Raw genomic sequence first — 66,047 nt, 5'->3', positions numbered from 1 at the left:
TGACGATTATCATTTCTTAGGTACAGGAGAAACATATTATTTCGTGAAGATGATATCGTTAGTACACCACACATGATGATGGAGGCGAACATATTTGTAGCAGTTTTGATATATTTAATATATATAGTATCGCATGAATACAAATGAATAAATAATATGAAATGCATATGAATTTACAATAAATCATATTGTGTAATACAGGATATCTGTTTATATATTATTTCAGCCAATGAGGAATAACATTAAAAACATTTAAAGACAACGATATTTACACGAAAGAAACGCGCTATGCCGACAACACAATAATAAGTTTTTAGTACCTATAACAATGCACATAATATTATGTCTGACTGACGATCGTTTACCGCGGTTCATCTCACCGTCAAGTACAATGTTAGTAAAACTTATCATCGATTTAAAAGTTTTTCATCAAGGTAATATTATTGTCATATAAATTTTAGTGTCCAGTTGACGTCTGCTTAAAACCGTGTCGAATCACCGCGTGTCGAACGTCAATACAATATACGCGTCGTAGTACGCAATTGACAATGATTAACAGCACATAGTGCATGTGTTACCGCAGCAGTGCATATTGCGTATCCCGACCGATTAAATATACATTTTTATTGTTATATTGCAGGCGGCCTGTGACTATATTATTACAACAGTAAATAATGTTTCATAGGTCGTAGCAGTAATAATAATATGTGGTATACGGACGTGTATATTATAAAAACGGCGTCATTGGCGGAGAGACGTTTGTGTTCGCGCGCCGAACGAGACGATGCGTTTCGAGCAGCGAGCACACATTTCAATGACACCACACGTGGCCCAAGTCCTCCGTGTCATGTACCGATATTACACATTCATAGGCATGCACCGTGAAAATCGAACCGCGTAAAATAAATTGTTTGTTGTCGTCGGTAAGACAAAAGTTCAACGTAACATAACCGTCCGCGTGTTTTAAGGCTACTGGGGTAATAATATATAGTATAACTGTTATAATATTATTATAGTCACACGAAATAATATATAAGAGTATATATTATATAATATTATTTACACATTATATAAGCAGAAAACATCTTTCGTACACACGTTGTAAATTGTGTGTGCAGGTATAGCATATATTATACAATAGGTAGGTATAATGATAATATTATATAGTTATATCATATCGTTTGTATCAATTAGAAATACCACTACCTGACACTACCAGTTTGTTAAAAATAATAATAATGTTTTTCATCATTGCGCGCGCTAAATGTAGGGTCATATGTATCGTAGGTATTACCACGCAAGCAGTTTTCGAGTTTCTTATTCGATTACGTAACAACGATTTTACCCGAAATAATATGTAGAACAAGGTGATAAGGTGACACCTCATGTTGAGGTTTTTATGTCCAAAACGCATACAATTTTGTTTTCAGATAACTATAGTGGTGTTGCAAAGACATCCAATACAAAAATGCACCATAATTATATATATATATATTTGTATAATCATGCAAAATATTTATGTAGTATACACTCTAATTGCCGGAGGTCACCTGTAAAATAAGCATTTCTTTGTGCGACCTCAACGTCAAGTTAAATGTACTACTTTTACCAACGTATATTATATAATACAGTAACTTCTGATAATATGAGATTCAGTGTGTTTATCGACGAGTAGTAAAATATCGGGGACAATCAGCAGAACACACGTTGTACGGCCCATAAGGCAAACTGTAAGCGATGCAGAACTAGCAAAATAAAATATCGTAACATTATATTCCACTGTTTCTATTTTTCATTGTACCTATATATTTATTCTCCGAACTGAGGCAACATAAAATCGTCTTTAAAATAGTTTTTATTTCGTAAATGTGGTTTGTTTATTTTTAAATTAATATTTAAAGAATAAAATACAGTATTAAATATTAAACAACTTCTTTATAATTTTGAATTAAAAATGTTAAATAGTGAATTCTAAAAATTAACGAATTGATATCAAACTTTACTGCTAAAAGGAAATTATTTAGATATTAGAATATTAATTTTTATTGTAGTATTTATAAGAAATTATAGTTCAAATTTTTCGATTAAAAATATTTATACTAAGTATAATAAGTCTATGCTATCTATCTAATTTATTTATCTAATTTTTATTTTTAAAACTCATTAACCCTTAATATTCAATTAAATTTTTATTTTCCTTCAGCGTGTTTTGCTTTTGAACAACAAATATTATTCTACGGATGATCAATAAAACTAAAATGAAATTTGTTCAGTAGTGACCATTAATTGTGAATTCGTCGAATTAAATAACATTGATGATAAACAAAAATCACAGTTAAGTAGCGGTTGTAAATCATAAGGAAATAAATGATTGAAAATATATATATATATATATATATTATACTATAGTATTAAGGAACTGCACAAAAACGTTATTGAAGTGAAGAACTTAAACGATCGAATATAAATACTAAAATATAACTATACTACAAAATAGGTACTACTACTTATAATATACAACTCAGCTGACGGCCGCCGCCGTCGCCGGGACGAAAACAAAAACAAACAATAAACGCCTCGCGGCCAGAGGACCGCCGCGGTAAATGATCCGACGGTATTACCACGGTATCGGTAATGATTACGTCATTGGCATTATCGCGGTTGACGGTTATTAAATATTGTAATTCCCTCGCCGTAATCGGACATTACAATGTGCACCCGAGTCGCCAAGTCGTCGCATACCTGTGTGGCTGTGTGTGTGTGTGTGTGTGTGTGGGGGGGGGGGGGGGGGGTCTAAAGGGCCTTTGTGTCCTCGTCCCGCGGCACTTTTTTTTTAACGTTTTTTAAATCAAAACTGTCCAATTTATAGTTGTGTCACCGTTACCTCTACGCGCAGTCATCATCTTACCCCGCGGTTATAGGTATTATACACGATTTGTTTTGGTATTCTGCCCAGTCGGCAGAACATATTTTACATTATTATTATTATTGACATCAATAAATTACGCAAATACCGCAAAATTTAATATTTATTATACTACATTATACTTATTTTGACAGCCCACAGCTATAATACCTGCAGAAACGCAATACGTATAACAAACATTATTGAGGTGTCTCTGTATACTCGTTATACGCGTATGTTTGATGTTTGATGTCTTCCAAATTATGTGTACTAAAAAATAATGGGCACCGCGTAAGGACGACCGAAAATCAAATTCAAATAATATCCTGCGACTCCCTCGTGTGTTTATATATACCTTATACGTACACCTTTGTCAAGTCTGTCACATTCGCATATTTCTATACGTGCGCACGCGCTGTGCTATCTTTTTCCGTGTCTCTCGGCCGTTCGATTATATTATTATATTTATATAAGTGTGAACGTCGATATTAAACCCACACGCGAAACAACATACCTACCCTCTATTATTGTTTGCTGTCAATTCATATTTTTTTTTTTTATTTTCACTATCCTTTGTACACAACGTCTGTGTCCTCGACTTAATACTATTTACATTTGAACAGGTAGATCCGTGAAATGAATTGCCGAAAGCCATTGTCGTTTAAATCAATAGTTTTAAATTTAAAACGACTGCGGTATCTTTTGTTAAATGTTATTAAAATATTGAACAGAACGCGCCATCAGTGCGTATTATATTTTTTTTCCATATCGGGCAATTAAAAAAAAAGCCCTGTGTAAATGCCACGAACAGCACTCAGTTGACAGTTCATTGAACTCGACATTTCATACGCTGGTAAACTGAAATACTCCGCTCCGACTGTAAAGCAAAATAATGTACGTTTATATAGGGCGTCGGTTATAGAATAGTCTATTCTATAACCAATGATATAGATAGCTAATAACTAATAACTTAGTAAATAGATAACTACTCGTACAAACTAACATGGAACTGCATTTCCTCTGAATACTTATTTTTAGTTTGTATTTTTATTATTATTTTTTTTTTAACCATTCCTCTTCATTGTTAAAGAAGAATATTTTTTAAGTAATTTATTTTACTTTATACGTCGTTATATTCGAGTATCGAGCTTTATTTACGTATATGAAACAAATCGAATATTCTTCAATCCTTTAAAATCCTTTATAACTAAGCACAAAAGAAAATGATAGCATATATTTTTAATAATGCGTAGGATCTATGTCTCTTATATTGTAATAATAATAATATAATAATGTCGTATACATCATATGATACAATAGGTTATTAACCCGCTTCCTTTCTTGAACCGGTGAACCTGTCCCGTTTGTTTAATTGAAATGGAATCGGAAGAGAACACAATGCACAGGATTTATCATTACTTAAAACTACGTTTGCAATATTACTAACGACAAAATATCACCATTAAATTTTAAAAAACGTATTAATCACACATTGTTTAAAAATTTAACAAGTTAATGGATTTTCTCCATGTTAAAGTTTTTACAAGGAAATATGAATCGAGTTTACAAAAATACCTACTTACTTATCACTATTTTTCTATACATAATACATATACTTAAAATTTTAAAAATTCTAAAAACGATTTGTATGAGTAATTATTATAAATAAGGTTTTATTTAAATAAATTGTACTTAAGTTTGCCATTAAAAAATTAAGCTCTGTTACACACATAATTCAATAACTATGTATATAAACAAAAGTAAATATTTATTATGTAGTTGATGTATTATTATATTATATTATTTAATAACTGATAATGAAACAAAAAAATAGGTTTATTCATTTTCCTAAACACAATAATAGGTTAACCAATGTCATAAGTGTCAACAATGATTAATACCTATTATGAAATCAACATAATATCGGGAAATATGCATTATACATTCACTATCATTATTCTGAATTGTTTTAAATATTTGGACAGTAATGCATTAATAACACTAATACTTCATACATTACCTAATATTAGTAATGTTTAAAATATATATTTATAATTTATTTAAGTATAGTTATCTTATGTGTGTTTATGTTATGTCATGTAACCATGATAAAAAAAAAAAATTAACATTGATACACAATGGTATGTCAACAAATTGGTTTGGTTGGTCTAAAATGTTTAAGTATAAAATTTCGTAACACTTATTTAGATAATTGGATAGCATTTTAGAAGTGCTGCTAATGTGTAAATATGTGATAATCAAATATCGGATATGAATCAAAATATAAAAATTAATGTTAAATATAGGCAATAGGTATGTTATAGGTACAGACTAAAAGTTTATTTTTGTTAACCTTGACATTTTATGATATTGATGTAAAATGTTCAAAAAACTAGTTACAACTGCGAATACATCAAAGCTTCTCACAATAGTTCATCATATATTACCACGTTATTTTAGGGAAAAAAAGTTAAAAGTTATTTTTGTAATTAGAAATTGATGTATGGAAATACACTCTAATGTTATCAATTATTCAAGGACTAATTAATTAAGATATCTTATATCCATTAAAATAATAATAATATCAACAATTTACATCGAGTAACTTTTTAACTATATATTTTATTCTCGAGCAAAGTAAGTTTATAACTTTTAAAAGTAAAATTGATTTCATTTATTTTAAAGTATATAAAATATTTTCTTTTAAATTTAAACCTTATAATTAATTTTAATAAAAATATTTTTTTCCGCTATATATAGTACTTATTATACAAATTATGTGAAAATATAATCATTATTATGAAAAAAAATTGAATAATTATCTGTACACTAGGTTAATAAAAAATAATAATAATTTAATACTCGATAAAATATAAAAATGTATCACTTAAGTCACGAATAATAATTATCAAGAAAAGAAGTATAATATATAATAAATTTATAAATTAATAAAATAAATTTAAAAAAAAAAATAAGTGATTTTAAAATTATAATTTTTTTTTTTCATTTTTTAGTATTGTATTTAAATAAATAATTCGTAAACTTAAATTAAATTAATAATGAATATCCGTTGTCCCTAATTACGTTAAATTATAATGTATAACAGTATACTTATTACCTAAATGCGTTATTCGTATCATGTTTTGAAGAAAATAGCAAACCTGAAATCTAACGAAAGCGAACAAGATGTTCACTCTAAAAAAAAATGATATTTATACAGATACAAAAGTAAATCTACCAATAATTTATAAAAGATGTAACCCAAAATAAAGCTTTATCATACTATATAAAAATAAATAATTTATAATAATATGAATACAAATTACTGTTAATTGTTATATATTGAATAACTATTCTTGATCCTTTTCATAGTATTAATCTTAGACATATCAAACACACTAAGCTTTGATAATATGAAATAAATTATCATGATTAATATATAATTTGATATATTTAAATACTTCTAGAACATATTTTAACACATAAATAGTAGGTGGCATGAGTGCCACCCTAGTGAAAAATTAATGCCACCTTGTGGTTAATGAATGTGTCTCGTACTCCAGTCATAAGTCAAAAACATAAAAGGTAACCGAGGTAGATATTAAGCCTTGTCTTTATTTCTTATAGACTATATTGATAGTGCCACCTAATAAAAAATTCTTTAAATATTCTCTGAATACTTCAATAAAACTATTATAGTTTTTAAATTATTTAAAAAATTTCAAAACGTTATGTTATCCGACCATTGAAAACATTACCTAATTCTACAATTATTTTCAAGTTGAAAATTAGCTAATATGTAATAATGATATCTTATCATCCGGACAATATTAAAATTACACGAATTTAAATTTTTAATATTAACCATTACATAATACTATAATATATTACACATATTACATAATATATATAAACATGAAGTCACAATTACTGGAAAGAGCTAAGCGGTTTTAGCCCTTTACACAATTTAGAAATATTATACATTATACATAAGTACATGTATTATATTTAATTATTATAGTTATATAATAAATATTTCACATGTGAACCGTCTGAAAATATATACATTCAAAATATAAATAAAATTATTAATTATTGTAATAATCTCACCCATACCTAATTTATTGTGTACCAAAATTATAATTATTTTATTTTGATAAGATATAGCCTCCCCTTTCAATTTTCTAGATTAGTACATGAATGTATGATAGTTTAAAAAACTTGACAGTTGCAAGATGAAAATTTTGATAATTTATATAGTGTAAGTCAATACGAAAAACGAATATAAAGTAATCGATGACGTTAGGAATTTGCTTGCTAAAATATAGTAGGTGTAGTGTACTTAAATAAAATAAAACAAAGTAGGTGCATATATAAATATTTAAGGCAGACATGAGGTCAGTGTACACATAAAATATATATAACCTCTACCAACTAATAATTTTACATTTTGTCAGAGTAATCAATAACGATGAAATACATCATTAACACAAATGTTAATAACACGTCTTATAATAATTGCAATAGTGTTATACATTTATACTATATGTCTGTATGTACAGTGTACACTTACGTATACACTATATTATCTATATTATTTCATTAATGAATTGTTATTTTATTAACCTACTACCTCAGCATTTAGAGGTAAAAAAAAAAAAAAATGTGTAATTAATGTAGAAATTATGCGTTTTGTTAGTTAGATAGAAATAATTGACGTTGTTGATAAAAAAAAAAAAAAACTATAACCTACTTTTTGCGACAGCGTAACGGCACAGTAGCTCAGAGCTATGCTGTTTTTGTAGACAGAGATCCCTAACTTTAAATTGATGCTACACAATTTTCACGAAGTGAATAGATCGTCATCAGTCGTGTATCTATAGTCTATACTCATCAGTTTATTTGTAACTACGTGCAACGACTTCATACGCATTTCTAGCGCCTAGAACTTTTTTAGTTTGACGAGCGGTGTTGGACATTTCACGTATTGACTATAATTGGATCTTTGCACTCTCTGTGCAGACTGCAGAAGGTTTAATGTAATACCGTTATATTCGATTTTTGGATGATTGTCGCAATATCTTGGGACAAAACTTTTCAGTTTAATAATATTCTCTAACTAGATCCTCCGTCCTCAGAAAATATAATAATAATGATTATATCGAAAGGTTGAAAAGAAAAATATGTTCATATCGACGTAATATAATATAGGTAGGTACGAAACGAAGCACATATTATTATGTTTTACACCTCCATTGGTTTTCCAATCATATTTCGATTTAAATGAAGTGTATTACACCATCACGCCACATTATTCTGCTTCGTCAATTAGCTATTTCATTATTTCACTGTTGTAAAGATGTAATGTATATGTATTATTATATAGAATATATCTTCTATAGAGGTCTACATTTAATATATATATATATATATATATATATATATATAGATAGATAGATAAATATTTATACAAAACTGTTTCGTGACAAAGTTGCTTCACTAGAAAACAAAAGTCGTCTTATAATTGTGATTTTCATATTTGCTTTTGTGTTTTTATAGTATAACATCACTATAAAAGTAATCCGTTGTGATTCTGTGAATACAGCTATTTATCGTGTTTAATTAATTCAATTTAATACTCTCGGTTGTGGTTATTTGCATTTTGTAGTAAAGTTTAAACATCATTTGATATACTTTAATTATGACTATTTATCGTTCTCGAAAAACACTGTTTAACCTTAATTTAATTTCGGGTGTCTTAATCATACTTAACTTGTTATTAGTAATCACTTTTCATGCAGAATTTTCAGCTTCTCTTTTTGATTGATTTAATACAAAACAGAATTTTTTTATAATATGCATGATTTGGAAACTAGTAGTACTATAGTTAGTTATGTGTGAAAAGAAAACAATATAGAAAAATATTTGTATGAGCTATTAAATTATTATAATCAATGAAGAAATAAATTTAAACTAACTAACTACTACTGTATATACAATACAATATAATTAATTATCTATTATCATAAATAATAATTATATATTTATAATGGGTATGTTAGATATTCTCCAATTATTCACAAATGATAATAATAATATATTTAAAACAGTCAATTACAAAATATACAAATCACTGGAAATTTAAAATAAAAATCTTACAACGTATCTATAATATAGTTCACAAACAGAAATTGCACCACTGCAGGCAAATTGAATATTATTGATCGATTATATTAATTAAACGAAGCATTATTAAATTTAACTAGGTAATAGTTACGTTAATTAATAAAGGGAATATTCTTCTATCCTAATTTATAATGATTTTGACATCCCTCACTAACAAACCTCAACTCTCGTCAGACTGCGACTCCTTGAATAATATTATACTATTTATGTTAATCATCTGTTGGACCCGGGGGAGTATTATAACAGCTTTTGTTTATTTGATTGATGCGTGTAACTCCTGATGAGAGTATTTTGGACGGATTGGTGAAAAAGTACATTTTATTTTAATTGTTTGATTTGGGTTATTGATTTTTCATGGGGTTAAGAGCATCGTATAAAACATTTCTATGGATGGACATCAAAACGTAACGTTTAATATTTCTATATAATAATATTTTTTATGCTAATATGAATTTCTACTATAGAAAAAGATAGTATTAATGAGCAGCAAGTAATAATTGAGTTCAGGCACGGACTGAGCCGCTGTGCTACTATGTGTATCAGTGGGCCAGTTTCATATTATATTACACGTGTCAGTACAAAATAACCCGACATGTATTGAATTATTGGAATGACATTTTTACTATATACACACCTAAGTACTAATTACTATATATTAGTGTGTTTAATTTTCTGTGTTTTACGTAACATATTTAAGTCTGTTTGGGTCAAACTCGTTAATTTTTATTAATTAGCGAATTCGCATACTATTACTTTAGGTATGCAGGTAATGTTATTCTACACATATCTACACATAGGATACGACACTAATTATACGATATTTCTTCGTTGGAGCAAACACTATCCTTTCCTCTTTTTATTTTTATAATTATTCATACATTATAATAATGTGTTGACTTTTTCGTCTGTCAACAGGCAAATTTGTTGTTTTGATAAAATTGTGCCATCAAGCTAGTCTATTAACATATAATTATGGATACCTAATTAAGATATGTGTTATATCATATGCAGACTAAAAATCTATAGTGAAATTATAACTCCTGCTCCTCTAAAAATAAAAAAAATAAGAAAATTAATCACAAATTATTTTTAGAACCATTAATAAAATAAAAATATTCATCGTACTTAAATATAAAAGTATAAAACACAATTTAAAGTGTGTCAAACTTAAATTACACATTGAAAAATATAAACATCTTTTACTTAAAAGACAAATTTGGTGTTGGTTACTAAAAACTATAATTATTGTAACAATAAAGCGACTAGAAAGTCATAGACTAGTTAATAACTCTGACAAAATTAGCAGCAGTTTGACTATAACAGACACATGAAAAATACAACCAACAAATTTATTGGTATAAACAGTTGGAAATTATTCGATGATTACTTTCAAATATTGTCAGATTTTATTTTCATCGATAGACTATTTTTAAGTTTTGCACAATCAACAAAAATCGTGTACATTTTTGTTAGCAATTTTTTAAAAATATTATATATATATATATATATATACATTTTCCCAACCCCTATGCCACGTTCCCTGTCACATGAATTTGTTCAAATGTTTGTTTGCAAATATTTAATATTGAATTTATATGAATTTGTAATACATAACCTTAAAAAAAAAAAAAAAACAATTTTTATGAAATATTTTTTTACAACTATTTAATATTTTATTTGTACGAATATGTATATACAACTATACTACCAAACTTTTAGCGAAATATCTTCCAATTAAATTAATCAGGAAAAACAAAAGCAAAACCAGTTTTTGATAAAATCGATTTTTGTTGTTTTACCAAAATATAAATGTTCGCATTTATTAGATATGAAATAATTTCAAAATATTTAGACCTATTTTGTGATATTGATAGATATTTGAAGTTTTTATTTTATTTTTTTTTTTTTTAGTTTATCTTTGATTTATGTATGATAATTTATGGCATTGAATTTTAAGTAAATAAGCTTGAAAATCGAGTACAAGGTTTCTCATAAGTTTTTCTATTAGAAACAAAAATTCTTATTCACAATATTTTTTCCTAAACGTTTAAATTAAAATTTATACGAAATTCGTCAAAATTATGAACATTTTATATTAATCATATTGTAGTTTAAAATATTTACTATTTTTAATTTTCTCACCTTAGGTTTCAATTGTTTCAAAACGTTATACATGACTCCTCACATAGAAATATTTATTATAATAATTATAAATACCATAATTCAAAAAACAAATTATTGTTTTCATTAAATAAATTGTATTTTTATTTTGTAAATTGTTGTAAAGAAATGTATTTTTAACATGCTTAAAAGTATATACGAGGTTATATTACATTGTATTTTTTTTTACTTTGAGGAAAATCAATAATAAACTGCACTATAATCATGAACATGCTTAACAAGGTCATAAATGAAAATAAGAAAACTATTAAAAAATAAATGACCTTAAACACATTAGTCTTCGAAAATAATACTTAATAGTTAATAATAAACTAGAATACTTGTAAAATTTGTTTACATATTAGTTTAATATAATTAATAACAATGTAAGTATTAAGTTTCTACATCATACATCATTGACGGACGTAGTGATTATTATAGTTTATAATCTATTATTCATACTGTTGTAATAAATATTATTGACGTAAAACTTTAGTATAAATTATTACGAATTTTCATAGAAACACACTATATTTGTAAAACAAATTCGTCTTATTTGCTTTTATCATCGAAACTTATCGAATATCTGACTTATAAAAGAAACGAAAATTGATTACATCGTAGTTATAATTTAAACAATTATATTAAGTAGTTATGCGTATCCATTAGTTTTCGAATAAATACTTGATAAATTTGTATTTGTATGAAAAGTTTGACAAAGGTATCGAAGATGTAGCTGTAATTATCATTATTATTATTATAAATTCACCTTCAATCAATACTGCATTTGTTTTCCGGTAGGTACACGTTTTCCCCTGGTGGCTGGTAGTTTGTTGCATATATTAAATGCACAGTCACTCAAAACAATTAAATATTATAATGAGCAGAGCAGAACGGATATTTAAATTATAGACGCTGTGTGTATTTTTGTCACTGAAAAGGGCGTGGACTCTCCGAACTTCTTGACATCTTGCCCGAGACTCAATAACTACACATAAAAACGTATTTTATAATTTTCTAATAATATAATAATACATTCAAACGCGCCGACGCATGTATACGTAATGCATTTACCGAAGCAGAAACATATCTATATATACGTACAGGCATTTACCCAAGCCCAATCCCAGTGCGTATAGACGTATAACAGTAAACTTATTATATTATACATTTGCTTTTGTCTGGTCATTTGATTAGACTTATGGATGAAATGTTCAAGCTGAACGATCCATTGATTTTGAAAACTATCTCTTCAACATAAACAAACATAATATATATTAATGTACAAACTTGGAACATTGTACCGTCGAACTATTATAATTTTAGTTCAAAGTGGCAATTAGATTAAGTTACAATATTTCTTTTCGGGCCTTAAAAAAAAAAAAGTATAAATCTTTACTTAGACAATCTTTAAACTTCAAAGGACTAATAAAATAAAATGTTTGAAGTTGTAATAAACCAAATAGAGAGCTTCAGCCTACTACCTACCATTACACAAAATTTATAACAAATAAATGTAAAAACACTAAAAATAAAAATAAATGTATTCTCTCCCTATTCAAAAGTATTGCAAATTTTTATAATACGCATACCTCGCCCTGAAATATCACTTATTGAATTATCAGTAAAACGTTTAATATCTGCAAGATAGATCTTTATTGACATGTTAAGATTATGTAATGCATAATTTATTACTTTATAAGAATATAAATAAAGGAATATTTGGTTATTTTCCACATAAATTACTGACAAATTTCATTGTTTAATATTGTAAGATATCAACTTCTAATAATCCTTTTCCATTAATGTATTAAAATAATTAAATATCCATAGCTGTATTTGCAAAGACATTTTTTTTTTAACAGATTTCTAGATAAATAATAATATTTCAACACCGCAAAATGTAAATACAGTATTTAATCATTCAAAAACATGTATTTAAAGACGAATACGTACAAAAAAAAGAGGTTATAATGATTACACATGAATGTTAAAATTTACAAATTATAAAAATAATGTTTTAAAAAATAATAAATTAATTCTATACTTATAATTTTTAAGCACGGGTGGGCGATCTTAATAATCTTTTCCTATTAATTGACGTAAATACAAGAAATTTAAATTGTAAATTTATATTTTTTCAATCAAAGAACAAACATAATATAAGCAAATTATTTCAATAAAAAGGGTTGATTAAGGGTATGATATTTACACATAATTTAAGTACCAATGAAATTCAATACGTGCATCGCTTTAACCAACATTTTACTTAAAATAAGCAATTTGCATTATTTAATACATTTTATCATAAGAAAAACCTTTATCAAATTAAATGTATAAATAAAAATATGAAAAGAAGGGGACACTATTCTTCAAATTAATTTATTAATAGCAACTATTAAAGACTTAGAAAAAGCCTTATCTATATATGTATTAAAGTGATAAAAATTCTGAAAAAAGATATAACTCAGCGAGATTGATATTACAAATTTTTTGTTTTTTTTTTATATATGATTCATAGTTTCCAAAAATGTAAAAAAGCTTAGTAAGTATATTAAATAACAAAAATTAAATTGGAAAAAGTAACGTGGCTGATCTCTATCACTTTACTACATCAATTAATGGCTGAAAGAAAGATACTTTTTAAGGCGTTTAAGCATACAATTTAGTATACATCCTTGTAGTGAATACAATATACGGCGTTATAATGGTGCACTGTATAGTATATTAATAACGATATTATAACATTATTTGTTGTTGGGCAACAACTTGTTGCGCATTGATTTAATTTGAAGAGACTGTAAAGTCAGTCTTATTTTAAAATAAAAAATATCCACAAATTGATTATGTTTTTCTTTTTTTTAATAAATTAATTAACTATTTTATTCAAAATATAATTACAATATTATGTAAATTAATATTAATGTTCAAGTTTATCTGGAAACGTTATTGCCTAAAATATGAATTAATAAATTATTTTTAATCGGTTCAGACATAGTTAATGAATATAAATGATATGAACTAGGGAGAAGGGTCACTATTTTCAAGCTACTATAACAATAAATTTAATTGAATGTATTATGATAATATCAATCGGAAAAATTGTAAGACTCAGGTTACGGAATTTAATTTTAAAAACAAATTTTGGTTATATAATAATTTTCTATTTAAGGGATTAGGTCTATCATATTACTTTAAAATCTTATAGATAATCTGCAAACAGCAGATTTAGCAGTCATTAATAGTAAACAGACCTCTTTATCAATTTTTATAAACACTTACTAAATATTATTAATATAATGAATAATGCTCTGTTCGTGAATATTATTAAGCTTTTAGAACTAATTAATGCTATTATATAATATATCATAATAAATAACGAATAAATAAAATTTATATTGCACAAAAACTACTTAATATTTATAAGTTAAAATTAACTTCGATAAACATTTTGATAACAAAAAAATAATTTTTTATTTGAGATGTGATTAATAGTAATTATCAATAAATTATAATTCCTATTACACAAACTATACAGGAAACAATAATTATATAACTGTTAACACGAAGAATCCGATTAAGATATATATTAGTCGTTATGATGTTAATGTTATTATGGTTTCTGTGTTGACGTGATAATATTTTTATGGTAATGAATATCTTTTTGTTTACAATCGTAATGAGCTTAAAAAATGGTTATATCATAATATTATAACATATTTTTAATATTATCTATAAAATAGAGTGGATATAGTGTAAATTGTTTATACTCATAAGTCATAAGTGTGTGAATAAAAGTTTAAAGTATATTTTGCAGTTAAAAATATAGTGTTATTGTTCGGAATTAAAACTACACAAAAACAGAAAAATCTATTATAACAATACTCATTATTGACTTATTTCACAAAAAGATATGATTTAAATTACTTAATCATTTAAATGATTATATTTATTTGTATTTGTATTCCGTTTGTTAAAATTCAAAAAACTGTTTTTGATTTAATATCAGTCAAATTATATAGTTACTTATAAATCTTATAACATTATTTTTGTTTTGGATAAGTATAGGAATGAGTTTATTCTTATTTACATAGTCTAAATAAATGTCAACGTATACAATTTAGGTGCATATGAAAAACAAACCATAGGCTTATGTTTTTCGTAATCAATAATTAATCTTTGTTAGTTTATTGATTTTATTTAAGTGTGTGGTTGATTATAAAAAAACGTATTGATGATTATTGCTTGGTTGTAATTTAAACAATTCTTTTTTTAGGTACATATAATTCACTTTTTACTATAAAATATAAAATATTGTTTTTTATTCAAAATTAAATTACACAATAAATGTTACCTATTTAGTTATTATCCTATATTTTTACTACAATTTTATTCATTATCCATTATATCAGGGCTGAGATTTTAAAATCCTAAAAAATCTCAAAAAATGCCCTTAAAAAAATACAAAAATAGCTTAAAATATTAAAAAAATACACTTAAAAAATGCATTTAAATTATTTTTATTATAGCTTAAAAATTGGAAAAAAAAATTTAAAACGATACTATAGTAGTGTATTTATTTTTTTTGTTTTTTTTTTTTTTAATAGTATTGTTTGTTGTTACTTGTTTAGTTTTGTTGTATTTTTGTTACAATACTATAAAAAAATACACTACCTACTGTAGTATCATTTTAAATTTTTTATCAATTTTTAAGCTGTAATAAAAATAATTTAAATGCATTTTTATAGAACAATTTAAGCCATTTTTATATTTTTTAAGGGCATTTTTTGAAATTTTTTAGGGCATTAAAATCTCAGCCCTAGTTATAAGCTATTCAATAATTTTTACTTAGTAAATTTAATACATAGATTTAGTGTGCAAAGAAATAAAAATAATAAATACCAAAATTCCTAAAAAGTTTTGATTGAATTTATTCAAAATAAAGAACAAACAAATTTATTTATAGTTTAAATATTCTCAGTGATTTATTTACTCTGCGTACTTACTTATAATATTATTTTTTTAAATTGTACATATACTTATTTTAGTATATTATAGGTATAACTATAGATACATAAATTTACGGGATTAATTAGCAATGATTTGATAATAATTTTACTAAGCTATTTGTATTCATATGGAAATGAGAGTAGTATAGAGTATAGACAATAGTTGAGGCGTAAATTATAAAGGTAGTATAAGTACATTTGAGTGACATGAAGAGCTTTACTGAGCTCTCAAAAATGCTCTTATGTAGTTATATAATGTATTATAATATGCATAGTAATAATTATTAATACTTATATGTTAAATGTTTAGAACAAATGATATTAAGGCAAAAATTATATAATCAATAATTTTATATAATAATGCAATAACACAACTAATCATAAATAAAATCCAAAATGCGTACTTTTATTTTTTAATATATACAGACATTTTTAAAGGGAAAAATGATTAATTTAAAAATTATGAATATTTTATCATTTAATTAAATTTTTTATTTTTATGTTTATCAAATAAAATATATTTTTTTTAATTTGTGCATTTTAGATAAATAGATCAGATATGTTACCAATGCAGTAAATATTTTGGCACTTCAAAGAAATATTCGATACACTTAAAATAAATATTTATCGATACCAATATAATCATTCATTTTAAAATTTCCGAAAGTTTAAATTGTTTTGTTATACTCATAACTTCCATCGTAATTAAAGTATAAATAATAGCCTCCGTTATGCCCTAGACAATAATCTAGTTAATACATTTTATAATAAGCAGTCAATTCATTCAAATTTTTAAAATAATAGAGTAAAATAAGTTATTGTAAGTGTAAAATTTGAAATGTTGTTCATTTGTAAGACGGAGCAACGCATTTGTGTGTGACTTCCTCTTAACTATAGTAACCACACAGCAGTAGTTAAAAATGAAAATAATTATCTAATGACATACAATTTAAAAGTAAATAAAAAATTTAATATTTTATTCATCCGATAAAATTTACTTAAGTAACTATCAATGTTAAAATTATTACCTATAATTAAAATTATCATTCTGAATTTATCATGTATTAATCAATACATCTTGAATTCTTAACACATAAACCTACCTTTTTCAGTATCAATATTATTATAACCTTTATATTTTATAACACATAATTAATAATTATAGTAAATTTATTCTGGGTATAAAAATACATAACAAGACAAAACTGATAAAGAATATTAGCCGGCTGCGGCATGAAATTAATTTAAAAACTATAAAAATACTATAAATTATGTAAAGATATAAATAGATATAAGTTAAAAAGAAAACAATATAGGCGTATTTTTAAATCTTAAAAAATTATAGGTACAGTTACTTTTTAAAAATTTAAATAAAATAATTATTTCTTATAATATATTTATACATTCTAACTACGAATTTATTAACATGCAATTACATTTTAAATTTTAAATATATTTCATGTATCTACTAGCAATACATAAAATTATTAAAATCACATATTATCTAGTATACATGTATTTATTTTACACTTGTACCGTAATTACTGTAATTAGTAGATACATTAGTCGTTAATAAAAAATATACCTATTAAGTTTTAGAGAATGCTAAATACTGTCTCTAAATATTTGATATTTGTTTTTCTTACATGAACATTATAAATCTCACCTCAGTAATTCCTAAAAATTTCATTCAAATTTGGTTCTAAACTAAACTTAATAATAATAATTTAAATAATAACATTCGACATTCGTGCACAATATCTTACCGTTATATAGTAGGTAGTAACTGTAGTCAGTAATTGTGTAATCATAATTTTATTACGAGAGTAAAAAGTAATGAATATTAACCACTAATACTTAATAATTAATAAGCAATTTACAGCAAATTTAAAATATAATTTTAATGATACATATACGCACTTAAAAACCAGATACTTCGGTTAAGAATTTAAGATGTAGGTAAGCTAAATTTAAAAATGTTGTGAACTAAATATAACAATTTTAAGGAATTTAGATTTTAAAGTAATGCTTTCTGCTACAATTAACTATAATAATTATTCATCCTAACCGGCCAACTTGACCGATTCAACTGATTCAAGTTAGTAAAGATATTAATTTGACATATTATATACTATTTTACATTCTTAAGTTTCAAAAACTAAATTAAAATTATCCAAAATTTTAAGCGATTTAGTATTAGGTGTGTAGTTAAATTTTAAACTATTGTATGATGATTAATTAACGCTAGCAATAAAAAAAGGAATACCTTAATTATTAGTGAAAGAGTCAACTGAGAATCAACTTCGTGAAGAATTCAAATCATATTTAAAATTAACAGAATTCATAATATCCACCATCTACCTACCTACCTACCTATTTAAAATGACCAAATGTAGTTGTTGCCTTGTCGGATAAAGTCTGTCTAACAGTAGCTTAACAGCCTACAACCAATAGATTACAATATAATACATCTACAGCAGCAAAATTATGTAATCTACTAAGCTTAACGTTAACCTAATTACATAGATACCTACTTAGAAACTAGGTAAGTACTTATAAAGATATAAATTAGGTACGCGTATATACACTAAGACTATATACAACGCAACACAGGTAACACACGATGATTGAATGATCGATGAATTAATAATCTACCTTGCCACATTGGTCACTACTGACTTGGTAACTGGTAATTAGTAAACAAACTAGGATCCAGCTAAAAGATCGGGTACCTATACAATAATTTGGTTCCTTATCACTCGTAATGTTTCAATCAAACCGATAATGTTTAATGTTCATATCACACAACATCACCGTTGAATCTCGCAATAATGAGGTTGCGTAACGTTTGGACTTTGAACTTTGAAGGTTAATTCGTGTACAATTATTGTAATGATTGTTTAAACTCTAAAATATTGGATGTTTATATATAACATAAATATAAATTATAAAAATTATAATTATAATTATATATAAATTATTATAAATTATAATCGTATATACATTTTCAACGATCCCGACATTCGACGTAGTTCATTCGCTGTAACCACGTTTGTTGTTTTAACCGCGTAGCAAACACATGACGTTACTATCGTTGATAACAGTGCTGAATGATAATGAATAATAATGATTATTGATATGATGACCGATGGATATATATTAGACGCTATAATAGTCACTACAGTCAGTACTCAATAAAATATTCGATCCGCATTCAGTTAGTTTCATCATGGTTCTAGAGTTGTAATTACGTTATTCACTCACGAACTAGTCTCGCTGGTCTTGTTTGTTCGACTTCAAGAAGTTCTAATTCCGTGAGTATACGACCTGTGTAGTGATATGGCTTTTAAATTATTTATAAATGCTCTTATTTTTTTATTACACAGGTAACTAGGTGTTTAGACGATGCCCAACAGTGGCACTGCATCCGCTGATTCACTGCCTAATGTGGCTGCTCATCTACCCTCAATATTTATGTCCCTGCGCACTAAACTTCCGTCTCACGTACTAGCCATTCGACCCTGGTCGCTGAGTGCATCAATAATACCAACCTTATTAGGCTGCACCATAGCTCAGAAATTGAATTCTAACATAGAATTTAGTTTACTGACGTTACTGTTGACTCTACTAACGGTTGCTTTGGTTCATGGAGCTGGGAATGTGGTGAATACATACTATGATTACGTCCGTGGAATCGATGGCCGTAATAGCGATGACCGAACACTGGTAGATAGAATTTTATCTGAGAATGAAGTTGAAAGGTTAGGTGCTATATTATACTTTTTGAGTTTTGTTACATTCTTTTGGCTCGCCATTATATCTCAAGCAAAAATGGGTCATCTGGCTGCTGCCTATTTATGGGGTTTGAGCATTTCATTTTTATACACCGGTGGATTTGGTTTTAAATATATTGCTCTTGGAGACTTAATATTTTTAATACTGTTTGGACCTGCATCAGTTTTATTTGCTTATTTATCTCATACCGGTCAACTTAATTTGGAACCAATATATTATGCCATACCGTTAGCATTAAACACTGAAGCTATATTACATAGTAATAATACAAGAGATTTAGAAAGTGACAGAAAAGCTGGTATTGTTACATTAGCAATATTAATAGGTCGAACAGCTTCAATAATTTTTTATGGATTTCTTTTATTTACTCCGTATATTATGTTTGTTGTTTTATCAGTAAGATGTTCTAAATGGTTTTTATTGCCATTAATTACAATGAGCTATGCATTTAAAATAGAAAGAGAGTTTAGAGATGGTATAAATATTCAGTCCGTACCTAAACGAACTGCTAATTTAAATTGTATTTTTGGAATTTTATATATATTGGCTGTAATGGCAGCTGATAAATCAAATTTACCATTTAATATTAATTGAAATACTAATATTTAAAAGTTATGACTATTAGTATTGAATGTTCTTACAGTAGGTTGCGATGGTCCTAACAACGTTCCTTAGGGTGTATAGCTATTATTATGCATCGAGAACATTATTCTGAATTTTTTTTTTATTGTAACAGTTTTATATTTTGTAATCTATAAGTAATAAATTAATGTATTAAAAATGAATGTTTAAAGAAATGTTAAAGCTACACATACATTTTATGTAGTCGATTAGAACCTTTACTAAAATATCCAGCTCATTTGACTGAAATGTACTGAATATTCTATTTTTAATTACAATTTTTATTACTTTGATTAATAGAAATCTTTATTGTACAAACATACCTAAGTTATAACATTAGAATACTGGTTATTACTTATTATTTTTTTTTTTTTACAATACCTTAAATATGTGAAATTTAAGTATCACAAATTGTTATTTTTTATTTTACAAATAAATATTTTATTATCATTATGATAAATCATGATATAGAGTTCAATGTTATCACTGATTTATTATTATAGTATGTGATCTTTTATTTAATTTTAGCAAAATTATTTATATCTCCGTTTACTAATATATATTTATATAAATGTATGTATAATAAACATTTACACTAAACACTAAACAGTAAAATGTAATTTAGTAATAAAACAAAATTATATTTATTATTACACTGAATACAGTCATTAAGTACTTATTGCTAAAGATTCTTACGCAAATTCGGTTGTTTTTGTGTAATATAAACATTTATTGACCCCATATAATTTATGTATAATTATTATTTATATTTATAAATTACAATATCATGTAATTAATATAATATAAAAAATGCTATACATTGCACGGTTTTTAAATTTAAGAAGAATAAAATTCAAGTATTTAAAATATTTAAAATCAAAGTCTTCCTTGATTAAAAATACAAATATGTATGATGTTGTATAATATAAGTAAAATATACTGAATTTGAAATTTTGTAAATAATTGATCAACTGAACAATCAATTCATTGGTATATTATGATAATTTATAAAAATGAATTTCTTTAATTATTATTATTAATTTGTTTTTGACCAAAGTAATTTGTTAATGTGTAGATTTAAAATTAGCCATACAATATTTTATTAGATTTTAATTACAAATTTAAAAAATATGTAAAATATTATTTTTAGTTTATTCATTGATTAAATGATGTAATTGTTATAATCGAAAGAACCAAGCATGTAGTACTTAAGAAAATAATATTTATTGTTAGGTAATTCAAATGTTGTTATTAATATTAAGATAATAATATGTATTATTTGTCAGAAAATATTAATTAATGTAACAAACGCTTACACTTTACAGCATTTCATTTAAATATATATATATCATATAATATGTAGACAAAAACAATCAAAAATTAAAATATTTTTTTAAGTTTATGATCTGTAAAATTATTTATCTAGCATACACATAATGCAAAGTGATTCAGATAACCTTTCCAATTATTATGGTGCTAATACCTTTTAAAATAAAATTCAAAAACAGTGTTTACTCATGTGTGTACGTTGTATAATAGTAATAGTTTTGTTTATAATGCTGTAATACCGCACAAACCATGTGTCCATTGTCCACCACTAATTTATGGATATACTGGGTGATTCATGCATTATTTCAAAAACTTAATATTTTTTTTTTTGTAATTTAAAGTTTTTAAGACATTTTTAGATTCTGATCAATCAGAGCTATGAATGTATTGGTTTTATAATGATGAGTTTTTTTTGTTTATGTAGTATACAATAAGTTATCGATAAAATGCTTCAATGTTTTACTTTTAGGGTAGTTTTTGATAGAAAATTATATCTAGTTTATACTTTGAAGAAGTCTAAATTAAAAATTCCTAGTATTTTATTTCATGATCAGAAAAAAACAAACACAAAATTAAAGAAAAAGTCGAATTTTTATACTTAACCAGATTTTAACTAAATTAGTTTCTCTATTTTGTTGTATTTGATAAAAAAAACGAATAACCGTAGAAACTTAAAATTTTCACTAAATACTCATATTATTATTTTCAACATATAATAACATTTTTCAAAATATTTTGACATTTGAATGTTTAACTTTTTTTTTTCTAAGAATGCTGATTAAAAATTATCGTTAGGTAGAAAATAGAAATGCTTGGAAATTTAATACAAAGCACCTCATCAGTTGTTAATTTCATAGGTAACTAAAAATATCAAAAATTTTAACCATAAAATTTTTTTATATGCATTTAATTTTGGAATTTGACAAAATTCGTGAAAATTTTGAAAAATATAAATTATTTTGAAGTTAAAAACATACAAAAAAAATTCTAAATTATTATATAAATACAGTTATTTACCATTGTGATTATAAATAAAACGTGGCTCACAAAAATTTCTACTTGCTTAATATGGCTCAGTCTTTTAGAAAAATTGCACCTATAAAAATACCTAATCGTATTGCTGAAACGGTTAAAATAGAATACTGTCGTCCTAAAAATATCGATATTTGTATTTAAGCTTTTAAGCTAATTCGTTCATAAGTTAGTCGTATCTTATTTGAAAATGTTGATGTTCACTCTTCACTAAAACAATTATGCACGGACAGATAAGATAAATTGATCTGTTTCTGTGGTACTTTTTTCGTCCTAAGTATGGTCAAATCTAATAATTTACTATATTGGCTTTCAATAAAAATATGATTTCATAATATTTTAACATGTGTTTCCTAAAAACAAGTTGTAAATACGTCACCGCACAATTCCAGTAAGTAGGTACCAATGATAAGGAGTAGGCAATGCATACTTGTGATGGTGGATACATGGTTATTGCCCACAGCCCACTAAATATTCACACTTACAATGGTTCATAAAAACAATTTAATATATTTGAAATAGTTTATTACTCAACACTGAACACACACACAAGTTGGCAACAAATGTAAGTTCAAAATAGTTCAAAAATTGCCTATCAAATACTCCTTATTAAAAATGTCTCACTAATTACCTTGTACCTACCACTTAAAAATAAAAATTATATTTGTAAGCAACGCATAATTATAACTACTGCTTATCGTTTGTAGTTTTTTATATTTCGTGTTAAAACTGTTCAGGTAAAAAACATCATTAGATTATGTACCAATAAAATTCGTTATATTCATTTGTATTTTTAGTTTTTATTGACTGATTAAAATACATATCTATTGGTTATACTGTTAACTGTTATATAAATATAACCTAATTATTTGTTTAAGAACGTTTGTATATGATAAACTCATTAACAAACAATAAATTATGCTTAAACAAGTCATAAAATTGTGTCATTTCATAGTTTGATAATATTTTATGAGTTATCTTTTAAAGAAGGGTAGGTATAGTGTTCTAGCATATAATATTCAAATATGAATGTCAGAATGCTTATGATGTTTGATTTTCAGAAGGTTGATTGAGAATGGGATTATGAAGATATGATTAAGTTAAACCCATAAGTTTTGTTCTAACAAATTTTAATAAAGGTTCGGGATTCCGGAAAGTACAATTTTTATAAACTACTGTCAGTACTATCACTTGTCTTGTGACTTGTGAGTTGTAATTACAACATATTTTGTTGCCTATCCCAAATATTATCCTCATAAGATTATAATCACAATATTATATTCCTTTATTATCACTGTAATAGCAAATCTAAAAATATTATTTACAAATTAACGATTATGAATTGTCCCACTCCCATGCTTCCTGAAAATCTCACATCAAAGATGTATTAGATGAATTAAAATTTAACAGCTATTAGGTTATTAGTTTATTACTTAAACATATTTTCGAGATAGAATTTTAATGGTTTATTTAAAATGCCTATATAATAAATATTTAAAGGCTTATAAAATAATAATTTAAATAAACAACCTAATGGATGTGTTCATTTTTTTTTTTTTGCAAGCGTAAAAAAACTTCATTTTTAAGTGAATTTTAAATACTGATAACCAATATTTAAGTTATAACTAAAACTAAAAGTTCGCAATACTCAATAACCAATTACTCTCAATACTCCATGTGATGCACACGTTACCTGATAACTTGAATGTTTAATGATTTATTATGTACTCGTATATTTAAGATATGTCTTAGTTTACCTTAATCCATAATTTAATGTAACACATTAAATCAAATTATTTTAAAATATTTTTCTTTATTCTATATTTATGTAAATAAAAGATTCACTAATTACTTTGATACCTAAATATTAAATACATTCTCTATATTTCGACGATTTTTAAAATTGAAATAAAACAATTTTTTTTATAAAAACATAATGGCATCCATTCCAATTTCTTTATTAAAAATCCTGGTATCTTGTTCTGGTTTATAATAGGTTACGAATGTACCTTATCACAGAGTAGGTCACAGTAATAGTAGCATTATTGTATACAAAAACTATTTTTAAGCGGAGACGGTGTGTCAGCCTCCATTTCTCAATATTTTATAATAGAGGTATTCATATTAATCAAATTATATTAAATTAAGAGTTTATTTTTTATTAGTTATGTACAAACTACAAAAATACTTTTTAAAAACAATCTTCAATTTATTACTATAAAATAAATACAGATACTCTTTTTGAAAATAATTTAAAACATGTACTTGTATATTCGGTTAAAAAACGATTTGAGTATACATACGTACAGATACTTTAAAAAAGTATTTGGAGTCTTGGAGATATATACTTTTAAAATATATAAGTTAAATGGTATCTTACAAATATTAAATAAATATTTTTTTTTAAATGTATTTTCTTTTTTTATTAATTTAATAAAATATTTTACAAATAAAAATAAGATTTCTAGTAAATTTGTATTAGGTATTTTATATTTTTGTATAGATTATAGATTAAATTTTATGATTCAAATCATATATCCATTTATTAATTTATAATTTTTTTTAACGTGATTTAATAAAATAAAAAATAAAAAATATATGCACTAAAAATGAAAAGTGTTTGATCTTAAATACCTACAAATAACAAATATTTTAAAAAAGTATTTAAAATTTGTATATCTGTGTATTTACTTAAAAAGTATTTAATACTTTAATTCGTGTACTTTACAAGACTTAAAATACGATACCTATAGATGTAAATGTTTAACAAAAACGTTGTATATATTTGAATTATTTGATACGTACATTATTAATTCAGTAGTAAAATGTAAATTGTATAGTTTATGTCGTATTATTGCTATTTCCTAGGTTTGTGGTCTTCATAGTTAACAAAATATTTAAATACTTTCGAAATATGTGCACAAACAATTAGTGAAATGTTTTAAGCCAGTTTGAATTATTAATATTTTTAATATTTTTATTTCAACAAAATAATTAAATTGTTATTCGATTAAGAAAAAATCGATATTTACTTTTGATAGTTTTGAACATACATGTTTTGTCAACATTTGAACTTTAATCGCTTTTAAAAAAGTTGCGATTTGGTATAAATTTTAAAAGCTAATGAGCAACCTTGTATTAAATTATTTAATCCAGAAAAAATCATTTCAATAAAAATCAAATTGTGAAAAAGCAAAAATTTCAAATGTTTAAAAAATCTAAAGTATTTTAAAAATGTTACCTTTAATAAAAAATGATAATACCTATTAATGTTTGGAGAACATTTAGTAAATCACTATATAGTCCTATATTTTATTATTTTATGAAATAATTTTGCCGAAAACTAATGTTTCTTTTTTTTGTAAATATGCCAGCTGTTTTTTGTTATCTTTCCTTGATTATTAATATATTGATAGCTAAAATACCGATAAAATGCAATTTTTTCCAGAAATTTTCCTCAACATAGACAGATTGTAGTATTGTTTTTACTACAAAATTGATTATGAGACACAAAAATAAAAAAATACTACACCCGTTGATGATTTATTATTGTAAAACAAATAAAACAATAGGTACTTAACATTTTGTCGCTCCATTTATCTTTTTACCTTAAGATTTAAAGTATTTTAACAATTAAATATTCTATTAATTAATAATTTCTTTCAAAAACAATTTAAATGTATTGATAATTATTAATTAATATTTATTTAATATTACATTAAATTATACATATTCGTATCGTATTATATTTGTTTAAATAAAAGCACTAAGAAAAAAAAAGATTTATTGATTTTATTACATTTATTTATGTTTGTAATAGGGAAGACACAATTTTTATTTATGTCATTTATGAAGTACCTATTCGTGCTTATTCAAGTTTCAAGGTTTGTCAGTTTGTTTAATATTATTCCATACTTTTCATACTTGAGCACTAGACGTACCGTATGACATATAATATAACATGTGCCAATCGTGCCATGAATGGCATGAATAATTGAATATGTAAAATATGTTACGCCGTGCAAAATACTAAAATAACTGATATAATTATTAATGATAATAGTATTTTGAAAAGAATTGTTTACGTCAATAATTGTGGCAACAATATCGAACTGATAGCACCGGTGCCGTGCCGTATGTTGTCGAGCAACACAGTATCGTAGCTGTACATTTTTCTTCCATGCCACTTCTTGTCAGCTGTTTTCTTATTAATTTTATTTTCCATCCCATGTCCCCTCCAGACGACCACAATTGAAATACATACCGATACCATATTATTATTATTTTCTCCAGCGATCAGCACCCGCAGCACTGAGCACGGTCTACCAAGCCCCCCGCCGGCCACCGACAGCCACATTCTGGTTTTCGCGTCCGTCTTGTGTTTATCTCCGTCACTCGTCTCGTGGTGCTTGTAGCTGGTTGTTTCTAATCATCTTTTTTATTTTTGTCTTTTTTGTATTTTTAAAATTTCTACTATCCGCTATTCCGTCCAAGCCTATCGTAAACTCTGTGAACAAACGGTTAGTTGTGGTTCGTATCGTTTTTATTACACATTTGCGATTTGTTAATTCGTTTAATCAATGTGCGAACGCCGCTAACCGAAATGCAGCTGCTGTGTTCGTCGAGCACAACATTCGTTTGATAACAAACAAACGGAAACACGGATAACGTCTGGGATCTTTTGTCGTTTTTTACTCCGATCATGTTGTTGAAACGAAATTTGAGTGGTGCGTTAACCATCGGACTAGGAATAGCAACAGTTGCTGCTAAATCAGGTAAAATTCTCTATTATTATTATTTTTATTGTTACAAGTGTCGATTTACATAGATTTATCAATGTTTCGATGTGTGGTTATTATTTGTAGTAGAATAGAGACTTTCTATAACCAAAAACAAATATGTTTAATATACACTTAATCTCGTTCTGGTTTACATAAATTACATTTTAAAAGTAATAGGTAGTTATCAGATCTTTTCTATACTTATCAGTCGATGTATATTAAACCTACCACAAGTGATTTTGAAATGGTTTTTTACAATAATATTTATTGTTTTTGTGTTATTGAAATGTAATTTGTTCTGTGCTTATACTTTTAATCCACTTAGATTGATTAAGTTAACAACCATATGTCATAATACTCATAACTATGCGATTAAATACACAGTTAGCAAATTTAGTTATCTAATATTAAAAATGCATAGACAATTGTTTTGTTATTTATTCTTGATTTTCCATTTATAATATACATATATGTGTGTGTATATGTATCTTAGTATGTACCATTATTTTAGTTTCTATAAATTAATCAACTAAAAACCACTTCATTAATTTACACTAACATAACATTATTGTATTACTATATTAAAATTATATTTAGTTGTTAGGTAACATATTATATTTACAAGTTACAACATTTTGTTATTGTTATATTGTTTAAAATAAGTAGGTAAGTGCTTACACAGTTATCTAATGATAAAATGCTTTAAATTTTAATTTATTATGGCAGTAACATTTTCTATAAAATGACAAGGATTAAAAGGAAGTTAAAATTCATGTAGATTCCAAAAAAAAAAAATTAGAAATCATAATAACTGAAGTTATTATTTTTTAAATTAAAATAAATAATATTTTTCAAACAAGTATAATATGTCTGACATTAGGTAGCTAGTGGTATTTGTTTCCATCAATAAAAGAAGGCAGCAGAGAAGTAGTATTGATTCTACAAAGACTTCTCTGCTGTCGGTTAAACAGGAAAAATAATAGGTAGCAAGTAAATATTATTTTCTATATGTTCAAAATTCTTAAAACTCAACTAAAATTGATTTAAAAAAAAAATACAAATAAAAATTATTAGTTTAGTATTTTATCTAAAATTTAAAATATTATAAACCTTAAAACGTAAAAATATGAATATATTAAGTACAGTATATTTTCAGTTTAATTTTTATGTAAATATTAATTACTATTCAACAATAATATCTATGAAAAAACAATAGTTAATACCTACCTACTTTTAAATAATTATATTTTTATTAGGTACCTTCATTTATATTCAAGCTTATATTATTGTTTGTCATCAGTCATCAGTAATATTTTAGATACTCTTGTAAAATATGCTATTTTAGGTACTGATAAATTCTTCTGTAGGTACGGTTAATAGAAATATTTCTATGTGTCAATCATTAGTTCATAAATAGTATCCAGGTTATTTTTTTATTTATTATTATCAACATAATTAATTTTTTTATAGTGTCCCTAATAAGTAGAATTGATTGATCACTGCCAGATTCCATTGTGTTTCCAAGCACAAATATTAATATTATAATTTATTAAATGATTACTGTGTAAATTAAATATTATAGCCAATTATACCCTAGGTCCCTATATAATGGGCTGTGTGTGTATTAATTTACATTGTTTACTCATAAGTCCATTAAGAGTAAATTATGTCCTTGTCGTTGTGGTGAAAATTATGAACTTCAGAAGTGTGCCATATACAATATTAATAGGCATTTATGTAAAGTAGGCTTTAATAACTAACAATTTATTGTTAGTTATTCACTTTTTCAGAAAATTTTTAATTTTTACCTCCAAATTTGTTTATAATTTAAATTATCTATATAATATTTATAATTTTCTTAACTATTTTATACATAAACATAATAAGAAATTGTAAAAGTTAAATGGATTTAATTTATTTGTCTTATCTTATTTTGTAGTATTATAATTTATGTTTAAATAATCATGAAATAAATGTCTAATGGGAATAATACTTGTTGATATTAGTACATACATATTACTAGTTAAATTATATTTTTTTTTAGTTTTAAATATTATAAAATACCTATCTCTTTTTATTTTATTCATATAACATTGAAGGTTTTTAAGTTCTACAACTAACTGTATTTCTCCCAAGTTGACAATGTTAAGAAAATAGGGACTACCACCCCAAACATTTTTATCCATTAAACTTTTGCCCTTCTAAACTTGCGTAACTGTCCCAGCAGTCATAAATTATGTTTTATTTGAAGCTATTGAGATCTCACCCTCCAAAAAATGTCATTTAGTTTTGGAAGTAGGGAACATACTATGTGCTGTGGACTGTACACTAACTATAAATGTACCTCCCCTTGTATGTTAATCTCTGAATCAATAAGACCCTTTTATGAATATGTATATATAAGTGTGTGTGCGTGTGTTACATCAAGTTTTTTTCTTGAGAATGACTAATCTATATTGTATGAGAATCTGATATATTTATATTTTAGTTTTCTTCTTAAAAATATATAGAGAGTAAACTGAATCCAACTATTATATTAAATCATACAATAATCATTAGTAAATATCTTTAAGTTATTATTATTTTTATTTATATGTTGGAAATCCTAATCTTATACTATTATGCCTTACACTTTTTTATATTTAGTTAAATCCTGATTTATTTAAAAGTAAAAATAATTTTATTTTCATAAGAAGTTAACATTTCTTTCTATTTTTTCTATGTTAAATGTTAGTTTTATAAAAAAAGAATGAAAACCAGTTTTAATAAATTATAACTTTAATATTAATATTTATCATATACATATAATCGTATTTTACTATATTTATAAGTTATAACATTAAATACAAGTATATTTAATTAAATAAATTATTTGCTTACATTTTCAATCACACATTTTAGTAGGTACCTACCTATTCATCAAATTTCTTAGTATTTTAATTTGGTCTGCAGTTAATATAATACCCAAGTTATCTAGTTCTTATATTTCATGCATTATTTATGTTGGAATACAACATTTTAAGCAAAATTCATTGATCTGATTGATTAGTTGGTATGTTGAAAATAATTTCTATCATTTTAATATTGTATTAAAAATTATATGTTAGCGTTTATACATAGCATGTTAATATATAAATATTTAAGTATATTTGGTTTTACCATACTTTTTCAATGTTATTGAAATATCCTTAGTAAATATGTTAAAGTAGTAGGTATTAATATATCTAGGATCTACCTATTATTATTCAAAAGTTAAAACTAATGATAATAAAGATCAATGATAGATACATAATTTATATATTTACAGAAACATATAATTTTAAAATCTACATTTGATAGAATTGATTTTAATGTATTTTAAATAAATAGTTTAAATAAAATGCTATCTTTAAGCAATAATGAGTTAAATAGGAGATTTGGTGCCCCTTCATCTATGTTATTTTTTATTTCATTTATGCTAAGATTAAATTTCTGTTTTTTATTTAGGTAGGACTTTATTTTATTAATACTTTTGAAGATTTTTTATTATACTTACTTTTTAAATTATGTTGTGTATTATGTTTTTATTTATACATTCCTAGTTATTACCATTTTATGTTTCAAATTGAATTTACTTATTTTATTTATTTTATTATTCAACATTGATTTTAGTTGGTTGTGAACATATATATATATATATATATATGATTAGCATAGGTATTTGTTTATAAAAAATAATATTAATTTTTTTATCAATTATAGCTGTTATAGGTAGCTTTATATAAGTATGGATTTGAAATTGTAATAAGTAGTAAAACAAAACTATTTACTATTGTCTATTTTCACTTATTATAAATACGATTCTTTTGTATATTTACAGGCATAATATATGATTATATTATTATAATTTAATCGGGGCTTGCTTATCTTGAAAAACGACTTTATTGTTTTGTTGTCTTTGTACAAAATATTATATTCTTCTCGCGTTCGCAGACGTTTCCTTTCTAGTGTAGCGTTTGAACATATAGATCGACGTAGATACGTTTCTTATATAAACGGATCATTATACTTGCACTAATAAGTAATATGGTTTCTTGGTGTCTAAGATATTCGTTCCAATAAATTTCGTAGAATATGAAACATAATGATATGTATTTACATTAGTACCAATAAGTTGTAACTTTTAAATACACACACGCAGAGTACGGGTTAATATACTTGCATATTAATAACAAGTTCTCAGAACATTCTACATGTAACATTAGCATAGGCATTATATTTTTTTGAGATTATCTTAGAACAATTTAAATAAGATACACATTTAACCACACCTACTAGTAAGTCGAAAACTTAACTAATATATTTTGCATATTGATGATTAAATTATCTTGTTAATTTAGTTTCAATTTGCATTTTTACAATTTTATTTTAAATTAGATGAAATTAAGCAAATCAAAAAAAAAAAAAATATATATCATTTTAATTTTTAACCTTTATTTTCGACATAATATTAATTATAAAAAATTAAACATTTTTATTTTTTTGTAAATACCTATTTAATTTATTGTTACCAGTTCTGTATTAAATTTTTTGTTTTTTCCTAAAATTATTTTTTATTTTGTTTAAAAAAAAAAACATTAGGACATTTTTATTTTTATTTTAGTGTGAATATTTATTGAATTATTGTGACATTCATATAAAACGACTTCGAATCCCACGAAATGTTATAACTTATTAACAAGTGGTAATAAGTACGTGCAAATTGGGATTCTACATGGCGGCAATAATGGTTTGTTGTTGTTGTTGTTGTTGTTGTTGACATTCGATATTCAGTACAATAATTATATTATTATTTTTTAATAATCTTATTTTACATTTGGGTGGTAGACTTGCGCACTGCGCAATGGGTCCGATTGCGGTTGGAAGGATTTTTTTGGATATGTGATTTGAACGTGCGGCGCCGAACGACGTATTTTTTTTAACGAGTTGTCGGAGTCTGTGGTGTCGGGTACGGAGCAGCAACACAACACCACCGCAGTCGACGATGGTGTCCTTGACCCTCCCCTCAGGCAACGCACACCCGGCCCTTGGTGGCGGACGTGGTTTCTCCGCCGCCGCCGTTGCTGCGTGTAATAATAATAATAATAATAATAATCACCGTTCTATCGTGTATAATAATATTATGTACATGCACACGCACCGTATACGTCAGGCGTAAATCGCGTCGAGGTGTTGGGCGGTTCACGCCTACCACGCGCGTCCGTCACGACTCCGCGGGGCTAATAATACGTAATGTATCATTATGTATGCGCGATAATAGTAATAATAATAATAAAACGAAGGGAAATATTATGGTAAAAAAAAAAACGTACGATTTGGATCTCGGAATTTATGAGAAACGATTTGCATCCGTCCGTCGGACAACGACTTCCGCGCCCTAAAGTCACTTGTCTTCATCGCTGCGTGTAGGCACAAGTCCGGTCCGTGGTGAACGCCGCCCGCCCACGTACGCTTGCATGCACGATCGGTCGCCAGACTCCGCCGCGGGACGGGTGCGCGAAAATTGTTGTTACCCGCAGATAACGAATATACACCATATTATTATTATTATTACTGTCGATCCAAGAAAAATCGCTGCATGATGCCTATATATAGTTCAAAAAAGTTATTAATAAAAATATACATTAATCCTATTATACTATCTTTTGTCTTATTATACATGTATGATACATACGTACATGGCATCGTTTGCAAAATGTCTACAATAGCATGGAGTTATAATGTTCTTGTTTTAAGTTTATGCATGTTATACACTTATTATAGTCAGTAGTGTGTACGCACTTGAAATCGTTGGGAGAGATGATTAACAATAATTAAGAACTCGCGCCGGGTTGTTCTCCCGAGTTATTGGCACTCCCAGCGCAATGATGGTAATCATAACAATTTATTAGTGGTTAATAGTTATATTTTATAATATGTGCTAGCGGTCGGCGGTGTTAATGCAGCCGTCATTGTACATTTGGAATTTAAATCTACGACTCATGTAGTCATGTACATGCATACGATACACACGATATAAAGTTTATAGATGACCATCTGTAAAACGTATATACTGTACATGCAGGTGTTGTACAACACGATTTACGGGTTCACGTTTATTTTTATATTTTTTAAACGTCTACAATTAATGTACAATGGGTTTAATAAGTGTCAAAATCCAAAGCGTTTGTAATGACAGATTGTGGCAGGCGGCTGTATAGTATACGCATTGTTACAGCTAAATAGTAATAGTATAACACTCTCTTACATACATTTTATAATATATATATGCAACGACGTCAGCGTAGCTATAATATAATAGTATTTAATAAATCTACACTCATAAATCAATCGACGAAGAAGATAATCAATAATCGTTTTGATAAACGAACGTAATTACACGAATACGTGTAATTATATAGTATTAAATAAATGCGTATATTGGTTATCTAAATATTAAAATGTGGCCGTTTCTACACAGTTTGATATTTTTTCTTTGATGTAGAAATTTCTCAATTTTATTCTCCTTTAATAACGTTTCACGCCTCGCGCGATAACACAAATTACTTTTGTTCGTTATTATGCGCAGAGGAATAAAGACGCGCAAATTCCGAATACGGACATGTGTCACACGTGCATTGAAATATTTCACACTTTTAAAATCCGACGGCCGCGTTCTGCTTGCGAAAATATAGTTTATGCCTCGTTAACGACAACAGTGCAAGGCTGTTAGTAAATAATTCCATATGGGGTATGTGCGTGTGTGTGTGACTGAATGTAAGAGAAGCATATGCGGCTAGGATAGAATCTCGTATTCTCATCGACGGAGACGTAATATATACCGAGTGCGTATTATTTATCCGCGATACCACGCAGTTAAGTTCTTCGAGACGGCATCGGCGGCGACTACGCGATCCTTGAGAAATCCGGATTCACAGAGAGACCAGATCAAATCAGTTTTGCCATAAAAAAACTGTTAAAAAATGAGGAGAAGTAGATATAAATATATATATATGTAATATTGTATGTATACTATAAGTTAAACGAAGCCGTACAAATCCTTTTGTGCATACAAAGTCATTGCGTGACAATGTGAGAATTGTTCCGAACGAGTATTATTATTATATTTTTTTTCATACACATACATACATACATACACACGTTTATGCCTACACGGCTACACGTATATGATGATATGTGTTTTTTTTTTTTTTTTTTTTATTTATTTCTCTTACTATCGCTTCTCTCTCCTCAGCTCCCCTTCTTCCGGCCGTCGCGCGGGCCGTGGATCTTTTATACCGATCGTAGTAATATACTACGAAGACTTTTATGTCCGTACGTGAACATAATATATATACGTGATGTGCGCGCGATAGATGCGTTATCGGATAATAGGAGGAAAACGCCTGCAATGACATACACACACGCACCGAACATTTATATGCGTGTACGGCTCGCCGCGATACGTGTGTGCACGCGCACCGCGCGGGATTACGGGCCGACCGCCGTTGAATAATTATTGTCCGATGCCGGAGAGAAGAAAAGAGAAGACGAATGTGTAAGTCTGTGCCAGATGGTCTGAGAAAATATACCGTACATGAACGCGGTATAATATGTATGGGTACTACACGGAAAACCGGTCGGCCACACGTTTGTCTCGTTATGGTCAACTAACCGTTTGCGTAAACTGCTGCCGGGCATTAAATTCGATAAAAAAAAAAAAAAAAACACCAAACGTTTAATGTAACATTTTGTTACAGTTCGTCTTTATTATTATCAGTATTATTATTATGTCCTGTTAATTTAGCTTCCAGCGAATACTCGAAAATATCTCTCTTCCGATACATGATTTTGTATCTTGTTATATTTTTATGTATTATATCACATGACATTATATATATATATATAAAAAATTACAAATACTTTTATTTGCTTGTGCGTGTGTGGTACGACGACACATTCGTGTTGTTTCCGAACGTGCATGTGACAATTGGTGAGATAGCTGACCCACAAAACCCGTTGTTTATAATAAAATTGAGGTGTCGACAAATACGTGATTTTTTCCTCTTCCGTATGCCTTGTATGTGGTATAAATTGGATTATAAAGGTTTGATCTGGTAATATATATAGGGTCATCGTACAGAATAGTTGTGTATATACCTACGTTATTTAATAGGTATAAACATCGAATGTCTTTTCTTTGACAAAGAATCGGTTCATGAACGTTAGCCAAATACGTGACTTTTTCGACGTATTCGGGATAATTTTGGAACATTTTCAAAAAAAAAAAAAAACACGCAGAGCGTAATCCTTATGTAGTTGTAACTTAGATTTTCAATTTTAGAATCTCTATTTTTACTATTATATTCTGTTAATCTCTGAAAGTAGGTATTTTTTCAACGTAGTGTTTATTTCATATTTATAAGTATATGCCCCATAAGTCGTTGATAGATTTCATAAAAATAAAATATTTACTTGTGGTTGTCATCACCTTTTGGAACAATAAAAATGCATCTATTTTCACTGTGAGAGTGATTTCTTATTGTAGAATGGATCTAGTTGTTACTTTAAAGTTTAAGGAATCAAAAGTAAAAAGTAAATATTAAAATAATCGGGAAAACTGGAATTTTTACGCTATACCAGTTTTTGATAAAATTAATTTTGTTTTTTTTTTTGCGTGTGATTGTAATCAAAAACTGAATAACTATAATGACTTGAATTTTAACTATACTATCTTCTATTTTTCTACTCATGATTTAATCTTAAAAATAATTTTACTTTTTATACTATCTATAGATATTTTTAATTTTTTTTATTTTGTGTACAAGATGTTAATGGTATAATTTTTGTTTCAAAGAAATTAAAAAAAAAAAAACGGTTTAGCGTTTAACGATGTGCATAATTTTTCTTATAGAATTCAAAAATCAAATATCAACAAAATTAGATATTTAAACGAAAAATAACGATTTTAGTAAATAGTTATTTTGATGTACTTAATTCTTTTACTATCGTACGGATTTAAAACTTTTCATCACAATGTGTATTGTTTTTTATTATACTTCTAAATAATGACATTTTAAAAATATTTTTTGATAATAATATCAAATAATAATAACTTAATTTTATAATATATATATGTGATTTTTAAAAATAATTAAACTTACCTTATTATAATAATAGAAAAATATAAATTGGTTGTGTATAATACAATATACTTAGAATTATAGGCTTTAGACTGTCTTTGCATAGAATTGTTTTTCGTTTGTAATAATTATTTATTATCAAATTCAAATTTAATATATTCATTTCGGTAATCATCTGTTTAATATATCGAAGTACTGCCTTTATTATACACCAGAACGTCTTCCTCAGTTTTCAAATTAGGTGCTGAAAACTAATGGTGCATTAAATGATACATTGAGAGGTCCAGTAGTTTCAAGAACTATAAAAAAAGGAGTATTATTAAAGATAATGAATTAGATGTACAGTTATTGTAGGTACCTATGTGTTATTCAAAAGACAATACCAGCTATTATTCCCCACTAGGAAAAAATTTGAAAATACTTTTCTGTGAATATCAATTATTACTATTTAGTATTTCAAACTGATAAATGTATTGCTTTTTTACCATGAAAATATAATAACATTTTTAAATCATTTATTTGTTTGTATAAAATATTGAAAGTTTAATTTTGTTATGGTTGACATCATGTTTTGTGCTCTGTTAATAGAGTGTTGGCACAATTTGTTGGATAGTAAACATTAACATTATATACTTTTGAAATTGTGTGGCGAATATCGACCGATAAACTCTTAAGTTGTATAACACAAATACACAATACGTATTTTTTTAGATGTAATTGGATTTTCCTTCAATTTTCAACAGTAATTTAATGTCTTTTTACAAAAAATATCCTTTATAATGATATTTCAATGACAATGAAACGAAGTTTGATGAGAACGTATTCGGTAGTTTGTCGGACAAAGCGTGACCGTAGTAAACTAGCGTTTTTCCATCGAAAAAAAACATTAAAATAAATTACCAAGACGCTGATGTACCGAGACTTCTCGAAAGAAGATGGCAGGTATTGTATTTTTGATAATGTACTCACACCTGGCCGTATATAGTATCCTATTGTCTGATAAAATACAGGTGTCGTTGACACTGTGAGTTCTACACATACCTACGTGATTCTGTGAGCCACTACATTGAATTTATCACGTTTCTGCATTTTTAATGGTTTCGATGGTATTTTGAAATTTTATTTTAGTTTAAGATAAATATTGAAGAAATTTATGTTGCAATGCAAATATATCATTCAATTGTTTACACTATACCAAACGATAAATAAAACTATTTTCTTGATAAGAACAAAAAAAAAAAAAATTATGCGTAGGTTACTATGTTTAAATTTATCTCATGATCTATGATATGTACGTTATTCACTATAATTACAAACAAAAATTACTATTCATAAATACTTATTTTTTAATGTAAATTTTGACAAATATAGTTTTTAAAACATACTAAATTGTTATTTCTTTCATAGGAAAATATTTTAAATTTAAACTATACAATACATTAATTAATATTAAATTGTTTGAAATAATATACGCTATCATTTATATTTTCTTGCTGTGTTTTAATGTCCCTTGTTTTTAAGATATAATTAATAAATGTATACAAATATAAAACTGTTGATAACATTGTTAAATTAAACGTTGTTAACAAACCCCATTTTGTATAGGTTATCAATTAACATTGATAAAAATCAAAAAAAAACTTTTCTTAGCTTAAATAATTATTATGTTGTTACTGGATAATAAAGATAGTATTATATTATATTAAATATAATTTTCTTTTATGTTTTTATCATAATAAATTATGATAGTATTGGTGTGAATAATTCATTTATATATCGATATACGTTCTATATTTTGTACACGAATAATTATCCTTAAATTATTAGTTATTAGATATAAGTATTCGATAAATTAAAACAAATGTATATAAAAAAAAACATTAAACATTTATTTAATTTTAATTGGGTTGTTGATATAAAGGAAATCATAATGTATTGCAAACTGTTCACAAACCGATCGAAAAATAATTTTTTCATCAAATAAAATATTAGACGGCATTGTTGATTGTTTAATTTTGCCAATTTGCTGATTTTAAATGAATTTGTACAGTCGTCCTGTTGAAACGCGAAGTAAATTCGACCTAGGCCGTGCACGAATATAATATGTACGTGTAAAATACTAAAAACAGTGCATCGTATTTTCGAACCAACGGCAATGGTTTCACTAATATTATCCATCGTCGTCGTCGGGCGGATCGTTGTCTGGCAAAAAAAAATAAAAACGTGACGATATTCGTTTGAATATTATTTGAAATCGGTACGTACGTGCGTACCCGGCCGGGTTTTTGTATTAGGACTTCTGGGATAAACTGTGTGAACACTTGCGGGGTGGAACATGTGTGCGCAGCGTTTACGCACCGACGAGGGGTGTTGCATGACGTTCCTAAACAGGTACCGAACTCTTATTATTGTCGGAATAATAATAATAATACAATAATGTATATAGTATAATATATTATAATAAATAATAATAAGGGTACTTTGTGCAGCATCGTGGTGGTGCACATGTGCCGGTCGCGTACCCCCCCCCAGACTGGGTAGGTCAGGTCTGAGGAGGGGTCGTTTGAGAGAAAGATCTGCTCGCGTGTGCGTGCGCGCGCTCTGCGGCGGTGGCGGTCCCGTCCCCGTCGAACGTGATTCCGATGCACGAAAACAGATTGTTGTGCGTGCGCGGACGGTGAAACGTAAGACGAAGCGCGCGAGAGAGAAACGGCGTGAACGGAGAGCGAGCGAGACGTACAATATTATACACAAAAACGAAACCGGTCGCGTCGGTCGGTGCAGCTGCTGCCGCCGCCGCCGCTGTCACCCGTTGACGACCGTCGTGGCGTGTTGCATGTGTTCGAGCGGCGGGCCCAGTGTGGCGGGGGCGGGAGCAGGGTTCGACGCAACAAATCACGCGGCGGACGTGAAGGGACGTGGCGGGGGCGATCGCGTTCTTCGCGCGAGCGCGTGTGCGTGTGTGCGCGCGCGCCCGCTCTTTTCTCGTAAGCCGTCGGGCGGACACGGGTGTGTGGCCGGCCGGCGGCGGCGGTGACGATGACGACGTGGGGAGGGTGGTCAGAGGGAACCGGTGCGCGTCGGGAGAACGGTGTCGTCGGCGGCGGCGGCGTGTTTGGCCGGGTAACGCGCGCGCGATTGTTTCTCGGACACCCGACACCTTTGCTGCCACCACGGTCCACGGATCGGAATTTATTCCTCGGCCTCCTCCGAGATTCGACGCCTCCGACGTGTCCGACCGTCGCGTGTCGGCGTGCCGTAAAATGACGCGCGCACAACACACTATATATATTAATATTAATATTAATATTATTATTATTTTTGTTATTGCGGTATGATAATGTCGAGTATTATTTTAACGTTACGGTTTTTTATCGTAACGCGACGACGACCGCGCGCGTAGTAGTAATCCGACACCCCTCAGAAACCGGACGGCCGCTCCCGTCCGAATACGTTTTTTTACAATACTATAATATTATATTATTATTATTATTAATAATAATATTATTATTTATTTTTTTTTTTTTTTTATGAAATGTCTTGCGCATGTGCATCAGAAAGAAGAGGTGCGTATATAGCGTGTGTATAGTATTTTCTGAGATATTCGAATTTATTGTCGTTAACAACGCCGCACCAGTATATTATAATAATAATAATAATGCATTGTTTTGTTTTCAATCGGGTCGAAACTTTTTCTGGAGTAGTTCAATGAAGTTGACCGTGATCGACTATAATAATAGCATATAATACATAAGTATTATTATATTATTATAGTATTACTATTTAAGTGTATATTTCGTTTGTACCGCGTTTTTCGATTCGGCTTGGCGTGTGTCCGTTATTATAAGGAAGCGAAATGTACTTAAAGACTTAAAACCCGTATATTATATTTCGGGCCAATTATAAGCCGACATTAAAACAAAACGTTCAAGTCTCTGCGGTATATTATTTTCCCTAAAAACCCAGCTGATCCCGTAGACACGCCCGGAATTATGTTTTATGTACTGGAGCCTTGAGAGTAATAAAATCGTAAACGCCTAAACGGCAGGTAACGAAAAACCCATCAGTTTTAATTAGTCTTCAGGAATAAAAAAGTTACCTACTCGCTCTCACATCATCCACCGAATGACTCCTACGTATTTAATATATATTTTAATATAATATAATAACGGAACGACAATGCGGGCATTCAAGTCTCTCTCTTTTTCTCCTTTTCTCTCCCTCATGCGATTTATAACCGATTAATAATTAAATGTCTCGGTAACACCATTATGCCGCCCACTGACACATAAATCATAAATTATGTAAATGACTGTATAAAATATTCATATTATATGAATAACACGTATTCATATTTTTCTGACATGAGTTTTTAAATGGTTTTTTTAGGTGTGACAGATTTAGTTGCATTGTTGTAATATCTCATAGCACGGCTGTGTGAGGTTTGAAATCTCTTATCTTAGTGTGTGTATACGGTATATAGACGGACCAGGTTTTTATTATTCAACGTTTTTATGTAAAAGGGGTTAGTTGGATTGACCCAAACGCTTATACTGCGTATCCATTTTGAATTTTTATATATAGCACTGTCGTCGTTGTTGTTGTTGGTTAACAGCTCTTTGTGTCTGATTTTACCTGCACTCTCTTTACCTTCTTTTATGATGTTTAATATTTATAAGGCTAAGCAACAGGTGTTTTTTATTATTATTTTTAAAGTAGGGGAAGGATTTGAATAGGATATTTTAATCCCTATGGTCTATAATAAAAACGATTTCTCATCGTGCAGAGTTTACTAGTATATATTTTATAAATTTTAGATATAAGACCGAGAATTAAATAAATATTTTAAGACTCAGTATTCGGTAAAAAAGAAATTTAAATGTCTAGATTTATTTATTTTTTAATTTAATACAATTTTTTATAATATTATTTATTTAATATATTTTTATTTAACATTTCACAGAATATTAAAATAAACAAATTTTTTGATTTAATTACCATAAAAAACTAAATAATTTTATATTAATAATGTACTAATAATTTAAGAATACGCGAATAATGAATATATTATTTTGTTTTTATATCTTATGCAAGTTTGTCTTATGGTGACACATTATTAAAATATTTCATACTTTACGACACACAATAAAAAAATTAAAATGATGGGTAATATTTAATCGTATTTGACAATGTAAAATTGAAAATAATAAGAAAAAAAATAAATGTACTTATAATAAAAAATGATGATAAATGCCAATAACGAATAACTTATTTTTAATCATTGTAGAAATTACATCAAATACCTATTAATTTTTTTTAAATTGTGCTAAAAATGATTGTACATTTTGCAGTGTCATTTAATATACTTATAGCGACTATTTTGACTATCCGACGACATAATATCAGTGAGTCGCGACACACCGGTTGAGAAACTTTGTCTTATGTTATAAATAATAAGACGTATCTTTTTCTTTTTTTATGAAACTAAACTACACTTAGGTGGGAATAATAAAGATTAAATAAAAAATTAATGTATCATATTTTATCTATTGTCTTTATAACGGAATGAATGTCCAGATTAATTTTAATGAAAATATCTGGGCTACCGGTTTTTAATAGTCTTTGTTCAACGAATGGCGCCGACACTATACGAAAAGATTATTTGATTCTTTTTTTGATCGTCTCATAATATATGTATTGTTCTTTTTTAACACATTAATTTGTTAGGTACTTAATTGAATCGGAATTTGGACACTAACAGTTTTTTTTTTTTTTTTGCAAACATTTATTTACAAATTAATTATGAATGAACCATTATAAATACATCTGTAATTTAATAACATGATGTTTAATGAAAAGAAACATTTAACATAATACATTTTATTATATCATATTTCAATTTGTTAAATTTAAATATCTAAAAAATATACTTTTTTAAATTTTAGTTCATGGATTGACGTGTTATTGCGAACACCAATGTCCAGATGGTCAGACAAACGGAACGTGTGTAACTTCTCGCTATTCTCAATGCTTTAGTGCTGTACACGAGGAAGTAAACGAAGAAACTGGTGAATATGAACCAATAGTATCTTATGGGTGTCTTGCAGCTGGTGAACAAGGCTTCTTACAAGTAATTATTTTGAAACTTTACTGTATAAATTTATTCAACAGTCAACAAACTGTTATAATAAATGTTACATTCTTATTTATTTTATTTTTTCTAGTGCAAAGGTGGCAATTCTTTGTATGGCCTAGCTATTCAGTGTTGCAACTCAGACATGTGCAATAAAGACATAAGACCTATGTACATACCACACAGTACAACAACAGTACCACCCAAAGTTCATATTAATTCTGTACCTTACATCGCATTTATGTTGTCAATGATTATCTGTCTCCTGGTATCTGCAATCATCATAGGTTGGATATATCTTAGATATAGAAGAAGAGAAAAAAATCGGCTCTATGCTTTAGCATCTACTGACAGCTATATATCCGGCAACAGTAACTTGTTGCAAACGCTTATTGGTCATTCATCTGGCTCTGGTTCTGGGATTCCATTACTTGTAAGAACCAATAATATGAGATTAAAATAAAACACTAAATACTATTTAATAAAACATTACCATTTAGGTTCAAAGAACAATTGCCAAACAAATACGAATAGAGCGGCAAATTGGAGAGGGTAGATTTGGTAAAGTATGTTTAGCTAATTGGAGAGGTGAACATGTAGCTGTGAAAATTTTTACCACCATCAATGATCAGAGTTGGCTACGAGAAACTGAAATATATCAAACTGTTTTACTTAGACATGAGAACATTTTAGGTAAATTATAAAATAATATTATCGATTTTGATTGTTTTAACTCATTATGTTTTTCAAAAATATTTAAGGTTTCATCGCAGCTGATTTAAAAGTCAGTGCTGGAGGTGCTCAGATGATGTTGATCACAGAATATCATAAACGTGGTTCCTTACATGATTTTTTGAAAGAAAATACTATTGATACTGCTCAACTAGTTGTTATGGCACGATCAATAGCTAGTGGTTTGGCACATTTACATGAGCCAATTAATGGTACTCATGGCAAGCCATGTATTGCCCATAGAGATATTAAATCAAGAAACATTTTGGTTAAGACTGATGGAGAGTGTTGTATTGCTGATTTTGCTTTAGCTGTCCGATATGATAGGTAGTAATTTATTTTATACAATGTATGTCTTGAACCCATAATAATTAATATATTTTATATAATTTTAGTCGAAGAAATGAAATTGACATCGCTCCCAACTCAAGAGTAGGCACAAGACGTTATATGGCTCCTGAAGTAGTCAATGATACTATTGATGTGACTTCATTTAGTGCATTTAAATCTGCTGATATGTATTCAACAAGTTTAGTGTTTTGGGAGTTGTGTAGGCAAGTATCTTAAAACTTTTACTCATACTATGATTTAAAATTATTCATTTTTACTAATCTAAAATTATTTTCAATTTTTCTAATTTGCAGAAGAAGCAGACAAAGTTGGCCGATTGGAGGATCACCTATGCTTCAAGCTGACGAATATATGTTGCCTTATGCTAATTTGGTTGGCTCTGATCCTTCAGTAGAAGACATGCGCTTAGTATTAATAGTACAAGGTGCTAGACCAGACATACCTATTCGATGGAAGTGTGATAATGTGAGTATAAAAGTAATATAAATAGTATTTGTTAATTTGTTTTAAATAATTATTTATATTTCAGAGGTTGAGAGTGATATCTGAAATCATACAAGAATGTTGGCATCAAAATCCAAATGTAAGATTGCCAGCATTGAGAGTAATGAAGACACTGCGAAAACTCGAGGATAGCGAAACCTTGGAAAACGGTATTCATCATGTATAATACAGGATGAATTTAATGTTACAGCCATAAAAGCTGAACTGTAGGATTTTATAATTTTGCCCAAGACTGTGTAGATAGAATTAAATTTAATATTACTAAATTGCTATTGTCAACTTTGAATGAACAACAATTTTATTATTATTTTTTGTCAGTTGATCTACTTAACATTTAGCTTATAAATGTGTGCCATTAATGTTTTATAGAAATGTAAATATTTTTTTATCTTTAAGATTATTTTTGTTTTTTTTGTTTTTATTTATTTCTGGTATACAGTAGAAATTGAATTTACAATTAATTATAAATTTTAATAGACATATTTTAATTGTGTTTTAACTATGGGTTTTTTTTTTTTTTTTTATGAAATTTGTTCTAACCATTTTACATAGTAAGCAGTATATAATTGTGTATATTTACATAATTATTTTTGTGTGTTAATAAACTGCTTCCTCATAATTTTATTTTTTAACAAATTCAATTTTACAACAATTTCTACTGTACATTTGTGTCTTTGATTTAATGATTTTCCTTTTTATGTACAATACAATTAGAATTTAATTTTCAAGATTTTCCTATATTTACTAAAATGACATGTGCATCTCTATATAACTAATTGTGGGGTTAAAGATAGTATCTAAATATGTTTAACAGATTCAAATTAGTTAATTATTTAATATTGAATTTCTATAATTTTATGATATATATTAATTATAATACAATATAGTTATGTATTATAGATTATTTTTTTTTACTATGTATATAAACAAACATTGTTATTTATTTACTGCATTATAATATTTTGTTAATACAATTGTTTTTATTCTAAATGTATACTTACCTAGTAGATTACAAGTCAACTTATAAAGTTTATGTAAAATGTATAAATGTATACAATATATTTACCTATAATTTATTTTTGATAGTAACGTTTGTGTTTTTAAGACTAAATCATTTTTTAAACTGCAACATGTTGCTCGTAAAAGACTTGTAAAAAATTTTTGTTTTATATAATATAATTATAAATAAACTGTGTATACCTTTTATATTGTCATATTTATTTATAATCATAAGTGATGGTAAATTTCAATCTAAAATGTTTGTGTGATGAAGGTTTGACAATGTACTGTGAAAACAGTTGAATGATTTATTGTATTTTTTTCATACCTTCTTGTTTATGAATTACTTAACATTTTTAAATTTTAAACGTAAAAATATAAATTATAAATATTTCTAATGCTCCTAAAATTATACATATTTTGTTATAATGATAATTTTTTTCATAAAAATATAATACCAATATTAATTAATAATGTGGAAAATAACAATTAATTTCTGAAAACATTTCAAAATAAACTAATTACATTTGTATGATGGATATGCATAATGCATTTCACAATTACATACAAAATAGCAACAATCCAACAACATATTATTAACATGATTAAAATGTATTTATTTTTCGGACTACGTACTGGTCGCTACCTGTTTCTCACGTAAGCAAAATCAAAATAAATGTTTACTACTTACAAACGCTAGCTAAGTAGGTACGTGATCCCTTCTATGGATTTATGAGACTAGGCTATTCGAAAATAACAGTTGCGTGTAAGGAATGAGTCAGTATGTGTTACATGGCAGTGACACTTAGTGCGATCGTATCATGATATGTTGATAGACGATAACTTGGCGCTGAAAAAATTAGAGCTGGCCTTGAGTCTATTGGCATACATGGGCGTCCCCAGGGAGGAGAAGACAGGGCACTTGTCCCTCCCTCTAAAATTTTTAATTTGTTACCTAATCAAAGTAATTTAATGTAATAATGACAAAAAATAATAATTTTTTATAAATAAAATGTATGATTACAATACCTAAATGTAATAATGATGAAACATAATAATGTATCTACTATAAATAAAATGTATAAAAAAATATTTATTCATTTTTTAGATTAATATTGCCCCCCTCCTAGAAAAATGTCTGGGGACGCCCTTGTTGTATACACACCGACTTATTGATGTTAAGTGATAACAGATTTTTTTCCATTCAGAAATAATTGAGGATTACTTGCGTTTAGGAGTAGTGTAATCATTTTGTTTGGTTTCAAATAAACTCTTATTTTCCGTTTTTTCACGATTTCATCACTATAAATCGTTTTTTTTCAATATTTTATGTTTCTCTTTAAATTATAAATTTGCTAAACGTGTAATTTACAAACGTTTACTACGGGAACAAGATTAAAATTCATTATTTATTTCTATTTTTTTATACAGAGTAATTCATCATCATGTTCACCCTATACCATTCATCAATAAGTCAGTAATACAATTTCTCAAACTATTATATTTTCAAAATATAATAAAAAACTGCTACCATACACTCGACTATTGCAGATTTGTATTTTAATTGAACACATAAGTTATTATAAAATATTAAAATTATCGAGTTTAAAATTAAAATTGTTTTGTCCTAACCAGTCTATTACCAATGACTCACCAATCGATTTAATAAAACTAATTATAATTACTCTACTTTAAAATATGCGTTGTGTTATCCAATTTCGTAATTTCGTGTTACAAATATCGTTGCTCGACATAATTTTAATCTTATATATATATATATGTGTGTGTATGTGTGTATCCGCGTGCGAGTGAGTGAGAGTGTGAAGTTATCTAATGGTTTAGTCATCAAAGCTAAAATTCACGATAAAAAAATAATTTAATTAAAAATACTCAAGAGTTACGAAAAGCAGCCCTATGTTTTTAATCACATTATTCAACACAATTAATATTATAATTTTTAAAATCTCTTTAAATCGATATATATATATTGTTTTTGTTTAAGAGACTTGACAATGTTCCTGTACGCTATTGCTTGATCGTCAACTACAATTCCTCGACGGAGTTTTTGGCTAATTTTTTTTTTTTACAAGACTTTATTGCGAATCATTTTATTCATTCCTAACATCTAACCTCGAATGCTTTTATCAATAATTGGCGATAAGCACTAGGCAGTGGTCTAATCTCTATGAAACTTTGTTCTTTTGTTGTTAATAACACAATAATATATTAAAGTTTAATTAGCATTTTTTATGAATTCCCATTTATTAGGTACAAAGAACATAAATATAACTAGTGCGGTAGCGGTAGGTATGAAAAACGTGCTTTACTCTACTCAAATTAAGTAATAGGTAATGTACGTTGTAATCAAATAATTAAGTTATTGCATTATTTTTGTTATTTACACGATAAAAATAGGAAATAGTACCTATAAATATTGATTTTTTATAACATAAGATTATCATTCGAATTTAAGTACCAACAAGATGAGGACTTCACGTATTTGTTTAATCTTAATATCGACGTTGGTAGTACAGGAAAGTATTTTAAAATAAAATATATATTGTTTGTATTTAATTTAATTGTATATTAATAATAATTAATAATTAATTTATACTATAGATTTCATCTGAAACCACTGAAACTACATTAAGTAAATTAACAGACAAGATTATGAGATCTACGATCAATATTGCAGCAAAACCTATCGGAAATTTAGTACATGAAGTACAAGATTCAAATCCAGAAATAACTCAATACTTGAAAGACTTTACGCGCAAAGTAAAGCGAACTTTGGAACAAACCCAACAGGTAATTCAAAATATTTTTTAGTTATAATAATTATTTAATGAAGTATAGTGTACTGTGTATTGTTTTATCGTTAATTTTTGTTAGTTTAAGATCGCATTTTCCTTCATAATTATTTCAATAAATTATTATTTATTAAACAATAAACATATTATAAAATAATACACCTATTAGCTACCATATCTTTTATAATTTTAAAATTGCGTTGTGTGTATTGTTGTTACTTCAAATTAACTTCATAAATGAATAAAAAAGATTAGGTATTTTAGTAATTGGGTATCACTCTGCTATGCATTAGGTGTAATATGGTTCATTATTATATGTTTGATAAAAATTTAATTCAATAATATATCATTGTAAACTAAAAACGATTCTGAGCGGAAATATCTATCAGCTTTTATCACCAAGTAAACTTTGTTTTTGATTTAGCTATTAAAGTTACTTTATTGTTTATTTTACTCTTAGTATTAAAATAATAATATACATTTTTCCGAAAATATTGCATTTATTATACTTTTAGTATTTAATTATTATACCATTATATCAATTTATATAAGTCAAAATGTATGAACATCTTTTCGTAAATATCGTAAAACAGTAATAATAAATACATAATATCTATCTATAAATAAATAATATTTTAAAATAAATCAATAACTTTATTGCGTATAGTAAAATTCATAATAATAAAAAATACAAGAAAGTTTAGGTTCTAATGAATAATGTTTTAAAATTAAAATAAAATAATAAATATATCTTTACTTATTGTTTAAATTAGTGATTTCATCTAAATCAGAACTTAAAATATCAATAAATAATAATTGTCTTTATGTATATTATTTTAATTTTATGCTTTCAATGTACATTACTCATAAAAATAATGTATTATATTTGCAAAACTTTGATATAAAAATAAAAGCTTTTATATATTTTTAGGCGCTAAATAGTTGGTAATTTTTGAGATTTTGAAGAATTTATTCAAAATGTTAACTTATAAAATAAAATAAAAAAATTGTGTCTATACATATATTATACATATAAGATATCTGATATAATAATATAGATATTTGGTTAAAATTTCAAGTATTCATCGTTATTTTGAATTGTAATAAATTATTAAAAATGGTTTGAGGAGAAATAATTATTTTACGGGTGAATATCAAAATATTGTTAATATTTGAAGTTGAAATAATGCTTATAAAATATTAATTTGGCTTTCCGGTAAATTTTGTTTCGGATAAAGATTGAATAAATAATCAAAAACCTTGTATTTAATTTTTAAATCTTTGGTAAATATACAAACATTTTAAAAGTTTTGAATTACAAAACAATTTTATAATTTTCACGATTTTTATGAATTATGACAGAATTTTAACTTGAAACATGTATAAAAAAATATTATGATTATAGATTTTCAATACTTTTTAATCAAAAAATTAACAAATTATGAGGGGATTTGTATTGAATTTTCAAGCAATCATATTCACCAAATAATTTTTAACTAAAATTTATCACAAAAAAAAAAAAAAAACCTAAAAATGTTCTTATGCCTATAACAGTATAAATTGTCGAAATACTTTGAAAATTACATAATAAATATAAACTAATAGTACAAATATTCGATAATAATTTAAAATATTTACGAATGAGTTTCATAAAAAAAAAAGAAAATCAATTTTTTCAAAAATTGGATTTGCATAAAAACTCCCGTTTTTCCTTAAGTTTTTCCGATCATTAAAATAAGTATGCGAAAATTTAAGTTTGACTAATTTAAAATACAGTTAAAATCCAACTTCATATCTAAAAACCAGCTCTGTTTATGAAAATTAAAGCATTTTTCAATTATTTGTCATGTTTTCATCCACAAAAAAAAAAAAAATAATAAATAAATAAACAAATAAAAAGATATCATTATAAAATCATTGCTCTGCTCAGAATCTAGAAATAAATAATTTATAACACTGTAATATTCATCATGTTACTTCAATGACATTTCTTTGATTAAATAAATTTTATCAAATTTATTACAACGCATATTTTTGTGTTAGTAAATATCATCCAAATTATTAAGCTATTACAAATTCTAATTTACGTAGCAGATTGTTCTGAATAGGTACATCTAATATTTATGCATATAGGTTTAGCACTGTATAATCATATCAGTTATATCGTATTGATGATGTGCATTTTATTAAATGATAAATACATTTTATACTTGTTAATCTCGATTTTTATAATTAATCATCGAATTAAAATAGTTAAAAAAAAGTCTGAAGTCAAAAAATACATTATTTAATGGTATTATAATTGTTACAGACCACGTGATATTTAGTTTATTTTACAACATACCTATAATAATTTTACGGTGTTGTGATACATGTTCCGATTATTTAATAAGACAAGACAATATGACTAATGCGTGAGGTCAGGGTAGATAGAGTGAGCATTGTATTATTTATTGGAGACAATTAAGGTATGATCAAACGTCGCTTATTTCTTAGAAAATTTGAAACTCTGAGAGTGTAAGAGTCAACAAGAATAATAATCAAATGCTAGAGCTCTCGTGTCATCGGAAGTCGCCACCACCGCAATCGATTCTTTGTAAATCAATCATTTATAAGGGAGACTTGGACAAGCGCTCGTGAGACGGTTAGGGATATCCAAGACGCTCAGAGGCAGGTCGTAACACCACTCACAATCTTGTTTAGCAGTATTTTGGAGTAAAGTCGTAACACCACTCACCAAAATCTTGTACCTACAATAGTATATTTTTGTATTTAAGTCCAAGTTAAATAAAGATTTACTTTATAATTAATATATCAAGTATTTCCATTTCTGTGTGGATATGTGAATCGGCGCTGTCAGCGAGACGCAACATAATATTAACTATCCGGCTATCCCATTGTTGACAGTATGAAGATATAAGGTCACGGAGCCAAACAACAATCGGCCACCTAGCATATTTCTATGTTTCACTTTGCCCTGTAAAAAAAATGTAATAGCTCAAGATAGGATTTACCTATATGTTTTTGTTTAATTTGAGATAATTATGTGTTTGAGATGACTTAAAAATAAAAATACTAATTTTTGTACAAATAATAACTCGACAGTAAAAAGATAGAAAGGTACTACAGTGGACGTTGTTTAAAAAATTTGCACATAGGGGCCAGTACACAATGAGTTTTATACATTTTTGATCGAAACGATAAAATGTAATATACTTTATAGGAAAACTGAGGGAAAAACGAAATAAAATTAATTACTTTATTTTGTTATTTTCATTACATACATTTTACTTTTACACGTCATAATATGTTAAATATTTTTTCATACTTATTGTTCGTGTTTTGTTACATTTCACTATTCCGTTGATATACTAATCTGTATTAAAATTTAAAATTAATGTGCACTTTGTTCTCCGTGAGTTATTCGATATGTATAGATTTAGCATGATTAATATGCACGCATAGTATATAACTGCATAATTTAAACACATATATTTAATATAATATATTAATTAGAATTTTGTACAAATTAATGACATCGTGTTTTATATTAAAATTAATGAACACATTTCGTAATTACACCAACCTTTGACTTAACTCGAAATAAATTAAATATATTATCTAATTAAAATCATATAATGTGTTTGATTATTTAAAAAAAAAATTAATAGTTGAGTTATAAACTAATATGTGTATAATTTATATTGTTTAAACAGTAAATTAAAAATATTTAACAGAAATATAATGATAAATAATATCATAACACTATAGAGCATACACAGGCTATATATATCATAATATATTAAGTAAATTTAACATTTTTTAAGGAATTATTTAATTTGCAACCATTAAAAGATAAAGAGGTAAAAAAAATTATTGGATATTCGTCACTTTATGCGTCGGAAGCGTTTTCAAAGGTTACAAATACTGTAACCTCCGTAACGAACAAATCTTTCGATGCATTACCAGATGATATTAAAACCAAAATACTTGACTTTGGAAACGATATTAATAATTATTTAAATAAATTACAGGTAAGTTAAGTTATGTAAAAAAAAAATAATCTATTTTAAATGATTGAATTATTACTTAATCAAATATACGTTTTTATGGGCAGGATTTCAAAGTAAAAAATTCAGAAAGTTCAGAAGAAACTCCAGTTAATAATTAATATTTAATAATACTCAATAAAAAAAAAAAATAAATAAATAAATAATAGTAATAATAATTGAATGTATTTATAGTTGATACGATAACAACTAAATGTTAACTTTTAAATTATACTAGAAGTAATGATAAATTAACTACATAATTTATTACTTATAGGAAACACGACAATTGTATTTATTGATGTATATTTAAATTATATACTCATAACTTAAACTATATATATATATTTTGGAAACCTTTAATAAAAAATAAAGCCTAGTATAATTATTAATATACAATGTAATTGAAACAATTTCCTTGTATAATGAACCTTACCATGCGTGATACAAATTTTAACTTATAATATATTATTGTTTTATTTATCTAGTTGTATAAATGTACACGATAATAAAGTTTATACAATGATTAATACTATTTTATGATTGTTTGTAATTTTGTATTAGAACAATATAATTTACCAACTTGGTAACTAAAAATTATAAGACATTGTTATACATTATTTATCTACAGAAGTTTATCAGCGTTATATTCAGTGGGGGACAAAATTTATTGTTTTTTTTTTTTTTGAGTCTTTAGTTAAATAGTATGTTATATATTTTATACAAAAAAAACTGATGTCTCTTTTTGGTAATACTTATACTTGCGAGAATATTTTTTCACGAATGAAAATTGTCAAATCGAGAACTAGAGCTCGGTTAACTGTCATTCACTTTTAATCATACAAATTATAATAATAAAACTTAATTTTCGTATAAAATGCGTGCTCCTGTAACTGAGATTATTTTCAAAAACCTATCAAATAACATAATCATCTTTTTAAAGCTTCAATTTTAATCATGTTAAAAGTTTTTAAATTTATTGAATAGCTTGTTCAGAATCAGTAGGAAAATTTTTTTATCACACAAATATTGTTAGTTTTATATTTCTATAATATGTAAATACTAAACTTCTATTAGTGACTAAAATAGTCGAATTGTTCTCCATTCAATTCAAAATATAGTTACTGACAAATTTAAATAATTGTTTATATTTTAAATTAAGCAACAGTAATAGTGTATTTTATACTAAGATTTTGTATGACGTATAAATGTATGATCCTACTATTTTTTGAGCTACGTCGAATATTGTGTCTCAAATATGAATGTTGGTGTTATAGTTGTGACTTGCGACTTTTAAACTGAATTTCGATAATTTACACGGTAATGTTTAAATCATACTAGCCTACATCGAACAAGTACGTACTACTTAATTGCCTTAACATATAACTCTATGTACTCATAAAAACGATGTTTGTGAATTTATTACAATGATTTAAATTATAAATTATAAATAACTTATATTACGAGCATCTCCGTGGAAATCTATATTACCCAATAATTTATTAATATGTTCCTATATAGCAGAGTTTTATTGAGGATCTTTCGGGCTTCAGTGTATTTTTTGCAGTTGATAACTATGTTTTCTTTGTTAGTGTTTCGTTGCAAGTATCGCATCCTGGTACTAGTTATTTTCCGACGAGGTAAGCATGAGTTAAATGTGAGTGGTCTAATTTAGCTCGAGTAATAATTACTTTCTCTTTTCTTTTAATGTTAGGGGGATAAATTTGTATTATTATGTATGTTAAAAAAGACCGTAGGTAGCCTGTGAATTTTCTCGTCTAAGTATCATACTGATTCAAAACGTGTAACCAATATTATAAATAAATATATCCATGATAACGAAAATAAAATAATATATAATATCGTGTGAGAAATAGTAATAATTTTCAAAAAGTGGTTTTCAAAATAAAAAAGTTGAAAATGTACGCGACTTAAATATTTTTAGCGACACAGTGCTTAAAGTTGAAATTATCTAATCGTTAATCCGATAACGTATTAAACGGTCACAACTATTGTCGTAATTTTATACATTTTGACTACCGATAAATAAGAGATTTCCTTTAATACCATTAAACACAATACTTTCAGTTTATTGCGATTCGTACCTATATAGTTAAATATAAAATGAATTCGGTTGAAAAAATGAGTAATGAAAAGGGAGATTAATTTTAATAGTGAATAAGTTTAAATATAGCTGTCATAAGTCTCTCTTAAATGCATTTAAATTTTAAATGACTCAAATTTACTAAGCGAGGGTGCAAAGCTTATTTGAAAATCCGTAACGTTGAAAACGCTGTATGGGAATCGTCCAATCTTAATCACAAGCACGATCCAGATGAAGAAAACAAACTTAAACTCCAAATGATTAGTAACAGACTAAAAATAAAAGCTATTGAAAGTATATGCGTGAACGCCTTTCCAAATTGTTGCATTCATACTTAAGGGAAAAAAATCAACAAATTCAATCGCAACGCAAGATGTTAAATACATCAAACGTAATGTGCTCCGAGCTCGAGCTGGGAGCAATAAATGTTGAGGGAGCAAACTCAATGCATAAATCTCGAGAGCCAATTTAATATGTAAAAATATTGATTACCTGAGTTTGGGAGGCCAATTCAATAGCTCTGGATGTTCCGGTATAATGGATTTTGTAAAAATGTTTACTATCAATGTACAAGAATATTTCAAATCCGAATCACCTACGTTTTTTTCAAGACAGCTTGTTTATATAATTAATAGTTTTACATTTTTTTTTTGAACACACAAAAAATAACTCGTAACATATCATAATGACATCAAACATTTTAAAAATAAACCTTTGATTTAATACGTTTTATAGGTATCAAATAATAATAATTATTTTACAATACAATAAACACTAATGTATAGAATTAAATTGAATTTATTAATTTATTTTAAGACTTTTAAGTACTCGTGTTTAAGCTATTATCGTCATTAGTTCCTTTATCGATTCGACTAGTTTATACGCAATACGCTAGATGGCAGAACACGAATAGTGAGGTTTTCTAGAATATCTAAAAATGTAAAAAATAAAGATATATTTTTCGCACTTGGGGTGTCGCTATGTCAAATAATTTTTGAATATTTTAATAATATACAATAAATTATATGATTGTTAAGTGTTAAATAATAGTTACCACTTGTATACAGTTTATAAAAGATATACGAGTAAAAATTATTAATATTTATTACCACCGAAACAAGATAGGTAATATAAGTTCCCATATAATTTGGCTAAATTGCAAAGAAAAAAATGTTAAATCGAGATAAGTTAATGTATTTTGTTCAAAATAAACAAAAGTAATTCATGCATTTCTGTCAACAATAAAGGAGTATTATTCATGTTTATTAACAAGCAGCAACTGCCAATATTCACATAAACTTAAATATATAAGAATCTACTCTTATAAAAGTAATTACATTTCGAGTTGGTCCTTTAAAATACGTTATTAAGTGACACAATACATACTAAAGTATAAAAGAGTTTAAAAAAAAATATCTATTCCAAGCTTACCGAGGCTTATTTATGTTAATTTAAGATATTAATTTGCAACAATATAAAATTATTACAATTAATACGAGGAAATAAAAAAAAACTTAGAACAGTTATAGCAAATAATTTGACTATAAATCCCAATGTCCATCATAATATTCAGCACTACTTATTCATTTTAATTTGTACTCGCATAATGTCCAAACGTTGTTAAAGTGAGTCTTGCAGAATCGAGTTTGTATGAAAATATAAAATAAATGTATTTTTCAATGATGAACGAAAAAAAGTTTGGATTAAGCTTTTGGTAGCTATTTCTGAGGTTATCTGTGAAAGCCATTAAAGAAACAAACAGAAGAAAAAGCTTTTAAAATATCTCACAAGATAGACATTTAGAGTAGCGAAATTTATCCTTTTCGCATTTCGACTTGAACGTTCTTGACACATAGATGTCCTAATTTCCAGAATATTATGTATTGTACATTTTTATGTCGTAAAAAAGATAGCCGAAGTAACTTATTAGGATTTAAGATAGTGTAATAAATTACTGTCTTGTTTAAATTAAATATTTATAGATTAAATAATTATTTAACGTAAATATTAAATAGGTACCTAAATATATAGTCATGTTTAATCCATATTTTCTTCAACTTAAATTTTAATTCATATACTCTTTGTAAAATAGAAAAATAAAAATTGTTTCGTATAATATATATACATTTTAAATTAAAAATTGTATGTACCAATATATGTATAGTGTGCATTACCTATAGCAAATGTAAAAAATATACTGTTTCTTTAAACGGATTAATTACTCACATTATTCTGTCCTATTTGCATTATATCTTTTTGAATTTTCGTTTCAGTTGGCTTTAAAGAGAAGGTTACAGAATATTTTACTAGATTCTGTTTTGTAATTATCCGTTAGGAGAGAACCTAAAAGGTCAACAAATGAAAAAAAATTCTTTTGAAGTTCCAGAAGTTAATCACACAGTTTAATTGAATCCGTCGCATTCTTAATTACTATTCTAAATGAGTATTTCAAAAGGGAAAAAGAAATTCTTTGAAATCTTGTAATACATTGATAGAATCATCAAAAATATTTGTTTTATCTTAAATAAATCAAACTGTAAAGAGTAAAATAAATAGGTTGTTATGTATTCATATTATGGTTATGTTCAAAAATTAAAAACTATTTACAAAAATTTAAAAAAACTAAGATTTTTTTTTAAACTATAATTTATAAGTTTTATAGGTATATTAATGTTAATTACGTGTGAAAGGAATAGATACATTCACAATATTATATCATTAAATTATTTTGCAAACCTCAGTCAATAATATTGTATAGGTATAATGATTCCATCCTCGTTCATTAAATTTAAGAACATTGAATTTTAACGAACAAAAATATCAAAAATTTACAATGATAGTAAATAATATTATATTATACTATTATGTTATGTCATCATATAGTATTATATAGTAAAGAACTCATTATTAATTTTATTATTAATTTTCATCAAATCAAATATCTATAAAAAATATAATTTAATAGTATTAATGATCTGTATAATTTTTACATTATCCAATGGCTTTGTTTCTAAGATTCCAAGAGTTTTTTATTACTAATAAAAAAAAGTTATATTTAGTTGTATTAGCGGGGAGAAATATAAAGACCATAAAATCTCTAGTACGACAGTACCTATTTATTTTTTAAGTAAATAACAACGTATGAATAATAATCATTATGACGGTTTGCTATTAGTTCATGATATGGCTTGATACATCCTAAGTCCTGATTACTTCCATTTTTTATTTATTGATAAACGTATTTCTAATTTTAATATTTATTTAACCGTGGTTTTTCATACCTGTAAATGAAAATTACACGTATTTAGTTTACACGTTCTCAGAACTTATAATTTCACTCGAGTTCGGTCATAAAAAATACCAATAAAATTATATATCTCTAATGGGTGATGGATAATAGATACACACTATTGCAGTATTCTTTTGAAAATACGTTGTTTTTTTTTTTTTTTTTTGTTTACTGTCATATTAACGAGGCGAACAATTGAGAAATAAATCGTTTTTAAGATAAATGATATCTCGAGTTAAATCAAACAGTTTAAAATGGGACTCACGCCTTGCAGGTTAGATGATGTTCAATATAAGTTCTATTAAATCGTTTTTTTTTTTATCACTATTATTTACCTGGTTTAGTACAAGATACCGTCAGTTGAATTTAATAATAAATAATCCACCAATCAATTAGTTGAAAAAGCTTTTTCTAGAAAATCACCTTACAGAATCGAACGTGTTTACGCATCAACGGTATCTCTTATCAATGTTTAATTTAATTGATTGGATCCGGTCTCGTTGATGGATTGCTCGTGTATTTTTCACTATTTCATTTTACCTTGCGCCGAATTATCCAGTCGATTAGACTTGAGTTCATTAATTACGCGGATTTTTTTTCCTCTCTGCTTCGTCATTCAACAAACTTGGCAAAACGTTCTCGGAGCTTTGGTATCATTAATCGTCCATTCGCTAAAACATTCTTTTCTCAAACTTAACCACGTCCTTTAACAGATTATTACTACTACCACTACTACTACAACTATTATTATTATTTTTTTTTGCAGTTAACAAAAAAAGTCATTTTTTTTTTTTTATTAATGTTTTTGTATTGCGGGGCTCAGAATTAGCTATGGAGACATATTTAAAAATGTACTTGCTAGATTTAGTTCAAACTACCATTTACGTTTTCAGTTTTGCCCGCTGTTTTGTATACCTACATAATATAGTTTCAGCTACCTACGCCGTTTCCTTTTTATTTGATATTTATCCACCGGGTTACGGACTCACGGTACTTGAACAGTAAATACGCCGTTTTTTTAAAAAAAAAAATACAATTTACTTTTTAAAATTCATCTACAAAGAATTATCGTGAATGTTATATTATGTGCTTAGGGAGGTAATATCTGGTGTGTACATTTGAATAACACAAACAGTACGTGAGGTCTCGTGAATATCCTGGACTCGAAACATTTGAAATGTTGTATTAAAGAACAAAAAAAAATGAGCACGTTTCATTATAATTTTGCTTAATTACAGCGTTACATTAAACAATGTATTAAAATAATTGCTTCAAGCTTTCCGAGTGGAAGTAAACATTTGATTTGTGTAGGCGTTTAAATAAGGTACACTGTATCATTGTTCTATAATACGAGTATTTAATGGGCGAATGTATAACATTGTTTATAATCTTTTTTCATACTTACATTATAGTGAAACATATTTAACACACATACCAATTTAAAAAATAATTATTCAGACACTTTCTTTTATATTATTAAAGATTGTACGTACAGATTTTAAAAGCTATGCACTTAAATAAAAACTGTGTTATGTTTCTGATTTAAGGATAATACAATTAATCATTTTGTTTCGACTTAGTACTGAGAAGTTATTGTCATACGCGATCATCAATTATTTCATAGTTTGTATGAGGTATATTGAATATGTTAATATGTGCACAATCTGTAATACATCATAATTTGACATAGATATATTAATATTTGATACTATAGTGGCGTATTTGCTATATTTTTCTAGAGGATTGATAACAAGAAATGTAATTTCCTGATCGCCTTGATACACAAAAACGGAACAATATTACTAATTTTTATAAATAATAAATATATATACATAGTATAGTATTATACAATCTCAAGCGCGATATGTTTCGAGGTTTAACTACTCAAATGATTAAGGTTTAATTTCATATTACGTTCCACGTATGCTATTGGTATTTTCAGCAAATTATTGGATTGCATTAAGAATTACCGGTTTTAATCAAACTTTAAGGCCTTGAGAATGCGTTTTGTAAATTCCAGCTTGAAATTCGATATAGGTGCTCCACCCCATTATTAAATATGATCAAAAATGAAATACTTGGGGGGTAAATTACGTATTAAAACTACTTTTTGTGTTTCTGTGTTCTTCATTTTTCTAATATTTATTTTACACAATCGTAAAATTAATTGAAAAACGTTATAACTAATTTACATTTTATGTTTATAAATATTATATTAACGGCAACATCAAAAAATTATTTAATTTACATTATAATATGGTAAATCAAATTGTATTTAGGTAAAATTAAATTAATTAAATGTTTTAGTTGTAGTTGTATTAAAGATTTCAAAGTACGGATGTAAATTTGGAGTAGAATTAATTTATTCAATTTATTTAAAATAAAACAAAAAAAAAAGTATCATTTCTTAAGTAGGTATATTTATAGTCTCATAATAAGCCAACTGGGGGCTTCATAAATTTAATTTACCACTTGTAAGTTTTTTAAACTTTTGAACAGCTGTCTTCTAAGACGATTTATACCTTGTTTAAGTCACATTGACGGTATATTATTGCAGTGAAAAATATTTTTCAAATATCTTTAGAAAATATAGTTTAACACTGTTTATGCTTGAAATCGTTTTTCACATGCAATAATGTATCATTGTATTCAAATTCAACACATCAATTGTATACGATGACATATTCAATGACAAGGCATACTAAACATTTAATATACAGCAGTTCTACCTCCTCAATCATATATTTTAGGTGGTCGACGAAGTGTGGTAAAAGGGAGACATAACCTTTCAGTAAACAAAAATAAGTCTTATTTTTGTATCGACAAATACAATGTCTTTTAAGTTTTATCTATCATTAAATATGAGAAGAAAACAAAAATTTAATATTATTTTCGAATGAAAATTACGTAGAATATTATTCTCTATGAGACTTAGTGGAATAATTGAAATATAGCTATATTGACATTCCCATCGATTTGAAAACCATTAAAATGCAATTGTAATTAAAGACTAAAATTACACCAGAAATAGGAGCTTTGGCTGTGATAGTTAATTTTTTCTCGAATGCGAAAGTAAACTTTTTAAATATTATTTTGAGTAGAATTTGGTTTACTTAAAAATAATAAAAAACTGTTCTTATAAAGGATTGGTTGATTAAATTTTATTTATCTTTTTTTGCAGTTTTTAATTAGAAATACAAAAGAAATCAAAAAATTAACTACCTGACTTGAATTTTCAATTAAAAAAAAAATAGTTTTCAAATAACTGTTCAAGTTTTTTATGTTCAATAAATGTTTACCATAAACATGCGATTTTGCAAAACACATCGTCGATGAAAAATCATCGTCATAGCTATAATATTTATAAACATCATCAATCACTTGTATAGTATAATGTTAGAGGTAAGTAAAAAAATAATTTAGTCCATTATTATTATTGTTTCTTGTTGGTTATAATATTGCAAAGTTATCTTAGCGCTTCATCAATGGTGGTATAAAAAAAAAACTTAAGTCTTCTCCCCGGAGTACGCCTTTGGTCACCAAAAAGTTCTTAATTATGTATAAAAAATAAAATTATAATATAATTTACGTGTACAATAAGTTTGTACAAAAAATGTGAGCAAACAAAAATTAGTTATTAAAATGGTTTTATAAATTTAAACGAATTTAATGGATTAATATTTTTAACTTTTAATTTTTAATTTTATAATGTGTCATGGAAAATTGTCTTTTTAAATACATCCATTTATGTTTCATACAACGCGATTGGTTGTTGTCAGAACGAATGTCATCATACAATCAAACAAAACATTCAGAAAACTCATTCATCTGCAAAATTGCGGTAAATGTGAATCATTAGTATTGATTTTCATTCGTAAGCATTTCATAATAAATTTCATCCAGAGGCGTTATTTTCATCCGTAGAGTTCACACGTCCCCCACCGTTTAATTAAATGGGAATTTCACCCCTAAACACGTCGTCCCAGCACATTAATAATAATTACCCCTAACATTAAAGATATCAAATTCTTTGGGTCTTTTCTCGTTTTAAATACAAAACAAAAAATGACCATCTCCTCACCGAGTGGTATTTCATCTGGTCAGAAATATTTTTATCATCTGTCTTTTATTGCCAGCAAATAAATTAAAACAGCTTAATACTATAATAGCTATTATATAAGTTTAGTTGTTACATGATACCATGTATTGCTTATGCGTGATAAATACTGTGTGTAAAATATGCTTATACGTTGTGTTGACCAAAACATTATTTTTTATTGTTAATAATCTATTAATATTAGCTATATTACTCCAAGAAATAATGTATTATAATCGATTGAAAAGTAATTTAATTTCCAAAACATGGATAACTCAAAATCGTTGAAAATAATTAAAAGTAAATGAATGTTCAGAAGTATAATTAAATTTGTATAATAATTCAGCAATATTAAGAATGTTAAAAATATAAAATAATAATAACATACTACGTTTAAGTAATTTATTTTTAAGATTAAAGTGGTATTTTGAACACGAATTTACGTATTATTTACATAAGAATATATTATGTGGATATACTAGGTCTTTGGGCCTTTCAAAATGTTTGAACATTTTTAACTAGTTTCTATTTAATAAGGTCCATTTTAACATTAGGTAACTAAATACATTTAAATTGAATACCCTTTTTAATAGTATACAAATTACTTACGGTTTGCACACAGTAATAAAAATTGTATTTTGTTATTTCTACGGTATATTATGCTTAACAAATTCATTATTTAAATTGATATATATATATATATATATATATGTACTTTTGTTTATGTATTCCAGCAAACGGTTCATAGATATTGTATATTTTACTAAGCAAATGAAGGGGTTCAATTTTTTTTATTTAATAGATATCGCGGTATTAGTGGCCATGTGAGTGTTTAACAGTTATTTACTTACATATAGATTACATATTTCAGAGTTACCAAACTCACATAAAATATGTTGTAAACGACTTAATAACAATATCAGTAATGAATTGACTTCAAGAGATACTGCGTTGTTTTAATATATAGGTATTGAGACTTTGAAATATAGATTTAGACAATGATTTTAAAAGCTTCGAATTTTTTCTGTTGCGATCTTATTATGTACGGGATGATGGTAATATTATACCACATTATTATGGTATACGAACTCTACATAAATTTCTTACTGATGCGCCATCTTTGGCCAATTTTTCCTTTCTTGCGTTAGTTATCCCGAGTCTTGCGGTTTTACGTTAAATTTTAATTTTAAAAACATATTTCGAGGAACTAATTCCTAGAACTGTTGCTGTTTGTGTGAGATGCTACAGAATTTCGGTTATAAATTATAATTGGCTTTCAAAACACGCGTATTAAGCCTCCTCTACAGTTTAATTTGAGCTGCACAGTGTGGTTTTATAAACGAGAGAAAAGCAATTTATCAAAATATTATATATGGTAAATATTGCGAAGCGGGCGTTTACGGTAAAACTACCGGACTTGCTAAAATGAATCACGGTTGTCAGCGAAGTTGAACATAAATTAAAAAAATAGGTACTATATAATTGAAAGTCCTGCCTTCCCACCCCTGGCTACGCCAATGCAGCTACGAGTACATAGCAACGATTTCCTCCCTCCGGTCCGCTCAATTTAACATCAATTAAACAGTTGGGGAAATTCCTATATAGGTATACACGTATATTTATATATATATATCTGAATAACGACGGAAGAAAAGAGGGATAACGTATACAATAATAAAAATAATAATAAAAGAAACGTTCAATAGAGGCCCTAACGAACCACACGGTGAAAACTTTTTTTCGTCCACTGTGCTCTTTGCTTCTTTTGTTTCACTATCATATATACGTTATAGTAATGTCGGTATCGCCGAAGACAATAGCGTTCAATCGATATCATGCTCACACACACTCACACTGGCACATAAATATATACACACGTGGTGGAATATATATATATAGGCGAGCACGTGAAAAACTACACACCCTTCATTTACCTACGACTCCTTATCGGCCATAAACGCGTATATAGTTTGATGGGAGTAGTTCAGAGGAGCTTTTTAGCTTTTCACTTTGTGGGCGCATGTATAGCAGCACTGTTTCCTCGCCGCATACCAATCCCCCTCTCCGCCACCCACATACCGGTTCCTTTGACAACAATATTACACTGATAAGACGTTTCCGCGAGCCGATTGAGTGTGACTTTTGGAATTACAATAAATAATGTATTCCATATTATAACGACCCTTTTGATATTGCGGAAAACATAAAATACGTATACAATAACCTACGTATAATAATACGTACCTATAGTTTGAACAAAATTATGCCATGCACTAGATCACAAGTCGTTTTCGTAAAACGCACTGCAGTGCCTAGCATATTTCTCATATTAAATGCACAACGCGTCTTTTGTAACCGTCTCGAAAAGATTTTACTATTCAATATTATGTTTATATTTTTTCAGTAAAAAAAAAAAAAATTTAAAAATAATCTTCTTCACATTCTGTCGATTCTGGATAGATACTCTGTTATAGACTGCAATACTAATGATGTAAATAAAATAATATTATATTTTGTAAGACATTCAATATCAGAATTCGAAATATTTTTCGATAACGTTTTCAAAATTTCACTTGTAAATAATAATATTATCGTTGTTTACGCAAAAAAATACGGCATTTTACAAAGTATGAATATAAATGAACGAAAAATTGAATGATAAATATACTTGGAAACCATCTTTAATACAATATTTTAAACTAAGAATATGATGCATTATTATAAATGTTTCCTCCCCCAAAATATTTAATAAAAACGAATGAAATATATGAAATAAAAATAAGCAAGGGGAGAGAAGAAAGACAACATAATTTTATTATATTTTAATATTTATATGTAAAAATAAAGTTAGGTAATCAGTTAGAGGTACACATTATAATAAATGTGATAATTTCTAAGGATAATAATAATGTTAAATTATTAATATTATAGGTGCATTGGAATTATATAAATAATATGTAGACAATATTATTATATGTTATAGGTACCTAACTATATTTAACACTGTCTAGCAATAATTAGTTTTAACCTATATTTTGTATACAATATATTTCAATTTTCATCAATATTTCAACTGAAACCATTAACTAATTGTTATTTTATAGATATTACGAGTCAATCTGATATTATAAATCAATGACAAATATTCCAATAATTATTTATTTAATAAATTAATTTTCAAAAATTATTTTAAGTGCTTATAGATTATCTCAATATAGGGATAACTCGTTGACGAAGGGCTCAAGCCAGACTAAGTAAATATGTACACATAATATTGTTAAATTTATTTTCACTATATAATTTAAAAAAAATACTATGGTATTATATTTAATACAGTATTCATATAGTAGAATATAATATATCCAATACAACAAATATTTAGCCAGCGAATATCAGGATCAAATATTAATTGAAATATTTGGAAACAATAAATTATTTTTTTAATAAAAATATTGATATTATATAATGTGTTTTATAGTGGTAGACATTGACCAGCTACACGGTTATGGTTATGGTTATGGTACTATTTATATTAACTATGAGCTGAAAACAAAAAATATCCAATAAAAGTGTCCATTCGACATTATTATAGTTTTTTTTTTTTTTTTTTATTCAATATAAAGCTTTTAATATGGCCAACGGCTATAGCAAATTAACATATATTTACGCTTTATCTTAATTTACATGAGATATGCGCATGTATAAACTACAATTGATTAATTAATTTAGACTCGACCATAAATAATATTATAGATTTTAGGATGTCCGAGTGAAGTACAACATTATTACAACAGCCCACATTATAAAACTTTAAATGTTAAACAACATTATTTAGGTAAAACAAAGTATTTTTTATATAGTATTAGTTTTTAATCTATCCATATTAAAAATATTATAATATACTCGTACAAATTAAGAAATATTAAAATCGGTAACTAAATTTTATTGATATTACATTAAATTACAATACCTATATTCACTAAATTAAATTCAATATTATA

The 66,047-nt window shown here is 26.7% G+C and overlaps 3 protein-coding genes across 4 annotated transcripts in view; all 3 read left to right on the top strand.

The window, feature by feature from the left end:
• The first annotated feature begins 19,394 nt into the window (after positions 1 to 19,394).
• On the top strand, positions 19,395 to 21,218 carry LOC112598636 (ubiA prenyltransferase domain-containing protein 1 homolog). Its single transcript, XM_025345158.1, has 2 exons — positions 19,395 to 19,574; positions 19,647 to 21,218. Exon 2 carries the CDS (start codon positions 19,666 to 19,668, stop codon positions 20,647 to 20,649), a length of 984 nt encoding a protein of 327 aa, XP_025200943.1. The 5' UTR covers positions 19,395 to 19,574; positions 19,647 to 19,665; the 3' UTR covers positions 20,650 to 21,218.
• Positions 21,219 to 27,336: 6,118 nt separating this feature from the next.
• On the top strand, positions 27,337 to 45,090 carry LOC112598635 (bone morphogenetic protein receptor type-1B-like). The gene is made up of 8 exons (XM_025345156.1): positions 27,337 to 27,812; positions 42,925 to 43,109; positions 43,204 to 43,545; positions 43,613 to 43,805; positions 43,874 to 44,171; positions 44,240 to 44,398; positions 44,489 to 44,660; positions 44,725 to 45,090. Exons 1-8 carry the CDS (start codon positions 27,740 to 27,742, stop codon positions 44,863 to 44,865), a joined length of 1,563 nt encoding a protein of 520 aa, XP_025200941.1. The 5' UTR covers positions 27,337 to 27,739; the 3' UTR covers positions 44,866 to 45,090.
• A 2,912-nt stretch (positions 45,091 to 48,002) lies between these two features.
• The window catches only part of LOC112598630, a 70,967-nt gene continuing 52,922 nt past the window's right edge, over positions 48,003 to 66,047 (top strand). Inside the window, exons 1-4 of one of the 2 annotated variants that reach the window (XM_025345151.1) lie at positions 48,022 to 48,232; positions 48,318 to 48,506; positions 52,336 to 52,542; positions 52,626 to 52,696. In XM_025345151.1, the coding sequence (XP_025200936.1) occupies positions 48,182 to 48,232; positions 48,318 to 48,506; positions 52,336 to 52,542; positions 52,626 to 52,679 (501 nt within the window). In that variant the 5' untranslated portion in view covers positions 48,022 to 48,181 and the 3' untranslated portion in view covers positions 52,680 to 52,696. Of the gene's footprint in view, positions 48,233 to 48,317; positions 48,507 to 52,335; positions 52,543 to 52,625; positions 52,697 to 66,047 lie in introns of those variants that run through there. The other variant, XM_025345152.1, reaches the window with a different exon arrangement.

This window comes from Melanaphis sacchari, unplaced genomic scaffold (genome assembly GCF_002803265.2).
Source record: "Melanaphis sacchari strain LSU unplaced genomic scaffold, SCAv2.0 Contig49_pilon_pilon, whole genome shotgun sequence".
Classification (NCBI taxonomy): Eukaryota; Metazoa; Arthropoda; class Insecta; order Hemiptera; family Aphididae; genus Melanaphis; species Melanaphis sacchari.
The sequence above is the reverse complement of the archived record's forward strand: the minus strand, read 5'-3'. Positions and strand labels throughout refer to the sequence as shown.

Coding starts and splice junctions, on each gene's coding strand:
- LOC112598636 (XM_025345158.1), top strand. CDS start 19,666: ATGCCCAACAGTGGCACTGCATCCGCTGATTCACTGCCTAATGTGGCT.
- LOC112598635 (XM_025345156.1), top strand. CDS start 27,740: ATGTTGTTGAAACGAAATTTGAGTGGTGCGTTAACCATCGGACTAGGA. Junction 43,110..43,203: donor GTGAACAAGGCTTCTTACAA/GTAATTATTTTG, acceptor TATTTTTTCTAG/TGCAAAGGTGGCAATTCTTT. Junction 44,399..44,488: donor GTGTTTTGGGAGTTGTGTAG/GCAAGTATCTTA, acceptor TCTAATTTGCAG/AAGAAGCAGACAAAGTTGGC.